At 30.5% G+C, this 59,907-nt stretch overlaps 8 protein-coding genes across 10 annotated transcripts; 4 read left to right on the forward strand and 4 right to left on the reverse strand.

Annotated features, from left to right (window-relative positions):
- Window positions 1-17,567: 17,567 nt before the first annotated feature.
- LOC130014727 (uncharacterized) lies at window positions 17,568-18,539 on the forward strand. The gene has a single exon (XM_056106032.1). The coding sequence runs from the start codon at window positions 17,657-17,659 to the stop codon at window positions 18,386-18,388; it is 732 nt and encodes a 243-aa protein (XP_055962007.1). The 5' UTR covers window positions 17,568-17,656; the 3' UTR covers window positions 18,389-18,539.
- Window positions 18,540-21,826: 3,287 nt separating this feature from the next.
- LOC126680458 (uncharacterized) lies at window positions 21,827-22,959 on the forward strand. 3 transcript variants are annotated; one of them, XM_050375582.2, is made up of 3 exons: window positions 21,827-22,006; window positions 22,134-22,247; window positions 22,332-22,959. In XM_050375582.2, the coding sequence occupies exons 1-3, from the start codon at window positions 21,943-21,945 to the stop codon at window positions 22,661-22,663; spliced, it is 510 nt and encodes a 169-aa protein (XP_050231539.1). In that variant the 5' UTR covers window positions 21,827-21,942; the 3' UTR covers window positions 22,664-22,959. The 3 variants fall into 3 exon arrangements, with proteins under 3 accessions (XP_050231539.1, XP_050231538.1, XP_050231537.1); XM_050375581.2 differs by having other exon boundaries at window positions 21,827-22,247; window positions 22,335-22,959; XM_050375580.2 differs by having other exon boundaries at window positions 21,830-22,247.
- Window positions 22,960-23,287: 328 nt separating this feature from the next.
- On the reverse strand, window positions 23,288-25,909 carry LOC126680457 (E3 ubiquitin-protein ligase SPL2). The gene is made up of 6 exons (XM_050375578.2): window positions 25,450-25,909; window positions 25,180-25,281; window positions 24,750-24,920; window positions 24,500-24,621; window positions 23,953-24,072; window positions 23,288-23,735 (listed from the first exon to the last, which is right to left on the reverse strand). The coding sequence occupies exons 1-6, from the start codon at window positions 25,846-25,848 to the stop codon at window positions 23,438-23,440; spliced, it is 1,212 nt and encodes a 403-aa protein (XP_050231535.1). The 5' UTR covers window positions 25,849-25,909; the 3' UTR covers window positions 23,288-23,437.
- Window positions 25,910-27,535: 1,626 nt separating this feature from the next.
- LOC126682618 (uncharacterized) lies at window positions 27,536-29,857 on the reverse strand. The gene is made up of 3 exons (XM_050378355.2): window positions 28,839-29,857; window positions 27,799-27,866; window positions 27,536-27,702 (listed from the first exon to the last, which is right to left on the reverse strand). Exons 1-3 carry the CDS (start codon window positions 29,655-29,657, stop codon window positions 27,591-27,593), a joined length of 999 nt encoding a protein of 332 aa, XP_050234312.1. The 5' UTR covers window positions 29,658-29,857; the 3' UTR covers window positions 27,536-27,590.
- Window positions 29,858-32,283: 2,426 nt separating this feature from the next.
- Window positions 32,284-34,175, reverse strand: LOC126680758 (uncharacterized; the record flags this gene model as incomplete). Its single annotated transcript, XM_050375936.2, has 3 exons — window positions 32,284-32,523; window positions 32,626-32,693; window positions 33,219-34,175. Coding segments are annotated over 3 exons (1,131 nt in total), but the record flags the coding sequence as incomplete, so codon positions are not given.
- Window positions 34,176-45,994: 11,819 nt separating this feature from the next.
- LOC126682312 (ricin-like) lies at window positions 45,995-47,959 on the forward strand. Its single transcript, XM_050377953.2, has 2 exons — window positions 45,995-46,092; window positions 46,204-47,959. The coding sequence occupies exon 2, from the start codon at window positions 46,231-46,233 to the stop codon at window positions 47,845-47,847; it is 1,617 nt and encodes a 538-aa protein (XP_050233910.1). The 5' UTR covers window positions 45,995-46,092; window positions 46,204-46,230; the 3' UTR covers window positions 47,848-47,959.
- A 4,295-nt stretch (window positions 47,960-52,254) lies between these two features.
- Window positions 52,255-53,824, forward strand: LOC126679940 (transcription initiation factor TFIID subunit 9). The gene is made up of 3 exons (XM_050374962.2): window positions 52,255-52,365; window positions 52,564-52,824; window positions 53,236-53,824. Exons 2-3 carry the CDS (start codon window positions 52,567-52,569, stop codon window positions 53,503-53,505), a joined length of 528 nt encoding a protein of 175 aa, XP_050230919.1. The 5' UTR covers window positions 52,255-52,365; window positions 52,564-52,566; the 3' UTR covers window positions 53,506-53,824.
- Window positions 53,825-54,502: 678 nt separating this feature from the next.
- LOC126681075 (probable GTP diphosphokinase RSH2, chloroplastic) lies at window positions 54,503-58,472 on the reverse strand. The gene is made up of 6 exons (XM_050376453.2): window positions 57,416-58,472; window positions 57,139-57,324; window positions 56,230-56,690; window positions 55,678-55,836; window positions 55,252-55,603; window positions 54,503-54,975 (listed from the first exon to the last, which is right to left on the reverse strand). The coding sequence occupies exons 1-6, from the start codon at window positions 58,100-58,102 to the stop codon at window positions 54,673-54,675; spliced, it is 2,148 nt and encodes a 715-aa protein (XP_050232410.1). The 5' UTR covers window positions 58,103-58,472; the 3' UTR covers window positions 54,503-54,672.
- Between the last annotated feature and the right edge of the window lie 1,435 nt (window positions 58,473-59,907).

Genomic DNA, 59,907 nt, shown 5'->3' on the forward strand with positions numbered 1-59,907 from the left:
AGTCCCGACCTTTTAATTTTTGTCGATTTTGGCCAAAAATGGATTATTTGGTTTCACAAAAGTCCTGACCTTTCAATATTTGGCATGCCACATAGGCGTCACATAGGCAAATTGAAATCAAATTGAGAATTGGCCACAATTGAAATCAAATAATTTGTTTTTGTCCAAAATCGACAAAATTGAAAGGTCAAGACTTTTGTGAAACTTTTATAAAAGGTTTGGCATTTTTAAAATATTTGGCCATTTTAAAATACAATGTAGCTTCATAATTAACAGCTATACTCAAAAAACAGAAAACTTTACATATTATCCTTACCAGTAAAATGAAGACGCGTCGCACACATGAATCAGCCCATGAAAGAATCAAAAGAGAACTACAACACGTCAGCTCATTTCATTTATAATAAAGTGACAAGTGCGCATTAATAAAATAGCGCTCTAATATTTCTTTTGTGTTTGTAAGGCGATATGCGAATCAGGCGGCCCATTTATTGGCTCGTAATGCTTGTTTCATGTCAGGTCATCGGAAATGATTTTCGGACTTTCCCGAATTCTTACGTCTGTAACTGTTGTTATTTGCTTAATGAAGCTATTTTTTGATGGTAAAAAAAATAGCGCTCTATATTACCATTCACCCCTACAAAATGTAAATTTGTTACAGATATATTTTTGATTTTATTCATGGAATTCTAATTTTTAGAATCAAGTGCTAAATTGAACTTAAGGTATCATCTTGACATCTTCTCGGCAATTATTTTTTCTTATATTTTTTTCTTCTTCGATATTTATTTTGCATATGTAAATCTATTAAATAAGTGAGGTAACTTAATAATTTATACGTCTTTGATTTTATTAGATGGCTACATAGTCTTTTCTTAATATTTGGTAAGCACTTTTATATATATATTTTTTATCCTTTTAGAGTCTTAGTAGAATATAGGTTTAATTTGAAGGTAAGCCTGAGTCCGTTGTCTTGATATTATTGTCTACGAAGTACGAACCCATTTAATTGTAAGTATTTTCTTGTTAGAATTTTGTTGCAATATGTTCTTAGAATTTAGTTGTAAAATGATTGGAATTGTACTGCTAAATGTAAGTTTAACTAATTATGAAATAAATATAAATTTTTGTTTTTGTTTTATAATTTTTTGACCTCAGCTGAAACACACTCTCTAATTCTAATTATAGTATGTATTATTTTAAATATAAATAAAAAGGTAAGGTAAAATTATAAGAATTATAAGAAAAATACATTGCATATACCTCTTTGACACATGAATTAGTTCATTCATATTAACAACACTAATTCATTGCTTTCTTCTTCTATATACATTATTAAACCACAAAAAGTTTTTCTATAAGAATATCATCATCATCAAACTACATTATGAATGTGTAACATGATACGTATTAATGTTACGTTGTTTTTTTTCCACAATAGATTTTTCTTTAAATCTAATCTTATGTGATTTATCCATTAAAATATTGTATCCAAAAGATAATAATAACATATATTAGATACATTTTTCAAAAATAATGCTGTCACTAAATTTATTACACAAGACATTATTGAAACTATTAACTACAAAAAATACACATAAAAAATTAGGAAACAAAATGTATAAATGATACATCTCTGAAACATTATAGATAAATGATACATCTCAAATACATAAATAATAAACAAAATATGTAATTTATTGATCAAGATATATAAAATTAACATAAAAAATATATTAAATAATTTAAATATAGGAATACATTTTAAAATATGTATATAGTACACTTATAAACTGTTAAAAGAGATCAAATGCAAATACACATCTCTAATATGTATCACTCGCCATCAAAAATAATAATTTTCAAAATATATTAAATAATTAAGTACAACAAAAGAATAAAAATATACGTAACTATAAAAACAAATAAAATTAATGTAACAGATATAATCAAATCACTCTCTCTAGTTATTAGTAATTGAATCGAGAAGTACAAGAATATATGTAGGGCGCATTACTTTTACGTTTTTTGACATAATTTTTAAAAACAACAATGCTGTACGTTCTTATGTAATTGTCTTTGTACTAGTAACTCATCTTTTGATTAGCATTACGATTATCGAAAATAGCATGGATCATATCAATTACAAATGTCCATGGAGTCCCGAAAAAATTTGAAATTTAAAGTGAAATTAAGGGTTGTGATTTCAGTTGAAAGAACAAAAAAAATTTGAGAGAAAATAAAAGGAAGGACAATGATGAAATATTTGTTGCAAGTTGGGCTACATGCGTTTCTTCATATTTTTTCCCTTCGCCACGTGTTGGCTTAAAGAGAAAAGATATTTAATGAAAAAAATAAAAAAATAAAGTCATAATTGTAAATGTAAAACTAACACTAGTGAAAAGATTAGCCGTTTTAAAAATTATCTTGTAATTTTCTCCGAATACAATGAGAGAAATTAGCTCATGCTTTTCAGGCCATTAATACTTTGTTTTAGAGGAAACTTTTATAAAAAAAACTAAGTACCCCCTCAATTTTTAATATTCATCAATATCCCCCATATGAAATCATCATATATATTAAGACCCCCCCCGCCCCCCGTTAACAATTCCATCTATTTTTTGTTAATGTATTATGAAAATACAAAAATACCCTTACTTAGTAAATTAATAATGTTAGTTTGCCTTAGGGTTTGTTAATTTAAAATATTAAAAAGAAAAAAAGAAATTACATCGTCACTTACCTCTCTTGTTTTCGGCGGATATCACTGTCATTGAAAAAATATAACCTAATCTAAAAAATTGAATACCACATCATCCTCATATGAATTAAGACTTTTTATTCTATTTTCACCAAATCTAATATAGTAATCTTTTTTATCAATCCACTTTTTTTCTAGTCAATCCATTTTTACAGAGAATCATAAACGTGTCATTTATTGCAAACTCGTCTTACAGCTACCCAACAAAATAATCAACCCAAAACGAATTTTTAATTCAAAGATTTTTACAGTTTTACTTAATAGATGAAAAGAAACGTGAAAAAGAGTTTCTAATTTCTTTAATTTTCAGCTTGACTTCTTTCTTTATTCAGCCTTTGTTATTCGACGTTTTACCTGTAGAAGTGGAAATGAGAGAAACATTCTCCAATTTATTTACTGTTTATTGAGTATATAAGGGTATTTATGGGTTTTTCTATATTATTTTTATTATTTGACAATTCAAAAATATAAACTAACAGAGAATAGATGAAATTGTTAAAGGAGGGGGGATTTAATATGTTTGATGATTTTATATGGGAATTATTGGTGAATATTAAAAATTGAGGGGGGTACTTAGTTATTTAGACCATAACTCAGGGGTGTTTTAGTAATTATCCTAAAAAACAATAATTTAAAAGTTTCACTCTCTACTCTGCCAGCATAAACAAAAATAAAAAACTATGTTTTCTAATTTGAAAAGGCAGAGTCTAGAGAGAGGCGAATTGTGAGAGAGAAGAAATGTTATCCTTATATATTTAGGGTTAGGTTTTTTTATATTTTTCGAGATGACTAGTTTGCCCTTGGACATTAAAGGGTTTAAAAGCCAAATTAAAACAGCCCACTATAAAAATACAAAAAGCGCTTCGGTTTTAAAAGGCCAAATGTTGTAAAAAAGCCAAACTTTTCACAAAAGTCCTGACCTTTCAATTTTGTCAATTTTGGCTAAAAACTAATTATTTGGTTTCACAAAAGTCCCGACCTTTTAATTTTTGTCGATTTTGGCCAAAAATGGATTATTTGGTTTCACAAAAGTCCTGACCTTTCAATATTTGGCATGCCACATAGGCGTCACATAGGCAAATTGAAATCAAATTGAGAATTGGCCACAATTGAAATCAAATAATTTGTTTTTGCCCAAAATCGACAAAATTGAAAGGTCAAGACTTTTGTGAAACTTTTATAAAAGGTTTGGCATTTTTAAAATATTTGGCCATTTTAAAATACAATGTAGCTTCATAATTAACAGCTATACTCAAAAAACAGAAAACTTTACATATTATCCTTACCAGTAAAATGAAGACGCGTCGCACACATGAATCAGCCCATGAAAGAATCAAAAGAGAACTACAACACGTCAGCTCATTTCATTTATAATAAAGTGACAAGTGCGCATTAATAAAATAGCGCTCTAATATTTCTTTTGTGTTTGTAAGGCGATATGCGAATCAGGCGGCCCATTTATTGGCTCGTAATGCTTGTTTCATGTCAGGTCATCGGAAATGATTTTCGGACTTTCCCGAATTCTTACGTCTGTAACTGTTGTTATTTGCTTAATGAAGCTATTTTTTGATGGTAAAAAAAAATAGCGCTCTATATTACCATTCACCCCTACAAAATGTAAATTTGTTACAGATATATTTTTGATTTTATTCATGGAATTCTAATTTTTAGAATCAAGTGCTAAATTGAACTTAAGGTATCATCTTGACATCTTCTCGGCAATTATTTTTTCTTATATTTTTTTCTTCTTCGATATTTATTTTGCATATGTAAATCTATTAAATAAATGAGGTAACTTAATAATTTATACGTCTTTGATTTTATTAGATGGCTACATAGTCTTTTCTTAATATTTGGTAAGCACTTTTATATATATATTTTTTTATCCTTTTAGAGTCTTAGTAGAATATAGGTTTAATTTGAAGGTAAGCCTGAGTCCGTTGTCTTGATATTATTGTCTACGAAGTACGAACCCATTTAATTGTAAGTATTTTCTTGTTAGAATTTTGTTGCAATATGTTCTTAGAATTTAGTTGTAAAATGATTGGAATTGTACTGCTAAATGTAAGTTTAACTAATTATGAAATAAATATAAATTTTTGTTTTTGTTTTATAATTTTTTGACCTCAGCTGAAACACACTCTCTAATTCTAATTATAGTATGTATTATTTTAAATATAAATAAAAAGATAAGGTAAAATTATAAGAATTATAAGAAAAATACATTGCATATACCTCTTTGACACATGAATTAGTTCATTCATATTAACAACACTAATTCATTGCTTTCTTCTTCTAGATACATCATTAAACCACAAAAAGTTTTTCTATAAGAATATCATCATCATCAAACTACATTATGAATGTGTAACATGATACATATTAATGTTACGTTGTTTTTTTTCCACAATAGATTTTTCTTTAAATCTAATCTTATGTGATTTATCCATTAAAATATTGTATCCAAAAAATAATAATAACATATATTAGATACATTTTTCAAAAATAATACTGTCACTAAATTTATTACACAAGACATTATTGAAATTATTAACTACAAAAAATACACATAAAAAATTAGGAAACAAAATGTATAAATGATAAATCTCTGAAACATTATAGATAAATGATACATCTCAAATACATAAATAATAATTAAAATATGTAATTTATTGATCAAGATATACAAAATTAACATAAAAAATATATTAAATAATTTAAATATAGGAATACATTTTAAAATATGTATATAGTACACTTATAAACTGTTAAAAGAAATCAAATGCAAATACACATCTCTAATATATATCACTCGCCATCAAAAATAATAATTTTAAAAATATATTAAATAATTAAGTACAACAAAAGAATAAAAATATACGTAACTATAAAAACAAATAAAAATTAATGTAACAGAATTAATCAAATCACTCTCTCTAGTTATTAGTAATTGAATCGAGAAGTACAAGAATATATGTAGGGCGCATTACTTTTACGTTTTTTGACATAATTTTTAAAAGTCTTAATTACTTAAAAAACCCTCATCTTTAATTTTGTTTTCGTTTATACCCTGACCTAGGAAAATTGTCACAAATACTTATGAACTTGTATTTATGTTTCACCTCTACCCCAAATTTCAAAAAAAAAGATGATTTATTGAAAATAACTAAATATAAGGGTTATTTTATATCTTTTTCTAATAAAAAAATTGCAAACAAATACTTCATCTATAAAAACGCTCAAATAAGTCCTAAAATTAAAAACCGCTAATATTATTATTTTCAAAAAAAAATTCAATTTTTGTATAATTAATAACATTGACGTGTAATTAGAATATATACTAAAAATGAAGGACTATTTTAGACTTTTTTTCAAATGAAAAGAGGTAAATTTAATACCTCGAGGGTAGAGGTGAAACATAAAGAAAAGGTCATGAGTATATGTGACAATTTTCCTAGGTCAGGGTATAAACAAAAAAAAGTTAAAGGTGAGGGTTTTTTAAGTAATTAAGCCTTTTTAAAAACAACAATGCTGTACGTTCTTATGTAATTGTCTTTGTACTAGTAACTCATCTTCCTCCAGTAGCCTGCATCATTTCACCTAATGAAAAAAATTCTTTTGATTAGCATGACGATTATCGAAAACAACATGGATCATATCAATTACAAATGTCCATGGAGTCCCGAAAAAATTTGAAATTTAAAGTGAAATTAAGGGTTGTGATTTCAGTTGAAAGAACAAAAAAAATTGAGAGAAAATAAAAGGAAGGATAATGATGAAATATTTGTTGCAAGTTGGGCTACATGCGTTTCTTCATATTTTTTCCCTTCGCCACGTGTTGGCTAAAAGAGAAAAGATATTTAATGAAAAAATTAAAACAATAAAGTCATAATTGTAAATGTAAAACTAACACTAGTGAAAAGATTAGCCGTTTTAAAAATTATCTTGTAATTTTCTTCGAATACAATGAGAGAAATTAGCCCATGCTTTTCAGGCCATTAATACTTTGTTTTAGAGGAAACTTTTATAAAAAAAACTAAGTACCCCCTCAATTTTTAATATTCATCAATATCCCCCATATGAAATCATCATATATATTAAGACCCCCCCCCGCCCCCCGTTAACAATTCCATCTATTTTTTGTTAATGTATTATGAAAATACAAAAATACCCTTACTTAGTAAATTAATAATGTTAGTTTGCCTTAGGGTTTGTTAATTTAAAATATTAAAAAGAAAAAAAGAAATTACATCGTCACTTACCTCTCTTGTTTACGGCGGATATCACTGTCATTGAAAAAATATAACCTAATCTAAAAAATTGAATACCACATCATCCTCGTATGAATTAAGACTTTTTATTCTATTTTCACCAAATCTAATATAGTAATTTTTTTTTTATCAATCCACTTTTTTTCTAGTCAATCCATTTTTACAGAGAATCATAAACGTGTCATTTATTGCAAACTCGTCTTACAACTACCCAACAAAATAATCAACCCAAAACGAATTTTTAATTCAAAGATTTTTACAGTTTTACTTAATAGATGAAAAGAAACATGAAAAAGAGTTTTTAATTTCTTTAATTTTCAGCTTGACTTCTTTCTTTATTCAGCCTTTGTTATTCGACGTTTTACCTGTAGAAGTGGAAATGAGAGAAACATTTTCCAATTTATTTACTGTTTATTGAGTATATGAGGGTATTTATGGGTTTTTCTATATTATTTTTATTATTTGACAATTCAAAAATATAAACTAACAGAGAATAGATGAAATTGTTAAAGGAGGGGGGATTTAATATGTTTGATGATTTTATATGGAATTATTGGTGAATATTAAAAATTGAGGGGGTACTTAGTTATTTAGACCATAATTCAGGGGTGTTTTAGTAATTATCCTAATAAACAATAATTTAAAAATTTCACTCTCTACTCTGCCAGCATAAACTTTTCAGAAACTACTCCAACTATACGTAAAACTTCTTACTACAATTCATATGATATACCAAATAATATGGCATTGTTGTCATTTTATTTTCCACATTTCAAATTGTCTTTTTAATATTACTAGCGTTAAACTCGTGTGTTGCACAATTTTTTTTAAAATTTTTAAAATTTCTAATTATTATTTAAAAATAAATTTAGGAAAATATCTTTTTGTTGGATTGGATATTATTGTATTAAAACATAATAAATAGAATGTTAATTACCCAAAAAAAAGACAATTAGTTCATTTCTCCATCAAGTCTGAAATTCATTAAACTGTGAAATTCAACCACTTGTAACAAACATCATATTTCTTTTTTTTTCTTTTAATTTATTGCAAACCTAATTGGTTTAATATTAATACATTAACGAAAACAGCATTAACTCTTCTAGAGGTATTATAAAATAAAAAATATAGTTGTTTAATTATGCAGATTAAAATTTTAACCTTAAAGATCTTCATTTTAAAAAAAAAATACTCCTATAATTAGTATTTATAGCTAAATTGCTTACTAAACCTATAATTAGTCATTACCAACATTTATATAAAAATTGTAATAAAAATTTAAATATTAATGTAAAAATTTAAATTCAAATAAGGTATATAGAGTAGGCTGTAATTGGTATTGGTCAAATTCACACAAAGTTAGCAAATTCAATTAAGGCACCGTTTGGATTGATGGATTCTAAACGATGGATTCTAAACGATGGATTATAAACAATCCATGGATTTGAACAAAATCTATCGTTTGCCTAGAAAAAAATTTGATAGAATCCATGGATTTATAAATTCCCTCATTTTTTACAATCCATCATTTTCGAGAGTTTTGATTTCCCACCTACTAGGTGGGAAAGTCCAAATCCACCATTTCTTATAGATGATGGATTGTTATACTATTTATTATTTACCATAAATAATATTAAAAATCCATTGATTTTATATTCAATCCAAACGATGGAATTTTAAAATCTATGGATTGAAATTTCATTGATTTAAAATCCATCGATTTTCCTAAAATCCATGGATTTTAAAAACCCTAAAGGAAATTTGGCTATTTAGAAGTCAATATGCAATCTTTAAATTGTAATTGTAATCATAAATATATTTATCAAATTAAACCAACTAAGAAAATTTTACCAATTAATTCATGATTATTTCTGAATGAAGTTAGAAAATCAAAAAAAATGTTACTAAAATGAACAAAGGCAGCAGGAAATTCCTGCAACATGGCATGTGGCAGCCTCTTATAGGCTGATGCACATGCCGCACTCTCTTCCTATTAAAAGATCATATCAGTTTAGTTCTGGTCAATTAACTAATTTAGCCATTATAATTTTAAAAATTGCCACATGTTATCTATTGTCTATTTTTATTTTTCATTTCCGATTAATTAACTGGTTTAATATCAGTTAATTAAGTAGTTCAATTTATGCATAAAAAATGATGAAAATAAAACTTTTCCATTGTGGCAATATTTGCTTTTCAGTAAAATTGTTGCAACCTTTTTTTACCAAATGAACCCTTAAAATTCAAAATGAAGCCAATAACATATCATTTCTTTTACACCAAGCCAAAATAGTTGCAACCATTTTTGCTAAAGGAACAACAGAAATAAACCATAACCATTTGATGTTGGTTAATAATTAGCATCTGCATAATAACCAATGATCATAAAGAACACAAATTGAAAAGACCGTAATCAGCTTTTTCTATGATTGTTTCACCTAATGATTATTCTTTAGGTATGCATAACCCAATTACTGTTCCCTAAAAATAATTAAACAAAATTAATTGCTACAAAAATTACATGGGGTCACTGATGGAGGGTGCTTTGAGTCTATGACAACAAGTTTGTAACTTTAAATTGTTTTTTTAAACTTGATAATGCAATTAAGTTATAATTTTTTGTTTTTTAGGATAAATTGTGGCATTGATTCTAGTGCGGCTTTGTTGGAAGTGCTCTAATTGGTTGTCCTCAAAATTAAGGTTGATTGCCGGTAAGAGAAGTGTAAGAATTTTGTTTTTAAAAAACTTGTCAAAAAAAGCTTTTCAAAAAAGAAACATGAAATAGAACATAACAAAGGAAACACTGAGATGCGTATGTTTAGTATTCGTCTAAAAAAAATAAAAATATAACATGTTAGGATAATAATAGACGGCATATGGCAGCTTTTCAAATTGTAATAGCTGAATTAAATAATTGACCAGCATCAAACTGGTTTATTAACCTTCAACTGAGAAGGGAGTACGGCATGTGTTTCAGCCTGTGTTTCAAGAATTTTCCGCTGCCTAAATTTTTTGTTCTACTAAAATTAGAATGGCGATGACAGAGCTAAAAAGTTTATCGTGACAAAATAACTCTCTATTATTAATAAAATGAAAGTAGACGCAAATCAAATGAGGATAACTTTGTCAAAATAAAAAATATTGCTCTGTCCCTATCAATTTTTACTCTGGATATATCGCCATCCAAAATTAAAAACAATAAATATGCTGGTAGTTACAACATTATTGTAGTTTTTAAAAATACTAGTTTCGCATTACGTGCTACGCACGTGGCTCGTAATGTAACTCTTCAATTTATATTTAATTAAATTTATTATAATTTATCAGTTTATTTTATTTTAAAATCAATTTTAAATTCGTTAGAATTTTGTAAGAAATAATATAATACTTCAAATTATTATTTTTAAAAATCAATTGACTTCAATAATATTTATATTCAATTTTTTTTATATTAAGTAAATTTATTATAATTACAACTATGTATTTTATCTAATAATTAAAATTATATTATATTTTAATTATAATCAATATTTCAAAAATAGAATTCTATTAGAATAAGGAAATCATAAATCATACATTAAGATTAAAATATTTAAATTTCATAAAAAGTAGAAATAATATAAATTAATTGATGAGATAAGTAAATTTCACAAGTGCTCTCTTTTATTAATTATTAAAAAATTATAACGTGAAATTCAAAAGGGTTTGACGAAATTAACAAATTATATAAACATAAAAAAAAATGTCCCGTAAAGCTAAGAATGAAGACCATGACTATATTAAATACAATTGTTTAAATATTTATATTATTATATGGGGTAAATAAAAAACAATTGTCACGTTAGAAAATAAAAATTAAATAAGACTGATAACTATTCTTAAAGTAATTTGTAGTATTATTTTGGAGTATATCTAATTACATTAGGAGTCTATTTTTTGAGAGAAATTAGGAGTCTAATTTAAGTCCACTAATGTTGGTATGTTAGGACTCCTAATTCCGAATTATCAATGTTTAATTTAGGTAAATAATTTACATTAATGTTATTTAAATTGTCATATCACATCCTACATTTTAGAGTTTTGGTTATTTTCAAATTACCAACGTTTTTATTGGTATGTTAATTATTATTAAGGAAATCTACAATATAAGAAAATTAGAATTTTAGTTGGATTAGAAAATATTGTATGAGTTGGAGTATCTTAATTATTATTAAGGGTATTACCGTAAAAGTGCTTGTCCCCCCCCCATCCGTGCTTTTATATATAGTATAGATAAAGATTAAGAATAGGGATGGCAATGGGGCGGGGTGGGGACGGGGAAGCCATCCCCATCCCCATCCCCGCGTCTATGGGGAATCCCCATCCCCGTCCCCATTTAATTAATGGGGATAAAATCATTCCCGTCCCCATCCCCATGGATTCCCCATCCCCATGGGGATCCCCGTTCCCCGTACAATTAAATATAATTTATAAATAATTTTATTATTTTCATAAAATATTTGAAAAAAAAAATCATTATAGAAAATACTATTACCTTTTATAATATTATATATTTATAACTAAATAGAAACTAATAAAAAAAATTATGTTAAATTATTTAAAATTATAAATAACATACTAAAACTTATAATATAATATAAATATACATAAATATAAATCGGATCCCCATGGGGACGGGGATGGGGATCCCCATGGGGTGGGGACTATACTCCCCGTCCCCTCCCCATCTCCGTGGTTGGGGAATGATTTTCCCCATCCCCGTACCCATGGGGGTAATTGGTGGGGATTCCCCGCCCCATTAGGGGCGGGTCCCCACGGGGAACGGGGAATCCCCTCCCCATTGCCATCCCTAATTAAGAAGTTGTTTTTGCTAATATTAATTATTGTAATTTTATCATAAGTCATAACTATAGACAATTAATGAAAGAAAAAAATAAGAATCAATATCATAATTATCATTGAATAAATATATGAAAAAATGTAAATAGAAATCCTAATATCTAATTATCAATTCTTGACATATATTGTTGTAAGTATTTCATAACTATAGATTATTAAAGAAGGAAAAATGAAGTTAATACCAAAACAAAACTCAATGTACTATTTAATATTTATGGGGTGATGACAATATTAAGCTACATAAAAAAAATTATTGTGCATAATATAAAAAAAATATTAAAAAAGATGTACATATCATAAAAACAACTAAAAAAATAATGACCAAATAATAGTAAAACAAAGCTTAAATACCTTCTCATGTGAGTTTTTTCAATAAAAAATTATTTCTAAAATTTTAAAATTATGAAAATATTTTTAAATTTTTTATTTTGGTGTTTATTATTATTAGAGTTTATAATTCAGTGGTATATAGATTAAACAAGAAGCCAACTGATAAATAGAAAAATATTCTCATTAGATACAATTATAATTATGGAGTGTTTATCCCATGCAACCGTTGTGCCCAGTGACGGACACACTTGAGAGACAAGGGGTTCATTGGACCCCCCCTGAAATTTAAAGAAAATATATGTATATATATGGAGTGCTGTACTAATAATTAGCCAAAGAAAGAAAGGAATCCAGTAATTGATTGGATCGGTGGGTTTGTCAATTACATACAAAAGAGCTATATCAAATTTTGAATAAATTTTTATTTAATTACTTTTATATGATAAAAAAGAGAGGAAATTACACCATTTACAAAAAAAAATGAAAATAATTACAAAACTACATGTTGACTTTTTTCATTTACAAAAATGTTAATAATATTTACACAAGTATAAAAAAATAATATCAAACATACAGTGTATACTGTGGGTATAATGTCAGTATACTAATAAACTAACATTATATCAACATTATACCAAAATTATACAAACATTATACATACTGAAATTTTATTAATATTAAATAAAAATTTACCAAAATTACATCAAATCGTATACTAAAAATTAAATTAATAATATACCAAAATTACACCAACAGTATACCAAGAGTGTACACATCAAAATATACTGAAATTTTATTATTACATCAACATTACACCACATCGCATACTAAATATTAACCTAACAGTATACTAAAATTATACCAACAATATACAAATTCTCTAGTTCATTACAAACTATAGTGGAAAAATACATATAAAAAAAATATACATGTTATCAACTAGAAAATATATATAAATATTTATAATCGATATACCAGAAATATACTGAAATTATACCAATAATAAACCAAATATTATTTTTAAATTATCTGATTTATAGTTTTAATATTCCAAAATTATACCATAATTATACCGACATTATACAAATCGTACTTTTGTAATTAATTTTCATTTTTTGGTACTTTTGTAATTAATTTTAAATCAGTCGTATTTTTGTAAATAAAAAAAGTTTACAGGTAGTTTTGTAAATATTTTTAAAATTTTAGGTACTTTTGTCATCGTACCTAAAAAAAATATATTCTAATTCTTAAAAAGTATCAGCAAACATAAATTTACTGTCTATAATTTTTTAAATAATTTTATATTCAAAAAATGATTTTATTTTTGAATTATATATATAAAAAACAATCAAATTATATTCTAATATTAAAATTATTTCACAATAACATATTATAATTATATCTAAAATAACAAATTATTCATACGATTTAAGTGATCACGTCTGTAGAGATTTTTTGTTAAAAGGTCTCTGTCAACCAAGTTAAACATAAATTTTTACAAAGGACAAATATGGCTTGAAAATAATTTATTACATTTTTGTTTAATGAATATTATGATTGATTAGAATATAGAATCATAAAAATACAATATTATGATACATTAATATTAACTTTTTTATAAATAAAAAGTTATTAATTTATATGTTTTTTTATATATTATATATATTTTTTGTTTTAATTTGGACCCCCCTGAAAGAAAATTTTGTATCCGTCACTGGTTGTGCCACGTCATCTTTATATCAAGCCAATGAGCATTTGCGATAGGGAATCTTTTAATTATTACTTATTTTTTTATTATTTAATTTTCCACATGGCTAACGCATAATTGGTTTGTTGCACGAACGACATGGCGCAACAGTTGTATGCAATAATTTTTCATAATTATGACAATGTTTTATTTAGAATTTCTTTAGACTAAAACTTCATCAATATTTTCACTATTTTTTTTTCTCATACACAAATTTATTAAATTGTTTTTTCAGATACAACCTTACTGAACTTTTACTCGTGACCATAAGATACAACAATTTCATATTTTTCATGATCAAATACTATTTTATTAACTTATCGTTAACCAAATACATTATACATAAAAAATGAATCAATATTTTATAAATCTATTGAGATTTTTTTCCAAAGATAGAATTCATTGATGATGATTGAAACACAAATAATTGAAAGTCATATAACAAAAATTAAATATATGTTCTTTCAAATATCAACCCCAAAAGTTAAAAAATAATATAAAAGAAGACAAGTCATAGAGATGAATTTCGCCATAAAAATTATCAATAACGATGAACAGAGTTGTCGTTGGGACGAGGTCTACGATTTTAACAACCTTTCTATTTAACTGACGATCCGCTCGATTCGTTGAATCTTAATTTTCCGATCTTCATCTTCAATAAATCTCATAAAGATAGATCAAAACACATCAAAGTTAATCGGTTTTTAGGAACGATACACCAAAGGTTCCGGACTTCAGAACACCAGATTCCAATCAGTTAGGCGATTGGAAACAGTTCAAGTTCAGAAATTATGACTTCCTCAATTTATATAGAAGTGGAACGTGAAACCCTAAAGCTGAAATAGTGTGGCTGAAGTGAAGAGAAAGTTGATGGGGACATTCATGAGCGAATTTGTTGTGATCAAGAAGATGATAGCCGGGAAAGAAATTGTCCAAGATAAGCCCGACACTTCTAAAGCTAGGGATAACTCGTTTTAATTTGGCGAATGCCTCTGCCTTTATCAAGCAATACGGAGAAGGAGCAAACAGCTCCCTCATCGGCAGTGGCGTAGTCAGAAAATCAAAATTAGGAGGAGTAAAATATTTCTTTTTATATAATATATAAAATTTGAAAGTTTGTTAAAATTAAAAGGGTCAATATATAGTAATTGTCTAAATAACATGATATTTTTTAAAAAAAAAGATATTAAAAATTTTATATTTTTGAAAAAATAAAACGGGCAAATGCCCCTGTTACTCTCTATGTCGCTCCGCCACTGCTCATCGGAGAAGGAGTAGTTTGCTCCTTCTCAGATTTGAGAAGGAGCAAACTGCTCCTTCTCCGGCAACAGCGGGTCCCGGTGGATTTGATATACAGTGCCGGAGTTTGGACCGAAGCAGTTTTAATAAAATTAATTTTTTTAATTTTTAATAAAATTAATTAATTAATCATTTAGGACTCATTTGGATGTTTTTAAAGATTAATGATTCTTTTATAATTTTTTAAATAGAAAAATTATGAAATTATCCCTCTATTTAGTTATTTTAAAACTTTCATCTTTCAAGTAATTAAATTGATAAAAAAATTTAATTTAGGTTACAATTGAAACATAAAAAAATAAAATAAGATAAAATTGAAAAAATTCTTACGTCAGAGTATATTTTTAAAAAGAGCTAAAAGTGAGGAGGTTTTAAGTGATTAAGTCTTCTATATATAATACACTGTTCTAGATAACTTTTTTGTACTTTTAGTAAATTGATACTCTATTTATTTGAACAAGTCATGTTTTTCATTTTATTTACGATTTAAGGTCTGAAAAACTACCCACCTTCCAAAATTTTTTCAATTGCACCATCACCTTGTAATTTCTTCAATAGCACCCTATTTGGTATTTTTGGCTTTCAATAGCACCTCGACCTTGTAAAACAATCAATTTTACCCTATTTTGTATTTTTGACTTTCAATAGCACCACAAATCATCAAATTAAACTCATTTATCGAGAACTTATTTGAATTTTTTTCAAGTTAAAAGACTTGTTTAAAAGTGTCCAAGTAGAAAAAAGTATGATTTCACCTTTAAATTTAGTTTTTTTGAAAATTTTCATTCTTATAGTAGTCAAATCATCTAATTTTTTTAATTTAGAGTGCTATTGACAGCCAAAAATTCAAAATAGGGTGCTATTGAAAAAAATTATAAGATCAGGGTGCTATTGAAAAAAAAATTGAAAGGTCGATAGTTTTTAAGACCTTAAGCCTTTATTTACCAGCTATGTGGCTGAAATAACCAAACTTGGTCTCCAACTTAATTAAGATTAAAGATAAGAATTGTAGGTAATACAAAGAAGATAATGGCATAATTAAAAATTCACTAACTTTACACGTTTTTTCATTTTAATTACGCCGTTTAAAAATTATTATTTTCATACAGCAATTGCTATTTTTTTACAAATCCATATACTGCAAAAATCCAGCACAAATTGATGACGTGTCACTATTTGTTTCGTTATGGCATGTCATTATCTGGTTGCCAACTCAGCAATTTTCACTGAATTTTTGAACGGTATATGGATTTGGGAAAAATTGATAGTTCGTGTAAGAAAATGACAATTTTTAAACGGCGTGATTAAAATAAAAAACGTGTAAAGTTGGTGAATTTTTATGACATTAACCCTAATATAAATAACTTAAAACCCCTAATAATGCAAGTGTTGAAATATGTCATTACAAATGTTTTGATTCTGTTATAAACTATGTGTTTTACTTTCAAAATATCCAAGAAAATGGGAGATATCCACGCCAATTTATCTTCATGAATTAGTTGACAACAATTTGTTGATCCAGCTGCATACTCAGATGCCAAATTTACATATTTATCAAGTTCAGGGGTCAAATCGAATTATTTAACAAATTTAGAAGTTCGATATGTAAGATGTTAAGTTTAAAGGTTAGATAGATAAAAGGGTATAAGTTAAGGGATCAAACTATATATTACGCTTTTTTTTTCAACACTCAATTTTTATTTAATATTTAGAATTTGGTCTCCAAGCTTATCTTAAAACTTTCAATTAATGTTGTGAACCTATTAAGTTCATTATTAATCAAAATACTTCTTGCAATTCAAGTTTTGCATTTTCTTTTAGTATATAGGCATTATTTAAATCTATATCTGTGTCAAGTAAATTCACATATTAGCTGTTATTACTACTTGCAGGACAAGTTTTCTATTTTTTGTATTATAGATTATTAAATTTATATGAATGAAATGTAAATTCATATACAAGACACTACTTGAAGTTCAAGTTTTGTATTTTCTTAGAGTATAATATAGCCATAGTAAATTTATGTTATGTAAATCTATTTAGAACTACTTGCAGCTTAAGTTTATATTTTTTTTATTATAAATTATTAGATTTAAAAGTATGCTATGTAAATCTATAAATCACAGCTGTTAGCAATAACTCGCAAGTAACGTGGGCCTTTTACAACCCAATTCATAATTTTGCTAACCAAACTTGACATTTATCCTATGTAATGTAATCCTTATAGAACACAGAATTTCACTAGCAAAAGGACTCCACGTAAATCAAAAACCTAATCTTTTCAAAATAAGAAATTTCCTACATATAAATAAACATCTTGTCTTCGTAAAATCACTTCACAATTCAGTGATGGAGACGACAGGAACTGAAATCATTGTTTACGCAGTTCACTCACCGGAAAACAAACGACTGCCACCACGTTCACGAATGCAACTCCGTCTCAAAACCTTCCGTAGCCGTGAAGTCACCGTTCGCAACCGTGGCATAATTCTCTATTTACCACCTCAAGATCTTGAACAAACTTCTGTCCGTATACCCATCACCGACTCCGGCAAAATCCGCAGCTTGGGAAAGACTCTACTGGCTGAAGCCATGACCGCCATAGGAATTGACGAATACGACGGCCGCGAAATTATGCAAAAAACTGCTTATGAAATTAGAGAAAACGATATTAATTATATCAGTGAGATTGGCGTTGAACATACGACTGCAACTTGGGAAGAATGTAATTATGATGAGTATCTGACGATTAAAAGAGAATATGAAGGTCGAGGCGATTTAATAGAAATTGACGAAGGTATTCCTGAAGAAGATACGGAATCGGGATTAGAAGACGAAGAAGAATTTACAATTATATTATCATCTGCTGCAACTAAATCATCTGTTGATGCCTTGGACAGAATAAATGTGTCGGCTGATGATGGTATGGAATGTTCGGTTTGTCTCGAAGGTATTGAGGTTAGTGAGCCGGCAATTCGGATGCCGTGTTTGCATTATTACCATCAGGATTGTATTGTTAAGTGGCTCTGTCAGAACCATTCTTGTCCGCTTTGTCGCTACGAATTGCCTGCTGAGTTGTAGGATTTGAATTCACTTTTGTAATTTGTAGTTAATTTCATTGGTTCAGATTGTGATTGTTATGTGAATTATAATTTTAGTTTGTAATTGAGGATCTCATAATATTTTTATTATATAATAAGAGAAAAGGGATTCTATAGAGTTCTGTTCATAACATATGATTAATTGCAATTCTTTTTACATATATATAAACATGTCTTTATTTATCTTCAATCTCTTTCTTAATTTTACTGAAAGTTTTAAGACAATTAGAGCCAAAGAGAGTGATGCAAAATGAAAAAGGTTGGAAAAGTGACCGTAGTATGGGTTATTTGTGATTTGACCCATTGATATTAGAATGTACTGGATTGTTGGGGAGCTTGTTGCTTGCAAAGTGATGAATTATTTACAGATGATCATTAAAAATGTTGCAGAAGCAGCACATGATTCTGACTCCAGTAATGAAATGGTCATATTTAATGTCGTTCGTGTAGCAAAATTGTTCTAATTTTGTTCTTTTCAATTTGTTAAACGAATGTGTGTCTATATCCATGTCCGAAACTTTTTTTTAGGAGAAACCCCTACTGCAGATACATTTTCAGCTCATATACTGATAAATTACTTGTCCTATACAAGATTAAAAGCAAGATAAAAAGAAACCCGGTGTAAGACCAGAAGATCATAAGGTTAGAATTATTTCTCAATTGATGAACATTCAGTAAAGATGTTTACCTCTATACAAATATCTATTAAACAATTGATGAACATTCAGTAGAGAGTTATTCCACGGTTGTTCCTGCAACAGTTGTGGCGACTTTGCGACAGGATTTTCGAGGAGAGTGGATTACTGATGGAAGTTTTTAGATTCGATTAGCGCTGCTTTGAAAGGCGGAGATAGCGAAGAACGAAGAATGATGGAAGTTAAGAATGGATGAGACAGATGGGTGTGTGGGACTGTGGTGGAATGGGCAGCCGGTTTCTTTCTGTTCTTTGTGGAAGTTGGATAATACAGGACATGACAGTTAATATAGTTATAGTAAGCCTTTTCTTTCCAGCTTTTCTGTCATGTAAATTCCAGTTAGTATAGAATGTTGCAGCACTCTGTTGCGGTACTCTGTTTCTGGTGAGATGCATGATTTTGTTTGACTGATTTTATGGTCGATATATAGAATCAAAATGTAGGCTTTTTTTTAGGTTTAATTGCCTTAAAATCATGAATTTTAGCGTATTTGTAATTTTAATTTTAGGAATGTCGGACGTCAATTTTGAATTTTTACAATTTGAAACACAGAGTGAGTTTCTGTTAAAAAAATTGTTGATGTAGACGCCGAAACGGTGTATATTCCGGTGCCCACATCGGCATTTTTTAACGAAAATTGTTCGCTGGTTTAGATTGCCAAAATTAAAAATTCATGTTGAAATTGCAAATCACTATAGTGATTTTAAAGTAATTAAACTTTTATTTTTAATTAACCCAAGTTGCCAATGTTAATTTTCTCCTATTATTGTTCTTACCCAAGTTGCCCATGTTAATTTTCTCCGATTATTGTTCTTTTTTGCATATTATTGATTAAGAGTGCACATTCAATTTGTAAATCAAATCGAGTTAAAATTTTAAATTTTTTTTTCAAACGAACTAATTTCACAAGCATTTAACTTTTTTCAGATCGAACCGCAACAAACTAGTCGGTTCATTTAATTTTCTAGTTTGGTTCAATTATTCAGTTCAATTTGTGCCAAAATTAACCAAAATTTATTACTCCCTCCGTCCCGTTTAAGAAGTCTCATATTCTATTTTGGGATGTCCCATTTAAAAAGTCTCATTACTATTTTTAGAATATTTTTCCATTGAATACCCCATTTTACCCTTATTTTAGTTATCTTAAAAGAGTTTTATGGAAAATTCCACTATCATTAATAGGGGTAAAACATGAAAAAACATGAAAAGACAAGAATAATTAATGTTTTCTTAATCTGTATGTAAAGTCAAATGGGACTTCTAAAATGGGACGGAGGGAGTACTTTGAAAATCAATAAAAAAAATTAGAGCAAATTATGATAAGGTTCTTTAGGTATACTATAATTAACAGTTTGGTACCTTTTATTTCAAAAATCCACTTAATGGTCATTCAGTTTTAATTCCGTTAACTATTTAGGTCCCTCCGTTAATTTCGACACTTATTTTCAAACGATTTGGTACCCTACTTTTAATTTTATGAACAATTTGGTCCCTCACTTTTAAATTTATCAAACGTTTTGGTCCTTCACTTTTAAACGATTTAGTCCCCGAAGTTTAATTCGTTAAACGATTTGGTCCCTCATATTAACAGAAGGATCTCTCAGTAAACAGAATTAAAATTGAGGGACCATTAAGTAGACTTTTGAAATAAGGGGTGCAAACTGTTAATTATGGTATATCTCAGAGGCCTCTAAGTAATTTGCTCAAATAGTTGAGCAAATTACGGTAAGGTCCCTGAATTATACCATAATTAACAGTTTGGTACCTCTTATTTCAAAAGTCTACTGAATGGTCCTCGGTTTAATTCTGTTAACTATTAGGTCCTTCCCGTTAATTTCGACACTTATTTTCAAACGATTTTGTACCCCACTTTTAATTTGGTGAATAATTTGGTTCTCACTTTTAATTTTATTAAACGTTTTGATCCCTTACTTTTAAACGATTTAGTCCCCGAGTTTTAATCTGTTAAACGATTTGCTCCCTCAAATTAACAGAAGGATCTCTCAGTAAATAAAATTAAAATTGAGGGACCATTAAGTAGATTTTTAGGGGTGTCAAACTGTTAATTATGGTATATCTCAGGGGTCTTTAAGTAATTTGCTCTAAATAGTTTGATGCTCTTTGTATTTCTCCCTCTGGCTCTTAATTACGTTAAATATTCACATAAATGAATTTAATAATAAATAATACATAATATATTCATAAATAAAATAAAAATAATCTAATGTAATTTATATTGAGAAATGCTATATCACACGAAGTGATACCACACGAAACACAATACATGTATTACTAACTGTAGTAATGAATGCATATTTGTGCGTTTTCTTTTTTATTCAATTCAATTTTTTTTTCTCTGTTTTATTCCACAAATAATACTTATTTAACATTAATTTTTTTATCACTATTATAATACATTTATATTTAGATTCTTTGTATTTCTCTCTTATTTTGTTGTATTTATTCTATGTTTTAAATTTTAAATTTTAAATTCTAAACTTTAAATTTTAAATCTTAAACTTCAAAATTTTAAGAGTCTAATTCTTAAAAACACCCAATCTTTTAAAGGCCTAATTTATAAAAAAAATTGTCAGATAATATTTTTATAAATATTTATTATGTTTCTAGCATCAATATAAACACCTCAAAAAACATTGATGTGGGCTTTTTAGCTTAAAACACAATCCACAGTCTTATCTGGTCTTGTAGAACACGGATTAAGAGTTTGAGGAGCAAAAGGATTTTAATGAATGGAAAAGCTAATCCTTTGATAAAAAGGATATCCTTGACCTATATAAACATATACATCCGTACGTAAAACTCACATCATAGTTCAGTGATGGAGAGCACAGCAACATTAAATTATGGTTTTTGCAATGCGGTCATCGCAGCCCCGTGCACAGGTAACAATCCGTTTTTCCACCTACCTTCGCTGGGGATATTACGTCCGTGATCGCCCCTTATATTTCCGTTTACCAGTACCTGAATTGCTTGAACGAACTAGTATCTTAACACCCGTTGGCTATTCAGACGAAACCCTCGAGTTGGCAAAGACTTTACAGACTCGAACCATGACCGACATCGGAATTCCTGAAGCCGACCGTAACGAGATTATAGAAAAACTTGCTTTAGAGTGTAGAACAGGTAATAATCTGGAGTTTATTTTTGTTGATCATAGGACCTCAGTTTGGAATGAATGTGATTATGATGAGTATCTTCGGATTACAGAAGAATATGCAGGTAATGGTAGGTTAACGATTACTCGAGACCGTGAAGAAGATGACAATGAGGACGAAGAAGATGACAGTGACGACGAAGAATTACCATTTATATCATTATCATCTGCTGCTGCTAAATCATCTATCGATGCCTTGGACAGAATTAATGTGTCTGCTGGTGATGGTATGGAATGTTCGGTTTGTCTCGAAGGTATTGAGGTTAGTGAGCCGGCAATTCGGATGCCGTGTTTGCATTGTTACCATCAGGATTGTATTGTAAAGTGGCTCTGTCAGAACCATTCTTGCCCGCTTTGCCGCTATGAATTGCCTGCTGAGTTGTAGGATTTGAATTCACTTTCTGTAATTTGTAGTTATTTCCATTCGTTCAGATTGTGATTGTTATGTGAATTAGAATTTTAGTTTGTAATTTAGGATCTCATGATATTTTTATTATATAAATAGAGAAAAGTTAGATTCTATAAAATTCTTCTAATAACATAAAATGTGTCGGCTGATGATGGTATGGAATGTTCGGTTTGTCTCGAAGGTATTGAGGTTAGTGAGCCGGCATTGACTCTGTCGGAACCATGCTTGTCCCCTTTGCCTGCTGAGTTGTAGGATTTGAATTCACTTTTGAAAAGCATATGTAATTGTTTAAATTGTGTTTTTTATATGAATTATAATTTGAATGCATTAATTTACTATTTTCAATCTCTTTTTCAAGTTCTTTTGAAAGTTTTAAGAAAATATGAGCCAAACAGAGTGATACAAAATGAAAACGGGTGGAAAAGTGACTTGTAGTACTGGTTATTTAGTTCAGTTTCTGGTTATCGGTCCAGAAATTCACTATCAGAAAGTTATTTAGTTTGGTTTTTGCAAAATAACCACTACATCAGATACATTATTCAACTCATACCGATTACTTATTTGTCCAAAGCAAGATTAGAAAAAAAAAACACTGGGACCTGAAGATCATAAGATTGAAATTTCCACTAAGCAACAAAAAGTTGCACAATTGGTGATCATTCTGTAAAAAGATGTCCGCTATACAAATATCTATTACAGCTTTCTTCAGACCATTTGCCTGTCCTAAAAGGAAACCGTAACTCTTCCTTCTCAACAGTCAAATATCCTCATCGAATTTCTGACTGCCTGTCGGCAGAGAGGACACTTCGGTGATACCTCACGTTCAACTGCTATTGCACAGAGTTGGCAACAAACAAGGTGACCGCATGGAATGAACGCAGAGCGTTTTCGCCTCATCAAGCAAATCACACACAGCTGTCCATCCGGTACATTATCTGTTTCATCCTCTGCATCAATCTGAGGGTCATCCGTATCGGTAAGAGAACGGTTTTGTTGTTCTCGTCGTACCTGTCTTTCTTGCCTCCATGCTTTAAATCTATTCCAATTCCTAAAAACAAATTGTGGATTATTGAATCAGATATTGATTAATGTGCATTCAATGAAGCAGTAAATTCTTATATTTATGGATTGATAAATGATTTCCTTCCATACCCGAGTTAAGATCTGATTCTATAAAACTAATTTCATCTCTTCTTTGAACTAGATGTTCATTTCAAAGCATATAAATCAGCACATACATTACATAAATTTCATGCAAAACATACCTCACTGCCGCATAGCCAAGAATGCAAATTGCAGCTGATCCAAGAATTATACCGCTCCACAAAAGTACTTTTGCCCTCAAGGCAAGATGGTCTATCATTTGCTCCTTAGTCATGTTTGATCTGCAACAAAGTAGCCAAGGACATATTATAGCTGTATTTGCCAAATTATGTCATCGTTACACAAACATAAAACTACAAAGACGGATGTATTGAGAAGTGATTGCTACAACATTTGCATATAAAACCCACATTCAAGCAAAATTGGACCAAGAATGCCAAAACCGAGACAAGCATAGAATAATATAAACAAAAAGACTATAATCTCAGCTTGCTTCTATAAAGTAAAACAAAAATTAATTAGATGATTAACCAACTATTTAGCGAATAATTATTAATGACCATCATTACAAGTGAAAGCAGCATCAAATTCTATGAACTTCAATGCAAATCTAAATGTAATGGAACAAGGGAATGGATTTATCATCTTTAAGAAAACTTCAATGTCTAAAACAAGACCTACATACTGCTCTAGAAAACACCCACTTACAGAAAAAAGTGAAGATCCTTGCAAGATTTTATCTCAAGAGACCCATTGTTAGAACTGCAAACCCCAACAGCATTGATTTCTTTACCCAATGGTAGGATTTTCTCCTCATCAAGTAGGCCAACCTTTAAAGAGAGCAAATTATAAGTGCATCAGAAAGCTAAAAAAATCCCTCCAAACGCGGTATTAAAGGGACAATGGAAGGCAGTGTTCATGACATTAAATCAGCAAAGGACATTTCTAAGTAGCTTACAGGGTATTCATGACCAAAAAGTGCTTGAAGGAAAGTATAAGGCGAAGGATCAACAGGTTTCAATTGATGATAAACTGTTGTGAGAGGCAGAGGATGTGTCGAACCATCCATATTCACAAAAACATATTCGGATTGAGGCCATCGAGCGTCTTCAACAAGAACGAAAGGAACCTGAACAGAGAACAAAGTTTGTCCTCACTGTCACATCCATCAAAATGATAAATTTGCATAGCAGTCAGCTTCCTTAAACGAACAAAAAAACATCTGAGCGACCAAATACATTGTCAAACAGTCAACAAACTAGCTAGACACATAGATAATGCGAAACCTCAATCAATTTCTGTTTTAAGCTCAATAAAGCCTAGCTAGCAATGTTCTGTAGAACTGGAATATCCCATATAAACTACTAACAATAAAGTAATCAATTTACCATTCTCGACACAGTTGATTCTCGTTCTCTTCGACTTCTTGTAAGTATAGCTCGAAAATCGGCATTCCACCCAAATAAGCCCTTCCATTCATTGTAAATACACTTCATAAAAAAAAACAATATAAATGAAGACTTTTTTCCACTTTCAAAACTAATCATCAAATAACGAAATTGATACAATTATACAGTAAGCTAAATTGTTTAAGAAAATCAGTCACGAAACCCTAACTAAAACTAAACAATTTTAAATAAATTCAAGAATAAACATACAGTTTGAACTCTCTGTACAATAACCGCCTTATCACCGGACTCATGAGCAACCAAAACACCATTAGGTCTAAAACTCTTCCAATTTCCATCAACGGATGATTTAGCCTCCACCTGTCCGCGCAAAATCACAAGCGTTTGACCTTTAACAAGATTATTCGAATTGTTCTCATCGGACGGCTGAGGAGGAGGAGGAAGTTCGAGGAGAGAGCGAAGATCGGAAACTTTAACGGTCGGGGCGTTTCTGATTTTTCGAAGAGCTTTGGAACGGGCAGTGTAATTAGTAAGTGATCGGACGGCTACAAACGCGAGTGTTACGCCGAGAAATGCTCCGTCGAAGGAGAGAGCTATTTGCGATAATACGGTGGCTATAGCTTGCTCGTGCGACGCTGATGATGCCATTTTTTTCACATTTGTTCAGTTTTCCGGCGGTTGTGGTGGTCACGGTTTACAACAAGAGAAGAGGGAAAGAAAAAAAACTGCGGCGGTTTTGGTTAATGTGTAATACGTCGTCGTTTGAGGTTGGATAACTTTTTAGAGGATGTTAATGGCTTTAGCCCATTTGACTATGGACTAGACTAGGTGAAACCAAATGATCCGGATTTATTAAGTCGCAGGTTTAATTGTACCAAAAACTTCTAAAACGAGTCATTTGATATTTCGTGTCAAGTTGAGGAGGTGAATTGATCCATTGTTCGATAAAGAATCTCGTATTGTGTTGTTTTTATACAAATTATAGTTTCCAAAAAAGGCTGAATACATAGTTTAACCCCTGAACTTGTACCCTTTTACCCATCTAACCTCTAAACTTAACGTCTCACCTATCGAACCTCTGAACTTGTTAAATAATCCGATTTGACCCCTGAACTTGATAAAAACGTAAACATTGAACCCCTCCGTACACAATTTCTTCTAGAATGTTTCAAGTGACAGGTGGCACGGAGGGGTTCAATATTTACGTATTTATCAAGTTTAGAGGTTAAATCGAATTATTTAACAAGTTCAGAGGTTCGATAGGTGAGAAGTTAAGTTTAGAGGTTAGATGGGTAAAAGGGTACAAGTTCAGGGGTCAAACTATGTATTAAGCCTTCCAAAAAATGTATTCATGTTCTAAAAATAGAAATTAGCTTCTTGATAAATTGTCTATGTTTTCATTTAAACATAAAGTATAATAATCGAATAATTTTTTAATGTACAAAATGTTTTGTTCGATAGGTTTTTTGTATTTAATTTCATATGACTTGTCCCCAGCTACAACATCTTTGGAACCTTACTTAGTCTTTATACAATTATTTTTTCCTATTATAAGTCCCTCCATGGACAAAATTATATGCATGTGTTTTAATTGCCGTTATCGCGAGTTTAAGAAGGACCCTTGAACAATATTGGTATAGTACAAGGACTTTTAAAACTAGAGTGGTATAATATAGGAATTTCTATATGAATTTGATTATAATTTTTATACGAGTAAATTTTTGTACCGTTAGAATTTAACGGCGAGTGACTACATGCAGAGAATTCCGTCCCTAAAGGGACTTAATAATCAGAAAAATAGTTATATAAAGGCTAAATAAGATGAAATTTAATATGAACGACCTACTGGAAAAAAACTCTGAAGAGCATATGAACACCATAACAATGGTTAAACCGCAAAACTTATATTAATATGGAGTCTTAATTTAAGGAATCATTAATAGTTTTGAGTTACAATCTATCTAGGTATAAAGATATGTGAATTTTAGTATGTCAGACACCTTGTTTGATGAGACAAATCAAAGAACAAGGAAATTTGGCTAACAAGATAAATAATACTCCCTCCGTCCCAATAGAGTTGTCCACTTTGCCTTTATCACACAGTTTAAGAAAAACAATTATTGTTCATGAGTTTTGCAAAATTTTCTTTACTTTTCTTGTCATACCCCTATTTAATATAGGGTCCACTTTCAATTTACTCATTAGTGAATTTTAAATAGGGGTGATATAGGAAAATTGAGTGTAAAAGTTAGTTATTTTTTGAAAGTGGACAAGTATTTTGGGACAAAAAAATTTCACAAAGTGGACAACTCTATTGGGACGGAGGGAGTAGTAATTGATACACTTATATTTTACATGCTTAAAAATTACTAACAATTTGAGATTGAAATTTACAGTAGAAGAAAAGATGTAATTAGCCTATTCAAAGCACGAGGGGATTCAATATTTACAGCATGTCCTGTGTCCTTTATTATTTCTACCCTTGATTTTAATCCCAAATGCCTGCAATTACCAATAATTAAAAAACAAAAATGTGATTAATCCGTTTAAACTTTAAATTAGGCAAATTATTTAAATTAAGCAAAATGTAAGCTATACCTCTGTAATTGATAGGCCAAACATACTGGGAAAACATTGTCCTGATCACCCCATATTACCAGTGTTTCCTTCACCAAAATCATAATATACCCATTATGCACGCATACATAAACAACTTACTACTTATAGTATTTCAGAAATCTAAACATTTATTAAATTTTAATTTAATTTTTCAATTTTTTCTGATTTAAATATGTATTTTTAATTCATATGATTAACGTGGCATGTGTTTATTTCGCATGTCGTGTGATCTTTACTCACACATTTGTCCTATCACAATTACTTAATAATTTAAAATTTTAAATGCAAAAAATAAAATTTAAAATTTGATCTATTAATTAGTTTTAATATTGACGCTTTTAAAAACTCTTATGACATTGGACAAAAATTCAAATGAATGTCACATGTACAAAATTAATCCAAAATACAAACACATCATCAAAAACAAACTCTTCTCACTAAAATTTAACAACTAGATTATAATTGAAAAAAATAATCATGTCAAAATTAATAAATAGTAAAAAAAAAACTAAACTTTAGATAGTTTAGACCATTAAATCTATTAAGAAAAATTTAAAATACTAATCAAATAAATAGCAAGTAAATATAGAATATTCTCCATGTTCCAATATAATTAAAAAGATTCATTTAAAAGTTTTAATTTAAAAGTTTTAATTTTTTTTCCGTCTTTAATTAATGTATTTTGTTAGAAAAAATTATAGCCACATATAATATATTTATTATAACATGAGAAATTAGTTTATTACTTCCAAAAATAACACTTTTGACTTTACCGTTTAATTTTTTTTTTTTGTTATTTATCAAATTTAAGTAACTTTTTAAACTTAATATTTTAATAATAAAAATTATGAACAATTTGGAAATAACTTTTCCGTATCAGTATTTTTATAATTTTTTTAGCAAATAGTTGCATAAAAATCCCAAAATAATAATTTAAAAATTTATGAAATATACATGCAACTATATATTTTCCACCTCTACATGCAAGTCAAAAATAGTTCGATAAAAACAAAGCATACCTGAGTCAGAATAGCGAGTTGCGAGTCTGGTTTTGTAGCCAACAAGTACTCAACCAGCTCCATCTTCTCCTTCCTGTGATGATTTCCCATCGCATTAAGAAACTCCTGAAGAACAAAATCAGGAACCCATCTCAACGGCTTCCTTCTAAAAACTCCCAGCTTCACTAACAGCCGTAGATCTCGGGGATTATCCGGTACAAGCAACTCCTTCGCATCTCTCCCAATCTTCATCAGCATCTCCCTTTTTTCATCTTCATTATTCCACCCTACCCCACTCCCCACAATCACCAGCTTCTCCATCTCATCCTTCCCGCAAATCTCAGCCATCCGATACGCCACGTAACCGCCATAGCTGAGTGAGTACGCCGAGTACTTACCCGCACCCAATCTCCTCAGCCCTTCTACTACACATTTTGCCTGAAACTCATCGGTTCGATCGGTCCGGTTCGAATAAGATTTCCCGAAGAACACTAAGTCAGGCATGTAGATGTTAAATTTGGTCGCTAGAAACCCTATTTGGTACAGAAACTGCCACCGCGCATCGCCTCCGTAACCGTGGATCATGACTAAATTAGGGTTTTTGAACTTCCGGTGACGGGAAACCCAGAAATGCAGAGTGGTTTGATCGTCAATGTCGACTGTGATTGATGTAAGGCCGCATAGTTTGAAGAAAATAGAGAAGATGGCGTCGATTATAGCGAAAAATAATGAAGCTCGAGTGAGGGTAAAAATGTCGTTGAAGTGGAAGGTTTTGAGAAGGGTTAGTGGTGTTGTAAGGTAGAAGATGAAGAAGTGTAAGAAGGATTTTGATGAGAACATGGTGATGATGAAGGAGAAAATTTAGTGTTCAATGGAGAATTTGAGTGGCAAAAATGTTTATAAATATAGAGATGCAGTGAGGTTACACGTATGTTAGGGTTATGGTTAAAGTGAACACTTGGGATTCTCAAGGGAAATGCACACTGTGGATTGTTTGCTGTTTTCAGATTCATATGTTGCATGTCAGTCGTATCATATTTTACAGTCACGGAACTGTAGACTTCTAAGAAGCACGGAAACTTCGACAAAGTTGCGTTTTCCGTTTCGGAAACGTTTCGGAAACCGGAAACTCTTGGACACCCATACGAAACGTTTCGGGCCGTTTCCGTAAATAATAAAAATTAAAAATTTGTAAAAAAAATAAAATTATTACCCACAAATAAAAAAATCTAACTAGTTACCTATAAATTTTACATTCGCATTGCCCACAATACATCAAATATACTTATTTGTATTGAATTATATTATATTTTTTTATATATTTATAAAATTTTAAATATTCAGTATATTATAATGAATTATTTTATTAATTATCATAAATATTTAGATAATATTTTTATAAATATATCCCTACATTTTTGTTATTTACACGTTTCCCCCACGTTTCGTGTCCTTCATTTTGAAAAATTTTCGTTTCCCCGTGTCCGTTTCGTATCGTTTCCGTTTCCCGTTTCCGTTTCCGTGCTATCTAGGTAGACTTTAGTGTGGGTGAAGTTTTTCTTTGGCGGAAGATTTTTTTTTCTAAAATTTTGTACTTTGCAATTTTTTTTACTTATTAAAACGTTTTTCTTTTTTACTTAATCCTTGTTTTCTTACTTAGTTCTTAAGACATTTTTTTATTACTTAGTCAATGTTTTTCTTCATTTTTCTTTACTTTAATTCTTAAACATACAAAAGTTAAAAAGTGTTGTGCATTTTTCGTTAATAGATGGTGAACGAATATAAGAATATTTTTCAATTAAAAATATTAAAAGTCACGCTTACGAAGAAAGGAAATTAACATAAGAGAGTACATAGAGAAAGAAAAAAAGTTTACAATTAACGGACAAAACATTTCTAGACTTTTGTCTGTTTAAATACAAAATAAAAAAATAATAAAATATATGGATTAAATAAAAAAATATCTCAAGGATAAAGTAAAGAAAATAGAATTACATTAATTTCGAATAGATTAATGCCTTTTCTTTTTTCATATTTTAGAGAAAATGTTGATGTTGTTCTACTGTTTTTTTAATTTTGAGTAAATTACTCGGATGTCATCCACTTATGTCATTATTTATATTTTTTGTCTATTTTTTTTAAATCAATTGATATGTTTTTTAAATTTTTTTTATTAATATTTTAATTCTTTCGTTCAATTATGGTGTTGGTAAATTAAGTTAAAAAAATTTAATTAAAAAATAAATTCCAATTAATCTTTGAACTTACATTTTAGTTTGTATAAATAACAATTATATTAATATAAAATTTAATGATTCAATGATTTTAATTTAAATATTTATTAACATTTATTTTTTTGAAAATAATTATTTTATTTGTATTTATTTTTAGTATAATTTTAGTATAATTTTAAAAGTAAAAAAATTAAAAAAATATAAGAAGAAAACAAATTAAATTGGATATATTAATCCATTGAATCTCATAAAATATATATTTATTTGTATTTGTATCAAATTAAATAAAAACTAAATTGATTTAGTTGACTAACATCAAAAATAAATTAAGGACTAAAATATTAACGAAAATAAAAATAAAAAATCATCATTTAATTTTTCAAAATGTAAATTAATATATATATATATATATATATATATATATATATATATATATATATGTATATATACAAAAATAATTGAAGCTAAACAAATAGAACTAAATGCCTATAAAAATCTATGCATTAGCTAGAGTATATTTGAGCGATTTTTTCAAAAGTTCTAAAAAAGAAGAAATTTTTCCATTTTAATGTCTGAAACCCTGTATTTAATAACTATCATATTCGCTAAACATAATATAAAAATGCCAAAAACCAATTTTTTAAAAATTACAAACACAATTAAAAAAGGTAAAAATATATTGATTTATCATCTTACGAAAACATGCTTCCTTCCTCCACCTTATGTAAACAGCATGCGACTTCTTCTTCATAAAAATGATGTTTATATTTTCAATTTTAAATTCATGATTGTTCAAAGTTTTTTCAGTTTAATTGAAGCATATTTAGAAATGAAGCAATCCCAAAAAATTATATGGATATAAATAGTGCAAGAAACCTTTTCGTTTATATTTCATCGATAATTTTATCATGTAAATTTTGCATTATTTGTTTTATTTATATTTAAGTAGATCAATGCTAAAGTTAATTTTTAATTTCTGCATTTCGATACCATATTATAGTCTAACTTAGATTGTAAAAAAATTATTAAAAAATTTATATAAATTCGAAAATTAAATCTAAACCACATAAATCATATTCACGAGCAAAGATTAGATAATAAATATTAAGCTTGAACTTAACTCGAGCAGAATTTGAATTAGCATGTAAAAAACCAGACTCGCCAAATCTGCCCAAATTTGACTTTAAGAGGTGTAGTTCACATAAATTTAATAACTAAACATCAAGCCAAACTTATAATTAATGTTGAGTCTTAATTTAATAGTTTTTGAATAACAATTTCTATAAGTATAATGATATGTGACTTTCAGCATGCCAAATTACATGCTTGAAGAAAATTACAAACAACTTGAGTGTGAATTTTATAGTTAAATAAAAGATGTAATTATCCTATTCAAAGCATGAGGCGATTCAACATTTACAGCATGTCCTATGTCCTTCATTATTTCTACTCTTGATTTTGATCCCAAATGCCTGCAATTTACCAATAATAATAAACATATGTGATTAATATGTTTAAACTTTAAATTAAATTAGACAAATTACTTATAATTAAGCAAAATGTAAGTTTTATACCTCTGCAGTTGATAGGCTAAACTTACTGGGAAAACATCGTCCTGATCACCCCATACTAGCAGTGTTTCCTTCACCAAAATTACAATCCACCCATTATGCACACATACAACATTTTTGTTCTATCATAATAAATTACTAATTTATAATGTATTAATGTCAAAATAAACATAAAAAATAGATATATTATTATTATTTAAAATTTACATTATTTTTAGAAACCTTATAAGGTAAGACAAAAAAATCAAAAAAATGTCACATTTGTACAAAAGGAATCCAGCACGTCAACTACTTCACTAAATCAGTAGCAAATAAAATAAAAATACTCTTCTTTCTGTCCAAATCTAATTAAACAGCTTTTAAATATGAAATGATTTTTACTTGAATTATTTTTACCTTCTTCGGTTAATATACTTTACTAAAAAACTTATGAAAAAATATTACATATTGAATATAGGCATAATATCTTAAAAACCTCAATTTTATAACACCTTTTCGATCCTACCTGACGTTAAAATTTATCAATTTTACCCTATTTTGCATTTGTTTGTTTCAATTGTAACCTGAAATATAGAATTGACTAAAATTAAAATTACCTGAGTTAGAACGGCGAGTTCCGAGTCAGGTTTTTTAGCCAACAAGTACTCAACAAGCTCAATCTTCTCCTTCCTATGATTGTTTCCCATCACATTAATGAACTCCTGAAGAATAAAATCAGGAATCCATCTCAACGGCTTCCCTTTATAAACTGCCAGCTTCACTAACAGCCGTAGATCTTTCGGATTATCTGGTACAAGCAGTTCCTTCGGATCTCTCCCAATCTTCCTCACTTTCTCCCTTTTTGCATCCTCATCATTCCACCCGACCCCACTGCTCACTATCACCAGCTTCTCCATCTCATCACTCCCGCACATCTCAGCCATCCGATACGCCACGTAACCTCCGTAGCTAATCGAGTACACCGAGTACGTCCCCACACCCAATCTTCTCATCCCTTCTACCAAGCATTTAGCCTGAAACTCATCGGTTCGGCCAGACCGGTTTGAATACGATTTACCGAAGAACAATAAATCAGGCATGTAGAGGTTGAATTTGGTCGCTAGAAACCCGATTTGGTAGAGAAACTGCCACCGCGCGTCGCCTCCGTAGCCATGGATCATGACTAAATTAGGTTTTTGAAACTTCCGGTGACGGGAAGTCCAGAAATGGAGAGTTGTTTGATCGTCAATGTCGATTGTAACCGATGTAAGGCCGCATAATTGGAAGTAAATTGAAAATGAGGTGTCGATTATGGCGAAAACGATTGAGGAACGAGTGAGAGTGAAAATGTTGTTGATGAGGAAGCTTTTGAGAAGGATTATTGCTGTTGAAAGGTAGATGATGAAGGAATGTAGGAATGATTTTGATGATGACATTGTTATGAATGAGTGAATTTGATCTCCAATGAGATTGTGAATGGAAACTAAATTATATAGATGATGAGATGCTAGAGATGAAGTGGCAATATTTTTATTTTTGTTTTTATTTTTAATTAGAGGTTTCGTCGAAGAGATCAATTAGCTTTAGTCGTAAGTAGAAGCGAGACGTAATTAAAATTAATTAAAGTCTTGAAGTATAGCCACTCACAGACGGTTTTTTGCGTTTACTCTGGTTGGCATCGATCATAAATGTAAATTTTTCTTTTAAAAAAGTCTCGATTTTAAGTTTCGTTTTGGTTTATCCGAAGAAATTTTTCATTAGAATTTTATTTCTTACAATTCACCCTCTTACTAAATTTTCTGAATATGTCACTTGTTAGTTATATAAAAATTAAAAAATTAAAAATCATATTTCTTTAAAAAACAAATTGGAGCAAGTTTTTAAGATAAGAAAACGGAGAGCCAAGGCAATTATATAAAACTTATAACTTAAAAACTACTACATCTTTCAAAAATGAAATAAAGTTTAAGGAATAAAAATGAGGCCTCTAGAGCCCTGTTTGGGCGTTGCTCTGGCTCCGCCCTTGGTCGTAAGATCGCCAAGGTTCGAAATAAATATTTTTAATATTAAAAGAATAAAGTTTTTTTATTAAGTTAGGGAATTTATGCGGCTTGGTTCGAATTAATCAGATTAATGACTCCAAATTTGGGATCATATTAGTACCAAAGTCAAATATTTAAAGAGATTTTTTTTAAAAGGGTAAATAAAGAGTTGATGCAGTGAGGTATAAGAATCATGTTTATGGTTGGAGAAAACACATGGGATTGTCTAAGTAAACAAGAGATGCAAATGAAAGAAACAAACCAAATATTGTTTGCTGTTTTCAGATTGTAGCTAATTGCTGCATATGCTGCATGTTAGTTGTATATTTTATTCGAGAGCAAATTACTTTAAATTCTCTGTATATATTATTATTATTATTATTATTATTATTATTATTATTTTTTATTTAAAAATCAAATAATATGATCTTACATTTTTGTTTTTGTCGGTGATTTATTTCCTCTATCCAATTTTAAAATATCTATAGTTATTTATAAATTAATTATTTTCACATTTTCTTGAGATCATTCAAAACCAACCTCGCCAAAACTTCAAGCTCTCACCTTTTTCGGATAAGATCAATGAATTTTCATTTGTTAAAATATTATATAGCTAATAAGTTAAAACAAAACTAATTTTATTATTAATTTTATTTTTTAATATATACTATTTTAAATTTTATAAATTAAACTCAAATTTTTACAATTTTATGCAATAAAAAATAATAATTTCATTTTTTTTTTTTTTACAAAAATCGAATCAAATCGGCCAATAAACTTAAACCATCATTAGATAAATTGTCAAGGAAAGGTCAGAGACATAAACTTGTAGTAAATGCTACAAGAAAGGCCAAAACATAACAACTTGGTAAGAAAATGATAAATTTGATTGAAAACATATTTAAAAAATTGACATTACTTCAACTATATGAATGTCATTTTGCCGCCCTAAAACTCTCATGATGATAGCAACAACCACCATGTAGCTCTACCAGCAGTCCCTCCACAAAAGACACTAGGGGTTCTTGCACAAGCCTCTCAAGCTTTCCAACGGAGCAGGTCCGATTTATTGGAAATAATTTTAGATTCGGAAGGTACGATGTGAAATTTTTTATAACGTTAATTATTTTTATTTGAAAAAAATTCATTAAGGTTCAAATTAAAAACCGAACCAAACGTGAATGTCCAGTCTGTACATTTGACCAAAATATATCTATTGATTTCAAAATATATATATATATATAACTATTATATTGGAATGGATGAGATACTACTTAATAATTTAAAAAATTGAATTTATTGAATTAAAAATTAGAATTATCAAAATAACTGTCATCAAACATCATTCCAATGTCATAAAAATTCTAATAAAAATAGATTGTCATCATTGTTATCAAATGGAAAAAAGATAGTACTACTATAATCGATCAGAATCAAACATCATTCTAATGTCATAAAATTTCTAATAAAAACAGATTGTCATCATTTTTATCAAATGTAAAAAAGATACTACTATACTATAATCGATCACAAACTTTGATGTAAAAGTCTTCTAATAATGGAAAGTTTTAACTCGTGTGAAGCACTAACGAACTGTAACCAAACAAGTAGTAAAATTAAGAGGTAGACAATGACATAAAATATTGAGTACTAATGCACTTAGGTTGCCGTTTCTTGAAACTTACATGCCAGTCTGCAACTCCCAAGAGAAAAAAAGGAATGTTATAAATAATTGGTTTAGTAAGAAATACACCATTTTATTTATTCTGCGTTAGTGGTAAATTAGATCACGAATTTTAACGTAATTATAATTACAATAAATTAAAAGACTTTGCAATGTTAATAATCAATTTTGTTTTTTGACAAACTGATACAATGACCAATCATGCAATAACACGTGCTTGTATATTAAATTTCCACGTTTTAGCTCGGCTAACCAATTTGTCAAAAAAATAAAAGTTGATTATTGACATTGTCAAATTTCAGAGTTCGTGTTAGAATTGCAAATCAGGATAAAATTCGTGATTTAATTTGCAATTAATCTATTTACTTTTTATTTATATTACAAACTTTTAAAATTAAAAATTTTATTTTATTTTTGATTTTCAGTTTCAAAAGTAATATTTTTTTATTTTTTTATTTTCAAACTTTTAAAATTAATAATTTTATTTTATTTTTTTATTTCTAGTTCCAATCGTTCTTATTTATTCAAATTGAAGTTTTTTTCATTTGAAAAAAAAATTCATATATGTCCTCCATATTTGACACGTAGTTCTAGTTTTTAATTATTTTTATAATATTAAAATTTGTTTAGAATATGCGCCAAATACGAATGATATATTTAAAATTCTTTTAGAATGAAGAAACCTTAATTTGAAAAAAAAATCATATAATTAAAATTGAAAAACAAAACATAAAATAAAATTGGCGATTTTAAAAGTAATAAATATTAATAAAAAAATTAAAAATATGGAGTATTTTTAAATAATCGAGCCTCAATAATCACTACCTTCATCCCAATAAAAATAAGCATTTTTTTTGTTTGTGTTCCAAAATATAAAAGGATATAAGAAAAACTACATATTTACATTTTAGCAATTTATAACGCCTTTTAAAATTAGGATAGACACACATAACTTTTTTTTTTGGTCCATAAGTACCATCTTTTACATTTTAGCAATTTATAACGCCTTTTAAAATTAGGATATAAACACATAACTTTTGATTTCTTTAATGTCCTGAAGGTATGATATTAAACTTTGTATGTAGATCACTAAAAAATTTTCAATTACAGAAAGATCATTTAAACCAATTTTTTTTATGAAGTGGTCATTAAATTATACTTTTATTACAAAAATATTTCAGTTGTTATAAAAAAACACTAAAATTTTCGTGAATTATTGAAACGTTATTGGATTTTACCCTTTATTACAAAAAGATCACTGAACTATGTTTCTTTTTATAATTTCAGCTTGTCACGCAAATAAAAATATTGCATTTTTGCGTGAAAACGATACGTTTTATATGAGTGAGCCTTTTGGTATAGTTTAATGACTATTTTGTAAAAAATGTTTGTTTAGTGATCTTTCTGTAATTTGAAAAAAGCTATATGACCTACAGAGTTTAATATCCTCCAGAGGTATTTTTTTTTCATCACAAAATATGCCGATTATGATAATTTTTAATGAATGAAATTATACTAAATAATGACCAAGAGATAAAATGTTGATAGTTTTTAGGATGAATTGCAAATTAGATTATAAATTTTCGGTTGATTTGCAATTATAATATGAATTTTTAAATTTGGCAAATTTGGATATCAACTTTTATTTTTTTGACAAATCAAGACAATGTTTGTTTTATGATGTAAAATTGTTAAGTTAGAAGTTGGGATTTCCATGTAAAATTGTTAAGTTAGAATGGCTATTCCATAATTTTATGGAATAATTTACGATTTGCCGATTTTCATTAGTTTTTTTACTAAACCAAGAGATTTCTCTGCTCCAATCCAAGCACCAATTCCTCATTGAAATGCTGTACACAGGACAGATGAAGAGCAAATTCTCAATTGGCTCACTATCAGCATTGCACAAAACACAATTATCATTATCACTACATCCCCATTTAAATAATCTATCTCTAGTTTTAAGTCTGTTTTTAATTGCAATCCAACCTATAAAATTATATTTTGGTAGACAACCTGCTCCCCAAAGTGTTGTTCTCCACCAAGTCACCTTACTATGATGACTGCTAAAATAGTTTCATATTATGTTATATTTGCTGTCACTTTTGCAACAATAATTCTTCACTTAATTCCAAGCAACATCAATTTGCTCATTCATGGAGTCCGAGAGATGCCATTTTTTTTTCTGTTAAGCCTGTTTTGAAATATTAGTATCACCCTCAATGAGAGCTTTCCCTCCCATCTAAGGGTCATGCCACAATGAAATGTCCTACCTTCTCCCAATTCATATTCAAAGCAGTCTCTAATAAATTTTCTCAATTTGAGCAAATTCCTCTAATTCCAACTCAATTTTTTCAGTTTGTTCTTAGTTACCATATTGGTCCAAATGGACTCTTTTAATGCCACTAAATCCTAGATTTGCTTCCTCACTGCCACTTGGTTCCACAACGTTATATTCTTAGGCCACCGACTTCATGTTACAAACTTTCTTTCAAGAAACCAGATTATCATGTTTAAATTTAGTTGAACATTTTCTTAAAAAAAATTGCAAACTTTTTCCACTTCTCTAATAACAGACTTAGGTAAAATGAAAATAGAACTCCAATACATCTGCATACTGAAAAAGACAACATTCACAAGCTATCACTACTAGAAATCATGCTTTTAACAACGGATTTTTCCGTCGCTAAATGCATCGGATTACCGACGGACTTAGTCCGTCGATGAATTTCTGTATGCTAAATTTATAGCGACGGAATAAATAAAGATTGCGACGGATTTAAAAAAAATTAGCGACGGATTTAAATCCATTGCTAATTTTTAAAAGTAAAAAAATTAATTTTTTTTAATTAAAATCATAAAATAAAATATTATTTAAACGATCACCCACCGTCACACACCCAATCGAATACAACACACACTATCACCCACCCGTAAATTTTTAAAATTTCCCAACTTCCCAATAGGTCACACATCCTTCACATTACTCCCACCAAATTCTCACCCATCATTGACTTCATCTTAACCAATTCAAATTCTTATTTTATATCTATGTATATTTATATTTAAATATAACTGAAAGCAATAAAAAATTACTCCCGCAATTTATTACCGTATTTTAAAATAATTATTTTTTCATACTAAATTTTTAAATAAATAATTAATAAATTATTTTTTTAATAATTATTTTAAATAAAAACAACAAATTATTAATATTACACTTTACTCTCGTATTCTAATATATTAATTTTATTCATAAAAAATATTTTATTCATAAATAATTATTTTATTAATAAATAATTATTTTTATAATAAGTTGTTTTATAATTAATATTACTTTAATTAATATATTTTTTTTAATAAAAATATAATTTTTAGCGACGGATTTCCTGATGTGATGTGAACCTATAAAAAAAAAGCTTATATAATATAATAAAGGAAAAACGGGTTAGAAAAAAGATATCAAATATCTGGAGTTTCTTTTTGAAGAAACATTTAAACATGGATTTCGCCGAAGCTACTTTCCAATATGAATCTCGAGAGTGGATGGTTGACCGCCGCCCCCTTATCCTGGAGGCTGCTAAAAATAAACATTTAGCGACAAATTTTGTAATACGTCGCTAAATGTGTTACTTTTAGCGACGAAATTTCCGCCAAATTGTTTTTCACTTTTAGCGACGGATTTTGTATCCGTCGCTAAATTCCGTCGCTAATCGACTGTTTTCTAGTAGTGTATAATGTCCCAGCACAAGTTAAGTGTCTCGCGGTTTAATGAGATATACCCTCTTTTCCATTTTTAAGCTTAGAAGAGGGCGATTGGATTGGAGGGATCGTACTTGAATTTGTAAAAACGCTCAAATTTAAGAATTTCAAGGCGATGCTCGTGATTACCTTTCCTTTTCTTCTGCCGCGGGACCTGTAAAAGAAAAACATCGGCGTGAGTACGTTTTCGCTTCGTTTCAGAAAGTTGAAAAATATTCAATTTAAGTATGTCTTCTGCTGATGGCTAATAACCACCCACGGCCCCTGACTTTAGGGGTACCTTACGACAAACCCCCTGATAAAAAAACGATCAGTAAACCCCCTGATCTTTGTGGCGGCGCCACCTAAACCCCCTAAACCCCAAATATGACGAAAATACCTCTGGCGTAGTCTTTTTCAGTCAACTGTCATACTTAAAAAAAAATGATGGCGCCACGTCAGCTGCCACGTCAGCAAAATACCATAAAAATTTCAAACACCCAAAATACCCCTAATTTGATTTGAAAAAAGACAAAAAAAAACAACCCACTCACAATTTGATTAACCAAAATAATAAACCCAACCATCAAGACCACCCAAACACCCGCCCGTCCAATTCCGGTCGTCTTCTCAGGCGAGAGGACGACCGAAATCGGTCGTCTTCTCGCCTGAGAAGACAAACTGTCCGTCTTCTCAGTCAGAGAAGACGAGTTGTTCGTCTTCTCAGTCAGAGAAGACGAACTGTTCATCTTCTCAGTCAGAGAAGACGAACTGTTCGTCTTCTCATATCTGAGAAGATGAACAGCGTTCGTCTTCTCAAACTGAGAAGATGACGTTGGTCGTCTTCTCAGTTGAGAAGACGACCAACTTGGTCGCCTTCTCGCCTGAGAAGACGACCGAAATTGGGGGGAGGGTGCTGGTTCGGGTGGTTGGACTTTAGTTCGGTTTGAGTTGTTTAGAGTTGGTTTGGGTTATGGGTAATTTAGGGTGTTTTGGGTATTTTATTTTTTTTTTGTCTTTTGATGATGTGTCAACTGACATGTCAGAATTTTTTTATTTGAAATGTCAGTTGACCAAAAAAGACGGCGCCAGGGGTATTTTCGTCCAAAAGGGATTTAGCGAGCGCCGATACAAAGATCAGGGGGTTTACTGATCGTTTTTTTAGATAAGGGGGTTTGTTGTAAGGTACCCCTAAAGTCAGGGGTCATGGGTGATTATTAGCCTCTGCTGATAGTTCGAAGTTTAGACTGATTATTATCTCCCACCACTCTTCAAACTCATCAGTAGACGAAGGACTTCCATAAGGCATCTGTAATTCATCTGGCGATGGTAGGTAGGCCTCGTGTAGGTGACTTATATAACTGATGTATTTGGCTATTGGTAGGGCAGGGCGAAAGAGGCCATAATCATTCCGGTCGATAAGAAAGGGGCAAGGAATCGCTTGTGTATAGCCGAATTGCCTTGACAAGTAGTTGGGACAGTATGATTCTGATCCGCTGCTCTTGAAGTTGGTGCCGAGCATAAGGTTACGGCTCGTTAGTGCATTACACCAGTTATCCCACCATTAAGAGTGAAGTTCTTCGTCGATGTTCGAGTCTTCTGTTATCTCCCAACAACACGTGAGCCATTTGGGAGGGAATCGCCAATTTAGGATGGGACACCAGGAATTAGGCGATTGTTCACGAGTTTCCAGGAAGTAACCGATGACTTCTTCTAAATGGGGTAGGGTGGAAACTCCTTGGATTAGTGTATAAATGAAGCATTTGTTTGTGGATCGCTTTGGAAGTTTGGCGATGACAGGGAAGTACATGAACATCCATGCTTGAATCATCCACTCGGACATCGATGTGTCTTCACTTTACCGTTTTTGATCATGTTGTGCATGCATTTGTAAATTGATCCAAGAATGGAGCCGTGACACCTCAACACCGTGCATGAATTTGAGAAAAAGTGGTAGTTCGTGCATGAAAATGAGAAAATTTTAAGTGCATGATTAAAATGAGAAAACGTGTAAAGTTCGTGAATTTTTATGAAATTACCCCAATTTTATAATTATATCAAATTTAAAAGAGTTCCTTTTTGTAATTATAACCAAAACTTTAAATTTAACATACTAAATCCTAACCTTTGTATTTTTTATCAATTGCGATCAAACGTTCATATTAACTCATTTTAGAAGTTAAGCAATTTTTTAAAATTTTGATCGTAATTGATAAAGAACGTAAAAATTTGAAAAATTAAAATCAAAATTTTGGTCACAATTGCAAAAGGAACTTTCAAATTAAACAATTATAAAAATTAAAAGTTTTGGTCGTAATTGATAAAAAAAACTATAAATATTTGGATTTAAAAATAGTTTAGCCTGTTTCAAATTATAAATAGCCATTTATTATTTTACTGTTTAACTTTCATACCAATTAATTATATTTTTTTAGTAAAATGTTAGAATTTAGAAATTAATGTTTAAGTTTAGTAAATGCAGTCGAATATCTCAACTAGGTTAATGCCTTTTTAGCATTTGCATCACGATTCCAAAGACAAAAAAAATGAAATAAAAAAATATCTAGTGCATCAATCTGACTGAAAATTAGCATAATCAATAGGAAAACTAGAAGTATGACAAAATTCTAGACAAGTTCCCAATAAAAATAAGAAATTACTTGAAACACCATGACTAGCAAGCTTATTTGCTACTTGATTTTTTTCTCGATAAATATGCAAAACTCGTAATATTTATAAATTTGAAAGCTTTGATTAAATTTATAAGGTTTAATAGCAAAAAAAACTCAAATTTTTACGATTTATTGCAATTATATCTAAACCTTTTAATTTTTGCAATAATATTCAAATTGCATTATTTTTTTTGCAATAATATCCAAATTGCACTTTTTATGTGAATTTTTTTGAGTGTTTTGCCATTTTTTGGGACTTTCACTATATTATTATACATCAAAACATAATAATAGCCTAATATCTTAATTGGAAACAACAAATTTAGCCATTAATTGGAGAAATTCTTAGGTGAACCGAGTCCACCACGTAGGATTATGAATCGTCCATTTATTACGTGACACGTGGCATGACTATTTACATGAGCCAATTAATGGGCACATTAATTCTAAATAAAACACATTAAATACTCATTAATAGTTGTGTCGTTCATTAATTGGCTCATGTAAATAGTCATGCCACGTGTCACGTAATAAATGGACGGTTCATAATCCTACGTGGTGGACTCGGTTCACCTAAGAATTTCTCCATTAATTGCTATAAAAAATGTAATTTGGATATTATTGTAACAAAAAAATATGCAATTTGGATATTATTGCAAAAATTAAAAGATTTGAATATAATTGTAATAAATTGTAAAGGTTTGGATTTTTTTTACCATTAAGCCAATTTATAAAATATCGAATGCTTTCTAGCATATAAATGATTTTGGACTTGCATTTACTCAAAATTACACTTTGAGCGCTTGAGAAATTTGTAACCCATTCTTTTTTTTTTTTTTGGTACAAGGGAAAGAGGCAAACGCCTAAAGACAACTAGGAACTAACATTCCTACTATAAGAGGTACCATAGAGGTCATGCAAAATCCAATGTCTGAGACTCGGAGGAGGGCTGTCATGATAAGTACACCCGATAACGTAGTCTTCACCCATCAAAGCTAGGTGATCCGCCGCAAAGTTTGCTTCCCTATAGATGTGGTATACCTTGATCTCCCAATTCCTTCTAATCAACTCCCGAATGGTATACCTTGATGTAACCCATTCTTATCATTAATAAGATGGAGCCTTTCTTACCTACTCAAAGTGAATGATTGAAATTTCCATAAAAATGAAAGGTCCATTTAACCATTTCTCATTATCTCTTTCCATTCCCCCGTCTTCCACATCTTTCTTCTTTTATTGTAGAACTTTTGTGTGGATGTAAATATTGGTACGTAGGCATTTATTATTTTAATGAGCTCTCTAGAAAATTTCAATTCTATAATTAAAATAGATATGAAAAAAATATACAATAATATTTTTCCTGTTCTAACAGAATTATTTACTTTCTCTATTTTTTTAATTCTAAATAAAAAAAAAGCCTAACACGATATGCAAAACACGAAATGAATTCTCAAAAATAACATGTACGTAGTTAACTCACCTACGCATCATCTTCCAATGAGCCGGCTTTGAGTTTGATGTAAAACAATGAACATTATATATACCATCACAGTACAAATTTCCATCCCTTTTCTCAAGCTATTTCAACAGCATAAAGGATAAAACGACGAGTACTATGGATCAAAGAAAGTAATTCATTTTCCAAATAAATGAATAGTTAGTTGAAGATTGTGCTATGCTAATGAAGCAATTTCTTAATATTTATTTTTTGTTCATGAAACAATCTACGAATCCGACGGCGCATATTTTAACGCAATAATTTAAGTTAATGCGTTTAAAATGGATAAAATAAATAACAATATCATGTACCTTTCATCAATCCAATATTAGAAATAAATTATTTAAATATCATGCAGTTTCAATTTTGACACACTTTTTTTTTCTTCTGAATTTTCGAAATCATAATGGGAGGAGTTGGTTCCTGACTTCCAAACATTCATCTAAATGCATCAACTTAAATAGGTATATTTTACAGGTAAGTTTAATTTGTTGTCGTTGTTATTTTTTTCCATTTCTATTCCTCGTAAAATTTCTAGTTTTTTTATTAAAATTCAAAAATTGATTATTATTATTAGTAGTATTATATGCTCTAATTAAGATAATGACACAAAACAAATAAAGATTAAATATGATAACCATAAATTATAAAATTGACGGACATAATTGTTATTAATTTTTTAAAAATATATCTACTATTTTTATAATATGCACAAATTTATTTTGCCTTTTGATATCCTCATTTGAAAATTGAATATCACTTAAATTCAGTTGATGGACACAAAAAATTCTTAAGTGAACTTAGTTCATCATGTATGATTATCAACCATCCATTTATTATGTGACACGTGATAATAATAAATGTATTAGCCAATTAATAAATATTACATTAATTACTTATCTTTTGATGTGAATTAAATGTGATATTTATTAATTGGCTAATATATTTATTATTATCACGTGTCACACAATAAATGGATGGATCATAATTCTACATGATAAATTAAGTTCTTGCAAGTATTATTCGATGAACACAGGCTATAAAGAAAATATCGTTTCCTAGATAGAAATTGTTATTTACACATTTTTTTTTTACTTTTTTTTTCTTTAATAATGAGAAAATGAATTTTTTTTTTAGTGAAAAGTTGGATTTTAGAAATCAAGAAGGCACATGAGCATCTCAACTAGGTTGACACCCTCTTAGCATATGGATCACGCTTCCAAAAATCCAAAAGTATCATAAATGATTAAAACAAAAAAATGCCATACATGACGGAATAAAAAAATTAGCAAAATCTCTAAGAAACATGCCTACTAAAATCTTTTCTAGTGCGTTTTTCAAGAAAATGATGGAGAACATTTAAATAAAATCTTAATAGCTCTTACTCTCTCATTTTCGGATTGATAGTCATCTTATTATTTAAGCGTTTTAAATTATAGGTCATTTTTAATTTTTTATAAACAATTTTAAAACTAGAAGTAATTTACGCCCAATAAATATGACTAGTTATTTCAAAAGAATTAATTACTCCATATTTCAACATTAAACAAATGAAAAAAAAAATTATTTATGCCCTTAAAATTTACCGACAGGATCAAGTGAGTTTTTAACGTTCAGAAAGATTCAAATGTGCCTTTAATGTCTCCTTAAAAAATGAACAATCAGACCCTCCGATTTTGACAAACAAACCCCTTAATTTTGATAACCAAACTCCCAAAGTCTTATTTATGAGTCATTTATTCGCATTCTACCTATAACTTTTCAATACTAAAATTTCCACCACACTTGTTTATCCAACATTTTCTATAAAAGGATGTAATGCCGTGAGCATAGAAAACCATCTAAAGGGATTAAGTAAGACTATCACACTCTTTTTTCCATTATTTTCAACATTTTCTCATCTATATTGAATTTCAGTAAGAGCTCTATTTTTCTTTTTTATTAACTTTTGGATTATTTGTACAGAGGTGAAATCGACCGTTACTGTAGGCAATGGAAGGAAAAATGTCTCTACAATGGATCTCTTACTTAATAGCAGCATGGCTATGGTGCAGTGTCGCGTTTGGAACAACTTTGGAGCTGTCGGCAGCCTTAAAACCAAACGAGAAATTTCTTGAAAGCTACGAAGAAAATTTAAAAATATTGCGCGACCAATCAGGAAATTCAGCAGACCTCAGGCATGGAATTCCGGTGCTGTTTCATAAGGCTAATTTGCCTTCCAGTGGACGGTTTTTTACATTAACGGTGAATGGAACTTGCGAAATCAAACTCGTAATCGACAAAACTAACGTAAAGATGGTCGCCTTCATCGCGAATACCAACGGATTTATATATAACGTCACAGATTTAGATGATGCAGAAGCAATCAATGGATATGTGGCAAATATGACAACTCAACAGCATTTGATGCCGTTCAGCAATAATTATGATGAGCTTGAGAAAGTTTCAGAATACAAAAGAGAAGACGTGCTGTTGGGCTATCCATGGCTAATCCAATCCATTGATGAGCTTTATAGTTATCAACCGGGTGGCAGTAATCTTGTATTTGTAGCTGCTTCGACGATGAGAATAAACCAGCTGATTACTGAGGCGGGACGATTCAGGGAAATCGAGCTTTTGATTCGTCAGGGTATTCGATACAACGACACTTTTAAACCGACTCAGGGCATGATTGACTTGCAGGATAAATGGGAAAATCTTTCTCGTGCAGTTCAAGAATCCGGTGTACAGGGAGCTTTTCGTAACGCAGTTCAAATTGTAAGACACGACGGAAGCCAGATTTCTATCGACAATGTCAGAAGTTTAATGGGAATTCTATCTCTGATGCCGTTCCAGTGTGATGCTCCATCGACGACCTTTTCGCCTCTTATAAGATCCGTCGTTCCAAATCTGGACGATGGTGGCGTTTGTGAATATGCCGAGCCGACGGTTTGTCTCGTGGGCAGAAACCATCTTTGTATTACTCTTGGTCCATTTTGTGGGAGATTTACTTTAAAAAGAGACGGTACAATTCGAACAAACGGCGTCTGTCTTGGCACTAATGATGCAGGAGACTCCCTTACAGCGACATATTGCCCCGATGTTGTCTCAGACGTTAATCGGTGGGAATTAAGCGACGACGGAACATGCATGAGCCGTAAATCCGGTTTGGTTCTGGCAGCAACAGCAACAGGGGCGCTTTTCTTACAGAACAACAGTTATACAGCGGGTCAAAGTTGGTTAGCAACTAATTCTTTAGCACCTTTTATGGCACCCATTTACGGGATTAAAGAGCTCTGCTTGCAGTCAAATGAAACTGATATCTGGTTAACGAATTGCACGAAAGAATCGGAGCAGCTCTGGGCTTTCTACGCTGACGGTTCGCTTCGACCTATGTTAAATCAAATAAACTGTCTTAGTACCAATGGAACCAGGGGAAGCGTCGTCAAAATTCTTTCATGTGATCCTACATCCTCCGGGCAGCGATGGTTGTTCAAGAATGATGGCTCTATTTGGAGTAAATATTATAGATCGGTGCTAGATGTTTCTGGCTCCAAACCAGAGCGGAAAAGAATACTCCTTTGGGGATTCAACGGAAATGCGAACCAGAAATGGACACCATTGCTGTGATTTATTATGTAGCTTCTTAATAATATCAGTACTCTTTGTCGTGTGCAATGCTTAATAAGAGGATAGCATCTTATTGCTGCCCCTCATGTAATAAATGGAACGTTATTTATGAGCATAGTTGTGCAATGTCTCACTCAAGTAAAACTATTTCACCCAGCTATCTTTGGGAAGGATACACTTCATTATTAATCACCGTAATTAGCTACCAGCCCGCCATCTCATATGGCGGGCTGGTGCTAAAATACATGGGCCTGCTATCTCAGATAGCGGGCTGGTGGTAGGAGGCACAAAAAAAAGAATTTTTGTGTCTATGAGACACAAAAATGTCAAAAACCCCACTTCATTAATAATTCTATTTCGGATTGGCCAATCTTAAATACTCTTCATGTTAAAGGAGTGACTAGGAAAATTCCGAGGTGTATCTCAGTAATTTGGCAACCGCCGCTTTCTCTGTGGACTAAAATTAGCACGGATGGTTCTTCTTTGGGTGCTCCAGGTCCTTCGGGGGCAAGCGGGATTTTCAGAAACGCAAGGGGTTTCAGTTGTGGTTGTTTTGCTTTCAATTAGGCAACTCTTTTGCATTTCTTGCTGAGTTAGAAGTTGCGTTATTTGCAATCTCTAAGGGGAAAGAACTGAACTATTCTCATGTTTGGCTCGAATGTGATTCCACTTTTGTTGTCAATTTTGTTAAGCGAAAAGATATGCAAATTCCTTGGAGATTTAGAACAAAATGGATAAGTTGTCTGAATTTCATTAGCAGTATCAATTTTGTTGTTTCTCACATTTTTAGAGAAGGAAATGCAGTTGCGTATTCTCTCGCTAGACATGGAGCTTTAAATAATGGACGCAATTGGTGGCATCAATTTCCAGATTTCTGTAATATCAGTTTCTATGAGAATTTTTCGTTTAAGGAAAAGTTCAAATTTTGTTAATCTGCTAAATTTCTTATTTCTATTGGCTATGCAGTTGATTGGAGTTTCTGCTGTTTGCTTGGAAGACTGTTTCTACATTTTCGTTGCCGCGTTTCCGGTTTATGCTTCTTCGTGAATGTAGTTGCTGTTGTCGATTTTCTGCTACGTCTCTACTGTTTTTTTGTTTCTGCTACATCTCTATTTATGTCGCATTGAAGTTCTTGCGGTTGCTCGTAATTGCTTGTGTAGCTGATATGCGGACTTTTCACATCTTGCAATTTTGAGTCGTTGATCTTCAAGAAGGTGGAGTTTTTTTGTTGCTGCAGAAGTTTAAAGGGTATTTTGCTTAGATTTTTCTAAGCTTTTTGGTTATTTTCAGTTTTGTAATTGAACTTTTTTTTTCAAATTTTAATAATATGGTTGCGAGGAAAATGCTGTATTATACACTAGGACGGTGTCAACCTAATTGAGATGCTCGGATGCGTTTTCTGATTTCTCGACTACAATCTTTAAATAAAAAAATAACATTTTTATGTATAGTATATAAGTAGTTTATTGCCACATAAATCACTTTCATCAAGTAAATTGCTGCTGAACATACAAAAGCTATTGCCTTGTGCTATTATAATGGTTTTTAATCTGCTATATTTGCAACAATTATCCAACAATTATTCTTAGCACTAATAAACAATTGTGGTTGTTTTTTTCAATTTTATTTTTCAAATTCTATCTATTTTTATGCTAATAAATAAGAATACTTTTATAATAGCTAAATTTTGAAATTTTAGAAATATTTTAAAAAATTAAAACAAAATGATGAAATATATAAAAGTAAGGAGTCAATTTGGTCCTTCAACTTGCGACTCGGGATCAAATAACTCATTTTGACCATTTTGATCAATTAAAAACAATATTTTTAATTTTTAGATCTATTAAGGATAAATTAATATAATATGGACAAATTTAAGGGCCGGGATGATTCAGTTTTATCCTTAATTAACCTAAAAATAAAGAGTATTATCCTTAATTGACCTAAAAATTAAAAGTATTGTCTTTAATTGATCAAAATGGCTGATAGTGAGTTATTTGACACCAAGTCACTAGTTCAGATACCAAATTGACCCTTTGCTCGAATTTATAATTCAATAACTTCAATTCGAGGAAGAACTGGGAACAGCTAACTATCAGAGATTGGACATATGAACACAACATAAAATAATAATACAAAGATACCTTACTTCTAAAGCTCTAATTTCTTATCTCTTCCTTTTCTCATTCACCTTTTACTTTATAATTTCTCTTTTCACTTTTTGGACGGCCATTACTTGTCATCTACATTAATTCCTTCATTGGTTTCTTCAATTTCCTACTCTATAAATCACACAACACTTCACATTTTAATTAACCAATTGACATCTTGAAGTTGGTTTTTACTTTTCATAAGAAAAACCAACTTTTATGCATAAATGGCTGCAACAACTTATTATCATAACACTAGTGATCAAACTCAAAACTCGTCGCAAAGAGCGTTAGCGATGGTGTTAGCTTTAGTATCCGCAGTCGTGCTATCGCCATTGTACGTCGGACGAAGAAACGACATGCGTTTTTACGAGACGAAATGGATTTCGTCAGGATTTGTACTTCCAATGGTTCTTGCTGGACTAATAATTGCTATAAGAACTACTTTTAATTCACCTTCTACTTCTTCAACATCGGCTAGAGGCTCATTTATACCTTGTGCGGATCCTTCGTTGGTGCTTAGAATTGGAAGTTCATCTTGGGGATTAGCTGGGATTTTAGTGATGCTTATGCTTGTACTGTCGTGGCAAGAAACAATTCAACATTTCTTCTGGAGATAGAGAGACTAGAGAAATTATCTAATGATTTAGTAATGTAAAATTGGTTCGACTGTAATTCTATTTTGAATCAAATAATATCAAGTTATTATTAGTAAATTATTTTTATGCAAGTGAATATGGTTAGCAATACTAGTTAATTTTAATTGCTCCATCAAATCAAACTTCATTCTTTTCTTTCATCTTCTCGTTGCGTTAAAAATTTATGCGGAATCTATAGCTAGATTTGCCGCTCTTTCGATTTACTTAGCTTGTATGATAGTTTTGTTAGTTTTCTAGATCTACAAATTGAAAGATCATATTTTAATCTTGTGATATGACTTTCTTTATGTAATTTGATCTTGATTAATGGATTCTAACTATGGGGCCTAAAAACCCTTTGGAAAAAAAAAAGAGAGTGAAACTCTTAGAATGCTTTAACTTGTACTTTAGAAAGGCTAATTTTTTTACTTATATCTATTTTTTCTCTTGCTTGTAAGGAAAGCACACAATAAAGTGGTATAATATAATCAAATTTATTCATTTGCATTGTCAATAATTAATAAAGCATACAATAAACAACTAGAGTATTTATATGCTTCAAACAGATTCATATTTAGATGGCAATGCCAAATACTTTTTTAACTGAATTGTTTCATATGTGTGTTATCTTCGTCGATAAGTTTTCATAAAATTAATTTTGATGGTGCTATCGATATGAATTTCAAAATATGAGTTTTTGGTTGTATTGTCAATGATTTTGCAAGTAATTTTATTTTTATTGAGGCTCGACACTTTATTGGCGTTGAAGATTGAATTGTGATGGACATATAGCACTACATACATCGATCAAGGGGAGTTGTTCGCATACTATATGATCTAATTTGGAATGAAAATGTCAAATTTCGAACAATGCTATTAATTCCTCCTGTAATAATAATAGAGATGTCATAGTTATATTAAAAGATGTGAATTGTAAATATAATTGGATTTATTTAATGATTAAAAAGACCTTGTCGATAACTGCTTTTGCAGTAATTATCACTTTATTTTGGAATGACTATTAAAAAGTCTTTCATTTTTGTATATTTACATTTTTAAATTTAATTTTGGACAGACCGACAATTCATCCTAGCAAATTTAGATCAGTCTGGCCAATTAGATGGAAAAATATTTTTAAGATTATTGATAGTAAATATATGAGTCAATACCTCTAAGACCCCTCACATTTGTTATAATTCACAATTTGATACCACTTATTTAAAAATCAAACGATTTGATACCTCTTTCAATTCCGTTAACTATTAGGGGCTTCTGTTAGTTTTTTTAATAATTTGATATTCACTTTCAAACGATTTGATACCTCACTTTCAATTATGTTAACGATTTGTTATCTTATTTTCAAACGATTTGTTGCCTCATATTTAATTCTATTAACAATTTGATATCCTATATTTAACAGAAAGTTGTAATTGTTTGTAAAATTAAAACTGAGATAATAAATCTTTAATTTTCAAATAAGATGTACCAAACTGTAAATTATGACATACATTGGGGTCGTAGAATAATTTGCTCTAAATATATTATACTTTTTGATGTTATAAATCTTCTTTGTAATAAACCTCTTGAATTATGATTTCCTCCAAAAATATAAACGAAAGAACATTTAAACGATGACGTTTTCTTACCATCAATACCGCATATGCTGCACGCGAGTTCTTAAACTCGTCAATTTTTCGAGTTGCAACTCACCTGATCCCTAATCTTCAAAGGTAATGCAAAATTAATTCCCCTTCACTTCAAATCAATCTTTTAATTGTTTAAATTGAGTAATTTTTACATATTTAGGGTTCAGTATTACGCATTCAGTTCAATTTCCCAATCTTTAAGAATCTGTAATCTTCTTACTTTATTTCAATTCTTGCTGCTGTATGTAATGATGTTAAAATGAATGTGTTGTATTATTTTAGAGTATGGCAGAAGGAGATGAGGATTTGCCGAGAGATGCAAAGATTGTGAAATCTCTGCTTAAATCAATGGGTGTGGAGGACTATGAACCTCGCGTTATACATCAGTTTCTCGAGCTATGGTACCGTTATGTTGTCGATGTTTTAACCGATGCTCAGGTTTATTCGGAGCATGCTGCTAAATCTTGCATTGATCCTGATGATGTTAAGCTTGCTATTCAGTCTAAAATCAATTTTAGCTTCTCACAGCCGCCCCCGAGAGAGGTCGGTAACTATGTTGCACGGAAACTTATTGAATTGAATGATTTCGACATTTTCCTAGGCTTCTGAAACTATTCTATTTTTATATAAAAAAATTGTTTCAACCCGAATTCAGCTTAGGTGCATCATAGGTTACTGATATAGATAAAGTAATTTTGGCATTTTTGAGGCTTCTAAACTCCGAAATCTTAGATTGGTAATCTGTTCTTATAAAATGGTTATTGTTTCGACGGAGTTTCAGCTTAGGTGCAATGTAGGTTACTGAAATAGCAATTTTATAATCCAAATGAATGATTATAAAATGTTTGAAGAAATTGAATTCAGATTAGTTAGAGAAGAGACAATAATTGTTGTATTTTGTTATCCTTGGAGATGTATTGATGAGGCTGACATGTTTGAATTGCAATAAGCCAGGTCTTACTGGAATTGGCTAGAAACAGGAATAAAATTCCATTGCCGAAGTCGATAGCTGGACCAGGAATGCCGCTTCCACCTGAGCAAGATACATTGATTAGCCCGAATTACCAACTCGCTATCCCGCGGAAGCAGTCGGCTCAGGCAGCGGAAGAAACGGAGGATGACGAAGAAAGTACTGATCCTAACCCATCTCAAGAACCAAAGACGGATGCCCCCCAGAGTACTCCTCAACGGGTATCGTTTCCCCTTGTGAAACGCCCCAAGTGATGTTATTTCTGAAGTTATGACGCTGACTTCGGATTCTGATAGGAATGTCTTGTATTCGTATTCAGAGAAATCAAAAATCTGCAGTAATTTGAGAACAAGAATTGACAAAAGAGAATGCCTGATAAGATCCACAATGCACATCCAACATGGTGGAAAGAAAGATGCTTAGTTGCTTATTTATTTACCTGACCTAATCTTTCTTCCTGTCAGGAACATATGTCCTATTGTTTTTTCCTTGTCTCGCATAGTTAGAATTATGAGAACAAGAATGCCTTGTAAACTATAATCTGAAAAGGATCAAAAAGAAAATATTCATTTAGATGGATAGTTGTTGTTTTCTTAAAGTAGCTTTGTATTAACTTCTGTCCATGCACCAAAATTTGTATCCTTGTCTGGTTCCCCTACTGAAGTCATTGCACCAAGCACCATGTCAGTATTAAAAATAATACTATTGTTAAAATCACCTGGCAGGTTGAGCTTTTGAGTGAGTTGATATGGCATTTTGAGCGAATTGGTCATTTGACACGATATTAGCCTTCATGATTGAAAGCTCTAGAGTTTGATTCTTAGTAACTTCCAATTGACTAATTAATTCGATTCTTAACAGCTTTCAATTGACTAGTCAAAATATTTGAGTACAATATGAGATGGTTATTATGTGTATTTATTTATTCATGCTTCAACCCTGATGAGTATTAGCGTGAGGACTGTGTTAAAATAGTTGAAGCCAATATTATCTAACAGTTAAGACATGATTTTGCCAGTTAAGAGAAGTATGAACCCTGCAGCTGTTTAGCCAGGTCGTGGGAGTGGATACCATTTTGGAAGTTTGATAAGAAAACTTTTTTCTCATTACAGGGTATTTGCTGTGAGGGGCGTAGATCACAATCAACATTCCATCATGTATATAGTGAAGCAAATTTCTAACTCTATTACATTTTAGCTAACAGGCCAGTTTTAGAAAATTACAACACACCCATTATCAAAGGAAGCACGATTGAAACCTTCTAAAAAATTGATTTTTTTTAGGCCTTTTCTAGTTAGTCATTTGTGTTCACATACCAGAACCATGTAACTGTTCTGTACAAACATATGTATATACAAAAACAACCAATTGTCACTAAATATGGTATATACTACTTGGGGGACAATGACAATCACTAAACATCAACTTCTCCGACCGGTTGTTGCTGTTGATGTGCTCGAGACAGTAGTCAGTCCACGGTCATACATGCGCTGAATCTCCTCTCTGCACTCCGTCAATGATTTGTCTGATATGGCTGGAGTTAGCTCCACCACATCCCCCATTTTTAACTTGCATAAAGGATCACTCAGTGGCTTGTGATTCAACCTTGGCCTCAATTCTTCCTTCACCGGAAACCCATACAACGACCATCTTGACCTTCCCCGACCAGCCCTTTCGAGCAGATCCATCACTGTTGAGTTTGCACAAAACTCTTGCACTGACATCTGCAGAGCACCCATACAACGGCTCAATAAGCATTCACTCTCAAGGATAAAACATAACTACAATAAAAATATATTTAATAAATACTAAAATAGAACATAGTTTATCCATTTAAAAACATCAAGAGGTCTCCATCGTCATTAACGAATTATAAACTCGCAAATCAAAAAATTCTTACTCAAAAAGTTCTTTGTCCTAGTATTGATTAATAACCTTATACCTATTATGTGTTTAGCTTCTTATCATTAAAATAGACTCGGAAAATGAGAGAATCAAACCTTGTCATTCTCAATCATGATGACGAAGACAGGTCCATCCTGACCACAGTGAGGCTTGTAAGAGTATGGGCAACCATCAGAATGTGTAGGGAATGAACAAGGATGCTTTACGGAAACATCATGGCCAACAGACGATCGATATTTGCTCATTGTCTCGCACTGCCAGGTGACAACCCATCGTGCCCACTCAACCATCTGAAGCACATAAGAAGAGTGCTTGCAATCATCTTCCTTGTATCTCCAATGAGCTGCAAATCCACATTCTGCCTGCAAATGCATCTCCTTTGTGCGAATTTGAACTTCAATTGGAACCATGCCTTCAGCCTTTACTACCGTGTGGAGGGATTGATACCTATAGATCAAATTAAAATTAGAGAGGAAAAAAACAAGTATTCATAATCAAACTACGGTTGAGTCAAAGCATACCCATTGAACTTGGGACGACTTATGTAGTCCTTGAATTTTCCGGGAACTTCCTCCCACAACTGATGAACAACTCTTAATGCCCTATAACAGTCTTCCTCATTTTCAACAATCAGACGTAACCCATGAATATCGTGAATCTCCTCCATGTTCAGCTTCTTCCTGCAGAAATCAATAACCATCAGAGGACTATCTCAACTGCACATATTGAACAGCATTACATCATGAACTTCAATCACAATTTTATGTGTAATATGTTCACAGTTTGTGCAATATCTAATGAACAGAAGAAACCATATAGAGACCCATGATTAGCAAAACCTAGTATTAGGCAAAAAGCTGCAGTGATTACGCTTAATATGATGAGCAATTCAGTGTTATAGTGAGACCAATTAAAGCTTTCATACAGAATCAATCACGACATCATTTGCTAATCATCTCAGCCATAGCCACACTAGGATTAGACTGTGTTTCTTTAAAGACAAGTTTCCATTCAAACAAATACAGAGAAGAAGTTGGAAGGGAGATAGATATGGATAGAGAAAGAGAGCATACTTCAACATTTTGCAGTATATGCTATACAAGCTTTTATGCCTCCCAGAGAGAACATGGTAAGATATGGTATCATCCTTGAGAGCTTGCTCTAATTTTTCTGTGGCAGAACTAATTGGTGCCTCGTCAGAAGTCTCCACAAGTCTAGAGGATAGATCTCTGTGCTGATCTGGGTTGAGATGCTTAAAGCACAAATTCTCTAGTTGCTCTTTCCAGCTATGGATTCCCAACCGATTAGCCAATGGTGCAAATATTTCCAGAGTCTCCTTAGCAAATCTTTGTTGCTTGGCAAAAGGCAATGCATCCAATGTCTTCATGTTGTGCAATCGATCAGCTAATTTTATGAGGACAGCCCTCGCATCTGCCATAGCAAGGAACATAGTATGCAAGCGATCTGCTTCAACAGTCTTGTCTGCTGTATTATTCTCACGTGCAAGCTTACTCAAGTGGCTAAGCTTGGAGACCTGATTAAATGTCAGAAAACATCAGAAACTTCCATAAAAGATCACAAAGGAACTAAGACTAGATGAATAGCAACGTTTCAAAAAAGACCTGAGAGTGCAAGATTAACAGAAGTTAGCAATGAAAAACATCTAACAACGGGAGGGACTGCTCTGAAATAAACTAAGATCAATCTAACTTGCAAATTTCTAACCACTTCTAAAAGAGATATGTTGTCATCCTATTACAATTTTTGAGATAGCTATCATAATGAGATGTAAAGCTGATTAAAAGAACTTAGTCCAGACACATAGTCTAATGGCAGCCAAAACTATGCATTGACAACACGAAAAAATGGTTTATTACGAGATATTTCATTCAGACACAGTCCTGAATTTCAAGCAACTAAACTTTTAAATTATCATGCAAACAATCAATACTCGAATAAATCACAAGAGTTCAGATTCTTACCCCTTCCACTAGATCAGCAACCCCAGCTCCAAATGTTCTAAAAATATAGTCATAACTCAAAAAAGAATCGTCAATAGTGTCATGTAAAAGCCCTGCAGCAACCACAGTAGAGTTAGCACCAATCATCGCAAGCAAAACCGCAGTCTCCACACAATGCTGTAAATAAGGATCTCCACTCGCCCGCATCTAAAATCAACAACAAAGCAAAATTCTCAACTTCACATAACAATAATTCACAATCGAATACATATTCAAAATACAAAACTCAAATCTCTACCTGTCCTCTATGCGCTTTCTCAGCCTCATAAAAAGCTTTAATAACAAAATCTTCATAAAAGATTTTATGCTTCAATTGTGCATCCAACAACAATTCTTTAGCATAAGGCTCATTAATAGCCTCCACAAAGCTATCCTCCATATTGAATGTCAACTCCTCCACACCACTCTCAACCTCATAATCAACGCATGATCCAAGACCATGTCTCACAAATCCATTCAGCAATCCATTAGCCCCACCGCGAAACGAGCTTTGAAACCCCAATTCGCAGCTCTTTTCTCGATTAATCCTCATCGGAGGACTCGTAGAACACGAAACCGGACCCTGTAACACAGAGATTGGACTCTGATCTCTCTTAACAGAAGAACCCCCATTAAGATACTTATTACTCGGCGAAAACCGAAACGAACTGCTCAATTCCTTCAAATCCTCCCCTCTATCAAGCCATAACGACCCTAATTCCTCCCTATCACCGGAAAACGAGCCGTGTTTAACCGTTGAAGATGAAAATAAACAGGATAAACCGCCAATTACCGGTTTTTGTGAAGAGGGTCCACTAGAAGAAGCTGTGGATGAAGATCTTGAATTCAAATCAAAATCATAGGAGCCATTGATTTGACATGGGTGTGGTGCAGAACACACACTACTGGGTGGACTTGCATACAAAGCTATGGTCGAAACCGCCATGAATAATCAGATTTTTTTTTATTTTTTGAAGCAGACCGAGAAAACCCAATTCAATTCAATCAAATTTAAGAAAGACCCAGAAATTAATTTTAAGAAACGAATTCGTTAACGGATCTAATTGGGTTAGAAAATGGTTAAGGAACCTAATTTGAGTTTTATAAGCAACTAAATTGAAAAATTGAAGGAAGTGTATTTACAAATTTATACAGATTGGTTAGGATTTACAAGGAAATTAAGCCGTAAAATTGAAGGGAAAATTGAAAAAGAAGAGTCAAAGACGATGGGAATTCGTAGTGTTAGAGAGAAACAGCGACGAAAGTTTCGTTGTTTTATTTTTTGTATTTGGATTGATTTTTGGGTTGTGTCATTCTCATTCTCTCGTCTCCGTTCTTTATTAATTGCTTTGCGGCCATGGAAAGAAATTGTTAATGTACTGAAATGTCCTCTGTTAATAACAGAAATAACGGTTTTGTGCTATGGATATTTTCACAATTAGGGAGTATTGAAGAAGAAACTAAGTAGAGCAATTTTTTGTTTATTTTTACAAGTAAATTATTCTTTGTTTTTATGAAATTTTATGTTTTATATGATATGTATTTTGTGGTAAAAAAAAACAATAATCAAGCTCTATAAAAAAGAAATCCTAGCCTAAATTTGAGATATACTTACAAAACTATGACAAACTAGGTCCAATTAATTTAAATAAGCTAGTTGTATTCATTTTCCTTATTTAAATTTAGTTAAATAGTTTTATATTGAATGTTCATATTTCCTCGTCCACAATTATTAATCGACCAGTTTATACTTCCAACGTTTTAAATTATAAATTTGCTATTATTTTTAATAGTTAATCACATAAATATCTATAATATATTTCATTAAATTAATTTTGTTGAACTAAATTAAATTAATTATAATTTTAATAGTAACAATGATTAATAATATTTTCTATTTATATATGATTTAAAAATATCATTAGTGCTATATATTTTTCATTTTAATTTATTTTAAAAATAGTTATGGGATTTATGAGAATTACATTAAGTTAGACATGCTAAAGTTATTTTAGTTGACTATAAAGATTAATTTTTATATATATGTACATGTAAGTTAAATAAATTAATTATTTGTGGGTGGAGTAATACTACTATTAATTATGTTTATTTTAAGGCTAAATTACCAAAAAATGCCAAACCTATACGTTTTGTGTCAATTATAGCCAAACCTTTAAAAATCACCAGATTTAGCCAAACCTTATATGTTCTGTTTCTTTTTTAGCCATTTTTGAATCGAACCGGTTTTTCTGACACCGTGTCGTCCACGTCACCGCCAACTAAGCAATTGGCTGACATAACAGCTGAAATATTTAAATAAGGTTTGGCTATAACTGACACAAAAGAAATAGGTTTGGTATTTTTAGGTGAATACAAATAATTTTAAATTCAAACCATTTTTAAAATTTAATAATTAGTAAATTAATCATATCATTTATAAAATTTATATATATTTAAAAAAATTAATATTTCCTATTTAATACTAATTAAAATTAATTTTAATTTTTTTATTAAACCTAATTAAATCTAATATATTTTAATGAATATGAAATTAAAAAAAATGAATTAATGTTGAATTAAATTTGGTGAAAGTGTTTAATGTTCATGATGATTTTAAACTTGATTTATTATTTTTAATGTTGTTGAGATCTTATTATAACTGAGTTTAGGTAATAAATAAAATAGTTATGTGTAAATTAAGGTAAGATTTTGGCTATACCGAGTAAAATGACATATGCGTTTATGCTTATA

The sequence above is a fragment of the Mercurialis annua genome, linkage group LG5 (assembly GCF_937616625.2).
Source record: "Mercurialis annua linkage group LG5, ddMerAnnu1.2, whole genome shotgun sequence".
In the NCBI taxonomy this organism is placed as follows: Eukaryota; Viridiplantae; Streptophyta; class Magnoliopsida; order Malpighiales; family Euphorbiaceae; genus Mercurialis; species Mercurialis annua.

Excerpts from the sequence above, each read along its gene's own strand:
- LOC130014727 (XM_056106032.1), top strand. The coding sequence starts at position 17,657 with ATGGAGACGACAGGAACTGAAATCATTGTTTACGCAGTTCACTCACCG.
- LOC126680458 (XM_050375580.2), top strand. The coding sequence starts at position 21,968 with ATGGTTTTTGCAATGCGGTCATCGCAGCCCCGTGCACAGGTAACAATC. Across the intron at positions 22,248-22,331 it reads TGCTTTAGAGTGTAGAACAG|AAGAATATGCAGGTAATGGT; the intron begins GTAATAATCTGG and ends TTCGGATTACAG.
- LOC126680457 (XM_050375578.2), bottom strand. The coding sequence starts at position 25,848 with ATGGCATCATCAGCGTCGCACGAGCAAGCTATAGCCACCGTATTATCG. Across the intron at positions 25,282-25,449 it reads TTGTACAGAGAGTTCAAACT|TGTATTTACAATGAATGGAA; the intron begins GTATGTTTATTC and ends TTTTTTATGAAG. Across the intron at positions 24,073-24,499 it reads AAGGATCTTCACTTTTTTCT|ATCAAACATGACTAAGGAGC; the intron begins GTAAGTGGGTGT and ends ACTTTGTTGCAG.
- LOC126682618 (XM_050378355.2), bottom strand. The coding sequence starts at position 29,657 with ATGTTCTCATCAAAATCCTTCTTACACTTCTTCATCTTCTACCTTACA. Across the intron at positions 27,867-28,838 it reads AACTCGCTATTCTGACTCAG|GAAACACTGGTAATATGGGG; the intron begins GTATGCTTTGTT and ends ATTTTGGTGAAG. Across the intron at positions 27,703-27,798 it reads TTGGCCTATCAATTACAGAG|GCATTTGGGATTAAAATCAA; the intron begins GTATAGCTTACA and ends TGGTAATTGCAG.
- LOC126682312 (XM_050377953.2), top strand. The coding sequence starts at position 46,231 with ATGGAAGGAAAAATGTCTCTACAATGGATCTCTTACTTAATAGCAGCA.
- LOC126679940 (XM_050374962.2), top strand. The coding sequence starts at position 52,567 with ATGGCAGAAGGAGATGAGGATTTGCCGAGAGATGCAAAGATTGTGAAA. Across the intron at positions 52,825-53,235 it reads CACAGCCGCCCCCGAGAGAG|GTCTTACTGGAATTGGCTAG; the intron begins GTCGGTAACTAT and ends GCAATAAGCCAG.
- LOC126681075 (XM_050376453.2), bottom strand. The coding sequence starts at position 58,102 with ATGGCGGTTTCGACCATAGCTTTGTATGCAAGTCCACCCAGTAGTGTG. Across the intron at positions 56,691-57,138 it reads TTGCTGATCTAGTGGAAGGG|GTCTCCAAGCTTAGCCACTT; the intron begins GTAAGAATCTGA and ends ACATTTAATCAG. Across the intron at positions 55,837-56,229 it reads ATATACTGCAAAATGTTGAA|GAAGAAGCTGAACATGGAGG; the intron begins GTATGCTCTCTT and ends TGATTTCTGCAG.